Genomic DNA, 72,089 nt, shown 5'->3' with positions numbered 1-72,089 from the left:
TGTCTCTTGGGTACCATTATCTTCCTCCAAATTTGTAATGGTTTCCATGAATGTTGGCTCCTCTTTCTTGGGCCTCCTGACAATATGCATAGCTGAACGTTGTGCATGGCCCTGTCCATACGACATAGTCACTGTAGGCACCATGCAAACGCCTTCTCGCTCCATGGCCAAGAGACGTTGGAGATAGGGATCGACCATCGCGTGGAAATGTGTAAAGAATTCTTGCCCCAAAACAATGTCAAAGAGATCCATAGTAGTGGCAGTAAAGTTTGTCGTACCTTTCCAATCACCCAATTTGACAACAATGCTATTAGCTACACCATAAGCATTTTTTGGCTTAGCATTCACGGTCTTGACGAGGGCGTTAATTGGAGCGAGCTTCAACTCTAGTCTCTTCACTGCGGCCTCGATCACAAAATTATGAGTCGCCTCAGTGTCTACCAGTGCACGAGCGGGCTTGTTATTGATGGTGAGATCCACATACTGATTTTTATTATTATTGATTTGACTATCTTGCTTCGTGACAGCGCCACATAGTCTAATCATCCCCAACTGTGCGATTCCCGTACTCTGTCCATGCGTCTGCTCGTGACTTTCACGCACCATAGCGCTAAGGATCTTCAGGTCAGTGCAATTTTTAAAGTTGTGCGGCCCTCCGCATAAGTAGCATCCCTTCTTCTCGTTCTGCGCTTTCTTTTCGGCATAGCCCTAACGACCATTTGACTTCTTACCGTCGAACTTGTTTGCACTTTGAGTATTGGAGTATGGTTTTTGCGACTCCTTGCTCTCGTCACAGTCCTCCCCACCTTTGGCATCGCTACCCCTTGACTCATTTCCTTTACCTATGTCATGCTTGTCATGCCTGAAGTCCATCAAAGACTCGACCTCCACTATGGCTTGGTCTATGTTTGCGACTTGACGGCGTTGCAACTCCTGCTTAGCCCAATTTTGCAACCCATCTATAAAGTGAAACAATAAGTCATCATTGGTGAGGTTGGGAATTTGAAGCATAATGGTGGTAAACTCCTTGACATAGTCTCGTATGCTCCCCGTTTGCTTCAACTCCCTAAGTTTGCACCTTGCCTCGTATAAGACATTACTTGGTAAGAACTGTCGCTTGAACTCATTCTTGAACTGATCCCACGTGTTGATTGTGCATAGACCTCTGTCAGCATCGGCGACCTTTCTTCTCCACCATAGCATGGGAATCTCTGTTAGGTACAACACAGCGGTGTTGATCTTGGCCTCATTGTCCCTCACTTTGCCATGCCTGAAATAGTTCTCCAAGTGCCAAACAAAGTTCTCCACCTCTTGTGTATCACGAACCCCTTTGAACACTGGAGGCTTAGGAGCCTCGATCTTAGCCTTCCTTGTCACGACAACATTGTTAGCTGCCTCGGTTACACCAACATTGACCTGCTCTTCAAGTTTCACTATTTTTGCCTTCATGGCATCGATAGTACTCAATGCCTCCATGAGTCTGCACTCTAAGGCAGTGATGGTTTGATTTACCTCAAACTGAGCCTGCGTACGCCCCTCCAAGTCATTTCGGATGCTTTCAATCTCTTTAAAAGTGTGTCCCTCAAGAACGCTAAGGGTGCTCTCCACCTTCCCCAAGCATTGGCCAAAGATATCGATGGCGTCCGTCCCCATATTAACCTTCATAACCCACTCTTTACCAAGCGAGACGTCCTCGAACAGGACCTCCACGTCGTCCTCGCTCTCCTCAGTGGTAGATGGTTCTTGGGATGTAATCCCTTTGTTTGGCACAACCTCTAGTGGAACCTCTTGGCTCTTGTTGACGGCAATCCTCCTTTTGTTATGGCCCTTCTTGCCAGCAGCATCCTGAGTGACGTTGGCTTGGGTTTTAGCAGCGTTTATTTCTCTGTCATTTGTCACTCCCTCAGTCGCAACCCTCGCTCTGATACTACGTTGTCACGTCCTTAGTCTTCAACTAAGCGCACGTGCGGCACTTGATAACTCACTCACGTTCTTGTACAACTTGCTCACGATCTTGCTATGCCAAGTCAGCCTAGATTACTACACTCAAGATTGCTAAGGGTATAGTAAGTGAATAAGACAAGAGAAATTTGCTAGAAGGAAGCTCTTTATTATAGAAGACTTGATTGATTTTTGCTTGATGGTTTACAAATGAATGACCTTCCAATTTATACTACTCACTTAGTGACTAGTATGTAAATAATAATTATTGTACAAGTCCCTACATATTTAAAAATAAGCCCCTATTCTAGAAATCTCTTCACAACTAGATTATTCCAAAGACTTTCCATGCAATTCCATAAGGTTCTAATGTCTTTCATGAGAAATCTCCATATTTCTCTAGAATCTTCTCACATAAGCTAGCCCCCTTTCCATGTAAGCATCCACATAAGCTTTCTACATGGCAAAAATAGTTTCATGTGGCGCATAGGTGGCATGATGACATGGCGGGTCATCACAGTCACACTGTGCTTAAATCTTTCTGATGATGCCAAAAGGGGAAGATATAATTAAGAGGTAAAAGTGAAGTGAGGTAAAACTGAACCAAACATGCGGTGATTAAGGGGAAGACATGTCGAAAAACTCACAACTGTAGGAAGATGTGTTGAGCAAAGGGGAAGAACTGAAAGATTGATATGTGATGATATTGTGGCAATTCATGTCTTCCAATTCAAAATGGTATTATGTTGCTAACATGTTACAGGTATCTTGATAATGATTGTCTGCTTCGCAGGGGGAACAAGTGGGAAGCTGGTTCTTAGGGGGAACATCAGTCTATGAGTTTGTCATCATCAAAAATGGGAAAATTTATAGTTTCAAGTGCATTCGTGTTTTGATGATTGTCAAACTGGTTCAGAACCAGATAGAGGCCCGGTCCGTAATCTGTTCTCTGTGCACCTTGCACCGTCAGTAAAGAACAATTGTAAAGCCAATCCACTTGATGCACACAAGTACAGCTGTAAGTTGGCCCATGCTTTAGGTTAAAATGAATTAGTGATCTCTATCCATCTCGCATGCTCCCACTATATATACAACATGATGACAATATATTCAGTATCACTTGAAAAACCTAATCTAACTTGTGCAAAAGCTTCCATCACAAGAATTCAAGTGATCGCAGAACAAAGTTACTTTCAAGCTGAAGAACCAGATCCTGATACGGGATGTTACAGCTCCAGTAGAAACTTCAAGGTAAATGACTATTGTTGTCGTATATGTGGGAAATCTGATCATTTCATGAAAGACTACCCTCAAAACAAGCAGGATAGTTATGACAGTACTGCAAAGAGGAACCAGGTCCCTGACATGAGTTTTAGAAGGAAAGAGGGCGCCGATGCGATTGTGAAGCAAGCACTTGCAACATGGGGAGACTCCTCAAGTGGGTCGGAGAGTGAAAATGACAAAGGGGAATTGTCCATGATGGCAATTGATGATGGAGAAACTGAGCATATGTCAGACGTTGCACTCACGAATAAATCTGACACTGATGATGATGATGGGAACAAAGAGGTAAATTTTTTCAATATAAAGAAAAACCTGAAAGTTTACTCTCAAAGGAAACTCATATCACTGCCAGGCGTGCTAATTGATGCGTATCATGCCCTGATCGTAGAGACACATGAGTCAAATCTTACACTTGATGAAATAGAACTGGATAGGGAGGACTTGTGTGCGTTAGCTAAAGATATGAAAAATCAAGTTCATAAGACAACCCACAAAATATCTTGTTAGAAAGTCAAGTGAGAAAAGATGAGGAAATCTCCTTCAAAAGAAGAAGAGAAGCAAGCAAGACCTTCTTAGAGCATGAAGAGGAGCTGAAGAAAGTAAATTTGAACCTCAATGTTGAAACTAAAAAGAATGAGCAGCTCAAGAACGACTTAGAAAGGGCTATGTTCGATCTTAACAAAACTCTCAAATGGCTTTGGTTGTCTGATGAATTTACTTCCAGAAATGAGACTAATGGAAACAGCAAAAGTGGACTTGGCTTTATGGAGGAGAAGGCGCCTTACAATCTTCACAACAATCATGTTTTCAATATTAAAAACTGGGCATACCCACACGGTGGACAAGCTGATAACCACCAGGAATCCTTTGAAACAAGAACTGAAGTTGTTGAAACAGAAAGGAACCTTGTCAAGAAGGAAACGAGAAAAAAAGGAACAGGTCCTCAAAATTAAGGATCTCGAAGGAAGAAAAAGAATATGTTGCCCAAGTGGGCTAGAAGAACCTTAATCCATCCTTTCTACAACTTCAAAGGAACTAAGCTGGTTTGGGTTCCCAAATCCAGCTACTGACATCGCCTAAAGGTGTGGGAGAGAGAAGGAGAAGTCAACATAAATTGATAAATCGTGATAGCTCCAAGATGTAAGACTAAGGTCAAAAAGTCTCATTTCAAAGCCATTATAGCAGGATGTGCGTCGTATGGAGATGAGTTTTTTTTTTCTCTCTCAAATAGTGCAGGAAGGGATCTCTCAATGGCTACAAAGGAGGTTAGGCACATCGCTGAAAAGTGTTTTTTGGCTATATCTAACTCACTTTTGTAACATTACAGGTATGCATACATTGGAGGATCAGGAGAACTTAAGCGCAAGAAATTCTGCACAGATCACAGTGATTGTTGATACATTCAAATTATCGCTCAAAGACCTGGTTTCCGTATCTCAGGTCAGTAATCCCTTCAGTACTCATAAATGTATTTGAACTGTAAGATTTCCAAATAAAGTATATATCCTTTCCTCTTCCAAGATCTTTCAAAATAGTATATCTTCCAAATCTAGTCGCTTAAACCAATCTTTTGTCCTCTGCTACACCTATTACAAAAGTGTCAACTCAACCTGTTTAGAAGACATCCTTCTCATCCTTTCCTCTAATCACTTCCCCAAACTTTCGAAGCACAAAGACCAGGTTCCTCAAAGAGAAGAAGTAGTAAACATAACCTACAAAATCAAAAGGTTCACTTTGGGAGAGTTTTTGATGTCATGTTGAGAGAGAGGAGCCAAAAATAAAGGATTCTATTACATTAGTGGAATTCCAGGAGCGGAGCTATCTCTTTATTCAACCACCACCATGTGTATATGAAGCAGGAGTGGTTGAATTCTATAAGGGCTGAATACCTAATGAATGAAGTGAGAGAGGTTCAAAAGAATTATTTGTATAATAGGGAATGAATGGGTTTGAGGTTGCAAATTGGTATAAGATACGCCCTTCTTTGATGAGATAAACTAGTTTGAAAAATGCCTACCAGAAGGTCGAATAGTTATGTAGCGAAGAAGAGAAGGAACGTTAACAATTAGGGTAGATTTCTGAGAAAAGAATCTTGTGCTAGACACCATTATAATGATTGGATGTGTGAGCGAGTAATAGAAGAAAGGTGATTACTGGAAAGATGGTAAGGGAAATTATGGATATCTCTTCGATGAAAGATTAGGCCCATTCAGGGCCAGTACGTCGATAGGAGTATGTGACCCTTTATATGTATGGTAGACTCAGAAGACGAATAGTTACGATGAACATTAGTTGCGAAAATTGATAGGAGTAGGTACTTACAAGAAAAAAAGAAAGCTAAAGCGATGCTAAATATAGAGTAGTGGGCTAATACCTTAAGGGGGAAGATGAGACGACAAGTATGGGATCAGAAGTATACTTTGTTAGAAGATGGAAAAATAGTAACAAAAAGGAATTAGAAACCACCTCAAAGGGATACTACCCTAGCAGAACGATAAGGTGTAATACGATTTGATTATAGACATAGCCAGTCAGTCATATGTATGACTAGGTGAAGATCGGGAGATAACAATCAAAGGAAGAAGTTACTCGAAGTTAAAGATAAGGGTGTAATAAGAAGTTTAGTAATGAATAAACAGAGAAGGATTGAGTATGATGGCACTCGGGATAAATAATAAGAAGTTAGGTAATATAGCCACCGTGAACTAGTCATGTGGATATGAAGTCCCAGCATCGCAAGACGGTTGGGAAAGCCTTAAAGCCAACAGCATTCAAGCCAGATCTAGTAACGTTTTCTTGAGAGAAAGATACAGAGTTAAAGTAGAAGAAGAATGAAATGAAAATAAACTATACGTGGGAAAGCAAGTACTTAATGGTAACAGCCTACAATGAAAAAAGGAAAACGTGTATGATGATATGGAAGTGAAAGTTTATAGATGATACGAGAATTCGAGGCATAGAATATTTAGAACGTAGAGAAACTAAAGTCGCGTTGTAAGTGAAATGGAATAAGATAGACCTAAATGAGGAACTAAAGACTAGTAGTGGTAGTGAGGAGGATAATGAGGAGTAAGTTCGCGTAAGATAACTTCATTGTATTAAAATGAATAAGGATAGATATAACACCGAAATGGATACATTTATTTAGGAAGGTAGAAGAAGGGTATTGAGTTATATACCACATAAATGATATAAGTACATGAGAAGCTTGCTAAGATCACTATAGAGATTCAAATAGTAAAGCATAGCGTAGCCGAGAATAGCAATAGCAAAATATGGTATATGTCGGGAAACCTGAGTAAAGACATAGTATCCTAGATATGGTATATCTCTTAGACCAAAGCTTGAAAGGGTATTCAGGAAATGAGTATCTTAGTAAGGTGGATTCCTAAGATATCAAGACCGACTATATGTTAAATGTAGCATGGTTATATGATCTTCTCAGAAGTAACAAACATGTATCATGACCTTAGTGGACCGATGTAAAGGAAATACTACAGAGTTCGTGGTTCATTAATAAATAAACAGAAGCCTAAAACACCGAGGTAACATATGGATATGCCGTTATAGAATAGGAGAATAATCAGTATGGGTTTTATAACTGTAAGAAATTGTGTAAGCTATAAATGGATTTGTCCAGTTTCTTAGCATTTCTGTTTATTCAATAAAAATGCCCAGTTCTCTACTAGCGCCTGAGGATCGCTACATTCAAAGAAATCTGAAGAATACAGGTTACCAGTATTGTCCTCCACCTTGAGATAGATGAGTAGGTAGAGCGCACTTTTTAGATGCCCCACGATATATTATGAGCATGTATGCTAGACATTTAAGGAAGTTAGGATGACCAGCTTGAATTTGCATATGGTTCTAGTTACCATTCACATATTCAGACGGTCCGTATGAAGCCCTATAAGAATGGATGAGTATCAGATGGTTTGAGATTTGGAATTTCAATCTGAACAGATTTATGAGATTTGATAAGGAAGACAAGTTTACCCCTGGATACTTTAGACTTCACAAGATTATACGTAGGATCGGCCAAATGGCCTACGAGATTTACCCTCAGATTTGGAATCTACATATCCAGTCTTTCATATGCATATGCTCCATAAGTGTATTGGGAATTCTCCCACAATTTTACTAGTTGACGATATTCGGATTACGGAATAGTTATCGTTCGAGAAAGTTCCTACTACCCTCTCAGATGGTTATAGGTTTGTCGATTGCGAACAAGAGATATCGTCTCGATAAAAGTACTATGAAAAAAATGTGAATGTAAAGGAGATGACTTGAGAAGCTGGGAAACACAGAAGATCCTGATATCCGCACTTGTTTTTCCCCCAATGGTGATTTGGACTGAGACATCACAGCCTTCGGGTGTGTATCCTATTATTAATTGTTGTATTGGTCATCTGAGGCCATTGTTGCTATTAATTACTATGGCCCTGTGGTACGTTTCATTGTTTGGTCTGCTGCATGATAGGTTGGTATTAGTACAATTACAGGGGAGACTCTGTCAAGATTTCTATAGGTTTCCTGAGAGTTTAACATTCGAGGACAAATGTTTCTAAGGGGGAAAGGATGTTACACCTCATAGTTTCATACGTCGAGATTCGTCGTATGTTGGTTGCCCTAGTCTTGGACACCGGGATTATCTTCGAAGTTATACGAGATTAGACATGCCTATTTTATGTTCATGCGGGTTTAAGTTCATGTTTAGTAACTTATGAAAGGGTTTAAAAATAAGTGAATCTAAGAGAATACGTTTCGTTGAAGGTTCATTTTATGATTGAAATATACGAACTGTATCATAGGGAATACGGACCGTATTTTAAAATATGGACCGTATTCAAGTATATACAGGAGGCAGAATCTAAGTTGCGAAAAAATGGTCAAAATATATGGACCGTATTTAAATGTACGAACCAGTATAAGGTCCGTATAATTATATACGGCCAGTATACATTGTCATATTTCTTAGGCGGTGCAACCCTCTTTTTATATATATCTCGACTCCAGCCTATCCTATTTCATTTTTAACATGTCCCTAAAGTTACTAAAACTCTGAAAACCCTCTCCTACCATATCTAATCCACCCTCAAGTGAAATCAAAGATCAAAAGTGCTTTTCAAGCCTTGGTCGGGTATTGAATGCTAGTAGTACTTCTTGTGGCTGATTTGGAAAGAACTTAAAGGTGAAGAAACCTATGTGTTCCATTGTTGCTGAACTCTGGAGGTAATTTACTACTCCATCTTCATGTTTATGATGTTATTTAACTCTTATACAACTTTTGGATGAAGGAATTGTAAGAGAAAAGCTTAAACTTGCCTTGGAATATAAGTTGAGTTGTGGACTGATCTTGATCATGTTGTTGTTGTGTTATTAGGATGATTTCCAGGTATATGGATAGTATTTGATGTTTTTAAGATATTGTTGACTTTATACTTCATGGAGGAGAAGGAGGGTAGTGTATATCATTCTTGTATATTAGTATATTTCAGAGTTGATTGACGTATATCCTTGTATGATTTTTGAAGGAAGTATAAGAGGCTCATATGAGATGTTAGTTTTTATTGTTGGCTACTACACATGATATTGTAACTAAGTGATAAGGGGAGATGTTTCCCATTATATTAGAATCGAGTTATCAATTGATATATGTGATATACTAGCGCCATCTAAGTTATGTATGCATTCCTCGATTATAGGATTGACGCGCTAATTGTAATAAGCTCATTGTTGGATTGCTTGGACGACTTGAGTTATATTAAAGCTAACTTTCCTTCTTTTGGCATGATCCTTATGAACGGAACGTAAACGTAACACTACTCCATAATGACTCCATTCTTAGTAGCTAGAGATGTTTCATGTTGATTCATGTTCTATAATGTTGTTTTTAATAAGTTTTCTACATATTCAATATGATTCATATAGTAACTTGTTGAGGAAAATGTTGTCTCATAACGATGTTCGGAGGTGTAACGACCTTACGTCACTTCGACAGATTCAGGATGTACTTTTATCATATTCATGCAATGCAATATATATATATATATATATGTGTGTGTGTGTGTGTGTGTGTATGTGTGTTTTTGTACAGACCTACGACCCCTCAGGCATTATATACGTGTATCTTATGTGTTATATATATGGGGTGAGGGAAGGTGACAGTGTTATATATGCACTACCACCTCATCAGCTAGTCACATGATGATGATGATGATGATGATGCCCACAGGGGCTTGATAGGAATAATATACGCATATGTATGACCCTTATGTATGCATGCACAGTATATATGCGTATCATTGGCCTTGAGAGGCAGTTCAGATGTACAGGTTGATTCGCTCTTGTTTCATGTTACTTTCATATCTCTGTTATGCTATTTTTCATGCCTTACATACTCTATACATTATTCGTAATGACGTCTTTTTTGCCTGGGGACGTGACGTTTAATGCTTGTAGGTCTTGATATATAAGTTGACGACTCTCCTAGTAGGATATCAGCTCCGCAGACAGTGTTGTTGCACTCCACTTGTTTCGGAGTTGCCTTATGAGTCAGCATGGTTATATATGCATATGTATGGGTATGGCGGGGCCCTGTCCTAACCATGTTATGGTATGTATTCCAGTATAGGCTTGTAGACATATAGTACAGTTAGATGTTGTATGGCCTTGTCGGCCCATACAGTGTGTCCCATGTGTTTACGTAGTTATATCCTTTCAGACTTGTCTTATTTCAGTCTATTACTTATGTGAGTCTACAGGTTATCTCATGGCAACCCTAATAGCCCACCTATGTAGTTATATCCTTTTTGGTGTTTTCCCCTTTCCCGAGCATTGATTATTTCATTTTCACCTGAGAGGACCGTTGGCACGCTTCCCAAGGTATCTAGACAGGATTCGGGCAACTTTCGTGAAATATAGGCTTAAAGTGAAAAATGGTTGATCCAAAGTTGAGTTTTGGGTAAACGGACCTTTTTTGGGATTCGTCAATTTCGAGAGGTCCGGATGGTCGTTTATAACTTGTGTGTGTATTTGGTTCAGTTCCCAATGCACTCGGATGTATTTTAGGACTTGGGTTAGAAATTGGAATTAAGGCATCGGGGGTTGACTCGGTCAACCAGACCTCCGTCAAAAATTCCAAGGCCACGGGGGTATTCGTAGCGCATTTTTATGTGCGTCTATGTGTATGGTATGTGAACAGATGGCCTCGGGAATTAGTCAGAAAATCGGATCAAATGGTGAAACTTGGGTAAGTTTCTAGCGTCTGGTGCCCGCTTTGGCGGTACCAACACCGCGGCAGCGGTAGCCCTTCCACTAGAGCGGTCATTAGATTTTCGTCTTGACCGCTGAAGCGGCTCCCCTGGGGCGGTCCCAGTGACGCTAAAGCGGGTGACGGGCAGTTTGTATAATTAATGAAGTGTTAACAGCCTTTAGACCCTCATTTATTTCCATTTCGAAATTAGAGCTTTGGGGAACTGTTCTTAGAGATATTTTGAGAATATTTTTTGAGGTAAATCTTGCTAATTCCTTTACTCTTCCTTTAATCCTAATCATCATAGATTCCCCCCCCCCCCCCCCCCCCCTCTTCCTTTAATAATCCCTTAGTAATGGAAGTTGGAAAAGGGTTTTGATGAACTTTTTCCTAGGCTTATTAATGATGAAATTGTTGGTGTTTATATTAGATTTTGCTGAATCTAAGCTTATTAATCATATATCTTCCATTTCTAGTGTTGAATTTCGGAATCAAAGAGTTAGGGTTTATACCCAAATTAGGGGTTTTACTTCAAATTCAAAATTGGGTAAATCTATGAGTTAATTTAACAATTAGCAGTTGGGTTATGATCACCTAGTGCTTAATTTGATATTTTGCTTCCGAATTTCTCATTTTGCCCTTGGGGGATCGTTTTCCCCATTTTTAGGGTTAAATTGATCCAGATTGAATAGTAGCAATATTAGTATCATTCTTCATGATAATTAATCTAGATTTCAATTATGCTTAGGCTACTTTGGTTCTGAGGTTCAGCGGAAAGGCAAGGCAAAGGAGTGAGTTGTTGGTGTTGCAGTTCGGCCATCCAAGTAGGTTATGGCTTACCCTTGGTGAGACTTCGTATAGCGAAGCACATATTTAGATTATATTGTCGGAGACAGCATGTGAACCTTCGGGTATGAAGTTGGGTTGGATATTGTCGTAGGTTGGGCCCCGTTGTGTGTTGGGACTAGCCACCCCGTTGTGTTGTAGTTTGATTGTTCTATTGTGTTGGCTTGATGCCATGAGTTTTTGATAGCTATTAGATTCTGTTTATCACCTTGATTTCGATATTGTTGGCGCACCTACTGTTGGTATTTGTGATTCGGTTATATTGTTGGCATACCCACTGTTGGTAGTTATGATTCGGTTATATTGTTGGAATATCCACTGTTGGTATTTGTGATTCGGTTATATTGTTGGCATGGCATACCCACTATTGGTAGTTATGATTCGTTTATATTGTTGGCATATCCACTGTTGGTATTTGTGATTCGGTTATATTGTTGGCATATCCACTGTTGGTATATGTGATTCGAATATATCGTGGCGTTCCCATTGTTGATACTTGTGATATTGAGCATGATTATTGATGTTGATACATGCATTGCACGCACTCTCATTTCATGATACACTGATGAGATTTAATGAAACACTTTGATGAGCTGGGCTCGGTTTTACTTGAGTGACATGAGATGGCCAATGTCCGATGTTAGTTCTGGAATTGTTGATTAAGTGAGTGCATGGACTCCGCGGGTCCCCCAGAGTGGTGCCAATGAGAACCCCCGGCGGGCAAAGATCTGGGGTCCCATCTGTCTGTTGGGCAAAGATCCGGAACGGGTGGCACTTCGACTTCGCGAGTCACACTGGGTTGTGCTACCGAGATGTCGATATTTTCATCCGGAGTACATGTGTACACAACATTTCCATGGCATTGCATTGCATTCTTACACTATTGCATTGCATTGCATTATGGATTGATCTTGAGATGTTTTGCTGTTGTACTTGTGATTATTGGATTCGGATTTGATATGTTCAGACTTAGCATATTTGGGATTAGATGTTTTACGTAGGCGATGACGCATACTTGGAATTGATTACATTGACTTATACTTGTTGGTTCATCTAGTTATCTGCTTTATTATCTGAGTTGTGTTAGCTATACTTAGTCGGGCGATGATGCCTACCAGTACCGTTGTTTTGTACTGACCTGCACTTGCTGCATTCTTTTATGAATGCAGAGTATCAGGTCGGATCTGCTTCCGTGACACGTGGCTGATAGTCGCTTCAGCTTTATCTTCGAGTTTCCAAGGTGAGCATGGCCGTTCACAGCCTTGAAGACTTCTCTATCTTTATTTCCTATTCATTTCAGAGACATAGACACTTTATGTATTATTATTCCAGACTTGTATTATTTCCCTTTTAGATGTTCTTGTATTACTCAGACTAGACCTTGGGGGTGTTATTATTATTTCACTGGGTTGTTGTTGTTGTTGACTATTCTACTACTTATATATATATATACATATCGTGAGACTTATGTATTTATTCTATTCTGTTGCTTAATATTCATTATTTACGTATTTATTATTGATGGATGGAGGGTTCGCTTACCGAGGTGGGAAGGTAAGTGCCCGCACGGCTTAGGCAAGATAGGTCGTGACAACCTATGCTTATGATTACGTTACGGATGTATGTCTTCTAGTACACGACAAGGACACCCCGTTATGACCCTCCAGTTTTGGGTCGTGACACAGAAAGCCTAACAAAGATCCAAAGTACAGTTGATATTGCAATTATAAACATTTGTAGTTGAAAGAGAGGAAGAGCATTATCCAAAAACAAAATGAGGAGCATGCAGAGAGATCTCATGCACCAAAATACCTTTTATAAGATCCTTTATGTGGAATGAATATTTAATTGCTTAATGAAATTGGAAAGGTCTTAACTCATAAATTATGACTCATAACCATAAGACCAACAAATAAGTGTTTCAGTTTTTTTTTTTTTTTCAATGCAAGTAAATGGGGAAAACCAAAAATCCGTAGGACATGAAGAGAAGATGAAAAGCATAGTCATTACTACATATTAGTTTTTCAGTTTTAAAAAATAATTACGGAGAAAGATACTTTTAATTTTATAATATTTAATATAAGCTAAACTTATAGGTTGGAGGAGAAAATTGCCAAAAAAAAGATAAATAGGTTACTTGGCCATAGAGAGGTGTCACATCATCTTGTCTATATCTAGCTTTATTTTATACATTTATATTCTCATGATCTTCCTCATGACTATTGTTGCATCATACACCCTAATACTAAATGGTGGTGGTCACTGGTCAGATACCCTAAGGGCTCGTTTGGGTACAAGGGATAAGGATAAATAATTCCTGGAAAATATTTGAGATGGGTTTATCCCACTTTTGGTTGGGATAAAATGACAATATAACTAATTTCAGGATTAGTTATTCTGGGATTGTAGTGTTATTTTATCCCTGTGGGAGGGTGAAATAACTAATCTCGGGATAACTAATCCCAGGATAAGTTATGCTGGAAAACTTGTTTCCAACCAAACGACCCCCAAGTGTAATGACAACTGTTGTCTAAATCACTTGTGAACCATGCGAACTTGGTTCCATTCGTGGTGGTGCATTTTGTTATAAAAATAGGTTTCAAAAGTGGGGAAGAACTAATACGACTTAGATAGATTAATCTCTGTCCTTACGAAATTTAAGCCTCCCACTTTGTTGTTGCAGGGATAATGTCAGAATTTTCCAGGATTTGCTGATGAAACTCAAGTTTTAGCAGTTGACTTGAATTTCCCACAGAACAGAATGTTATGATTTATAGTGGAAGTGAAAGTGAGAGAGAGAAATCTGATTCATCTTTTATTTGGTAATAATCAGGTATTTGTAATACCTAAGTGTTTGTTCAAACCAACAATTACATCTTTTAGGAATAGACACCTTTTAATTTAAACCTTTTAGGAATAGGTACATTTTAATCACAACCATTCATTATAATGATTGAAAACATACTCACCAAAACCTCTTCTCAATACTTCCCTATCAATAACACTAACTAACACTAACAATTCCCCACTTAGTTAGTGATTGATATTGTTTATGAGATTTACGCATATAGTAGGTGTCTTTCGATTTAAACCTACTACTTGTATAAACTCTTCAAGACCTTGTCGAAATTGATGATTAGATTACATTCTATTAAACCACGATTCCTATTTGACAAGTCAGAAAAGTTTTATACACATAAATCGTACCAACTAAAAGCTTTATAAACATAAATCGTACCAACTTCACAACTTTTTCAATGTGAATTTTAGCACCCAATTATGGCCTTGTGCTACCTCCTGAATTCATAAACACTTTATCAAGTTTGTCTCCTAACGTTGGCCGAAGCGGCACCACCTCAAGTGTTTATACTGTTGAAGTTTTAAACTAAGTTCTTAGCTTGGACTTACCAAGTCCTTATCCTGGACTTTACTTAGTTCTTAATCGAACTTCGATTTCTTCATTAAGAGTACTTTTGTACTCACCCTCCTTTTCTAAGTACTACATTCTAGTACCTTCTAACATCCACTGAATAACTTGTTGTTACCTTTTAAACCTTTAATTTTATTGTAGAGCAATAGTAGAGGTAAGGTTTCCATTACCTGTGACTATTTAATTTACGTTAGACCTCTAGCACTCTTAGTGCTATAATCATACCTCCCGAGAGCATTTTAGACTTCAATGGATCGGCATTGTTGTTTTAGACATAAACTATTGGTGATAATTCCACCAACATTCAGTTTTCTTATACATTATTCAAGCAATATGTCTAGATTTTCCATTTTTCTAAATGCCTTAGACATAGTGGCTTCACTATCACAGTGCAAAGAGACTAACTGGCTTCCGTTGTGGCCACAAAATTATAATAAGTCTTCCAACCCTTTTGCCTCTCTTTCTGCCACTATAAATTCAAATTTCATAAAGAAGTGAATAGCCCACGTCTGTTTCTTAGAAGCTCATGAATCTGCTTCTCCATCCAAAATAGGATCCACTAAGACGCTAACTTATTATAACTTACACTAGTTATCCAACTAGCATCACAATATCCTTCAATATTGAAGACATATATTTTAAAATAAGGGGAAAATTGTCCTTTTATGATAACCAGGTATCCTTATGATACTTCTCCAATGTTCACTTCTAGGAGTATGAGCATATTTCGACATGTACAAATATGAGCATATTTCGATATGTACAAATGGAAAAGACAAAACCTAGTGCAATAATATTACAAGTGCACTAGCATAGTTGTTGTAGGTTGTGCGTCCACCAAACATAATACGGAGAGACCTGGTTGTGTACCAGTTCCCTTGTGCAGTGCAGTAAGTAAAGAAGATATGATTTTACCATGGAAAACTCCTTTCTCAAGGGATTAAAAAGCACAACCTTACCCAGTAGGATTTCAACTCCACTAACTGCGTAACTTCTAATTACAACCTATTGCAAACTAGGAGTTAACTCCCATAATCCTTCACCCTTACAATAGTTGCAACCTAAGAACTAACTCTCATAATCCCTCAACCTTTGCAATACATCGATTGCAAACACCTCCACTTGACTAACTCTAGCCAAGGAAACTAATACACCTAGACTAAATCTAGCCTAGTGTACCACTCAAAAGTTTGTGAAAAACACGCTTCCAATACGAACACTTTGAGAATTTAAAATACCTACAGACAGCTTCTAAACAAGAAGAGTAGGTTTACAATTTAAGCAAAAACGAACAAAGATTTACAACAACCTAAAGAACATAGACGAAACTCATATCAGGATCTGGTTCTTCAGCTTGAAAGTAACTTTATTCTTGTGATCACTTGAATTCTTGTGGCAGCAGCCTTTGCACTAGTTAGATTAGGTTTTTCAAGTGATGTCAATTATGTTGCAACATGTTGCATATATAGTGGGAGCATGTGGGATGGATAGAGATCACTCTTTCAATATTTGACCTAAAGCATGGGCTAGCTCAACTGTTGTACTAATGTGCAGTGAGTAGCTCGTCTTTATAGCTATCTCTGCTGACGATGCAAGGTGCACAGAATCTGGTTCTGAAACAGTTTGACAAATATCAAAACACAAATGCACGTGGACTTATCAATAGTCTTATTGACTAATAAATCTTTCTGAATCCTCAATCAATTTATAAAACCATTAAATTGAGTATAAATTTCCTAATACCCAAATGATCAAACACCGACCCTTTTCAATGTAGTATTATGCATATAAAATGAAACCCCGCTACATTTTAATTTTGATACTAAAGAGATTGTATCAACTCTCTCAAATCTTTCATCTTAACTTGAGAGTTCAAAATTTCTTAGTTTCATTCATGCCTTACATATTAGTTCTTATAGCACGTTACCAACATAAAAATATACTATCACTATGTAATCCTTTGTGAATCTAAAATTTATTTATCCGCTCCGATATGCTTAAAAACATTTGATAATGTTACCTTATGAAATTTCAATCCATTTTGGAGCTTGTTTAATCCATACAACGACCTCATAATAACTTTCTTCTCATTTTCAAGAAGTACAACCTGAAGCCATTGCTTCACTCCTCATCCAGATTCAAGACAATAGTATTTTATTTAATACTTTATCTGTACTTCCTTCAACTAAAACATAATTTGCTTGAGAAGAAATAAAAATCAGAATTTAAAATTCTTATTCTCAATAAGTCTTTCACTCCTTCTAGGTTCAATAGGAGACTCAGTCTCTTTTCTTTATCCAAAGAAGAATTAAGTTTCATACTACATATTATCCAGAGTTAATAAACTCTTATTCAGAATTACCGTAGTATCATTTTTACTTACTACATTCTTAATTGTCGTTGTAGTATTATCTTGAGTTACTTTCTGATTAGAAATTTGTATATTTATAAATAAATTATTATGCTTCATTGGAAAGTATTTTACATCCTCGATCACTTTGTAGGACTTTTTAATTTCTTTTCCAATGGCTTTTCCACTAGTCCTTTGTAACCCTTAAGCATTTCAACAGTCTGACCTTTTGTTCTTATCAAACTAAGAGATGTGTATCCTCACTGACCAATACCAATATATCTATACTTATTTCATGATCCCAAGAATAAATTTCAAGTGTTAATGTAAGTCTAATTCATGCCTTACTACCTTGAAAATAATCATTCACATATTTCATGCATTCTACAAAATTATATACCAACTAATCAATTTCATGTTATGCACACAAAATATATTTGAGATCATCACATAATAAACATCTACCCTAATATTAGTAGATATTGAATTTCATAAATCACATAGGGTAGAAAATTAAAATAAATAGAGTGAAGAAAATAGAACCCGATATTTTTTATCATCCGGTCATTCCAATCTTCAAGCAATGCTTGATTTATAGATCTTACTTGCAAAAATCACTATACACTTGTTGTCCAGACCGAATGAAATCATTAGGTGGTACCAATTGCCATCATCCAAACCATTTTAATGTGGCTTTTGACTTTTGAATGCAAAATTAATTTGGATTATACTATCTTCTAGTAAATCAATGTAGCATGGATTTGAGTAATATGTTTCTAAAAGTCCTTTTGATGAAAATTCACATCATCATGGTTTCACACGCCAATTCAGAATCGTTGGAAATATCAACTGAAATTCAAGCTCGACGTCAGTGTATAAGACTTGGAAATAGAATGCATCAAGACATCTAGAACTCCAAATCCTCATTGACATGCATTGTTATGTTAGAATGCAAAGATAGTCAATAGAAACGCTTGGCTACCACAAATCTCTCCACCTACAAGCATCTTCACCGTGATCGTTGAACTAGCATTGACTGCTCCGCCATGATACTGCTACGCGTCCGCCTAGTGCACTTCATTAAATTCCTTAAGATTGTTAAAAAAATAGGTTTCAGAAGTAGTAAAAGAACTAATACGGCTTTGATAGAGTAATCACTGTCCTTAAGAAATTTAAGCATCCTACTTCGTTGTTGCAGGGATGATGGCAGAATTCCTCCAGGATTTACAAAGCCAATGAAATTCAAGTTTCAGAAATTAACTTGAATTTCCCACAAGAACAAAATGTTGTGATTTGTAGTGGAAGTGAAAGAGAGAATGAGAAATCTGATTCATCTTTTATTTGAGAATAATCAGGTATTTGTAATACCTAAATGTCTGTTCAAACCAATAGATAGATCTTTTAGGAATTGATACCTTTTAACTTAAACCTTTTAGGAATAGGTACGTTTTAATCACAAATAGTCATTTGAATGACTGAAAACATATTCACCAAAATCCCTTCTCAATACTTTCCCATCAATAACACTAACACATTTTGCAACTCCTTTTCTTTTCTCTGAAGTGTTATATATATATATATATATATATATATATATATATATATATATATATATATATATATATGTCTCCATTGATCATTGATGAGCAAAAGGTACATTTTGAGTTTGGCATCCCAAACTTTTACATGATCATTGAGATGAGACTATCTTAGAAGGTTAGCTTCTATGGTTAGCACCAAAAAATATGGCCATAGTATATTAAAGAAACTAAACTATGACTATGAAGCTACGTCCTTTAAGGAGGATCAAACACAAACAGAGAAGCTTTGACAGGTTTTACCCTGAAGCTAGGCATATTCTATATGTTTAAGTTTATTAACCCCCTAACTAGTCTTGGAGATCAGCAGAGTGAATGTCTGGATTCCATCAGCCCTGTGGCTCAGGCAAGCTAGTTTATTAGCTGGTTTGTTTGCTTCTCTGAAATAATGACTAATGTTGAATCCACATACTTCAACTAATCTTTAAATTTCCTGCACTTCTGTGGAAATTTTCCAGGGAGGATTCCATTCTCTGTTGATGCACTTGGCTAGTAACAGTGAGTGAGTCTCTCCCCAAGCTAGTTTTTGGCCATTGTTGGCACACCATTTAAGTCCATATAGAAGAGTTGAAGCTTCAGTAGCATTGCTTGTGCCATTTCTCAAGTTAATAGTATAGGCAAACATGAAATTTCCTTTGTAATCTCTGAGCAATCCACCACCGCCACACTAGCCCTCTTTGTAGCTACACCACTATTAAGTTTCACAATCATGGCGGGGTTTTTTCTCCAAGTCACTGCTATTGCTGACTTCTGAGCTGTTGCATTTTCCATTACTCTTTTCAAACTATGACAAGAGTTACCAATCCTTGCTTTTCTGAGCTGCTTCTTAGTAGCCTACAAAACAGTAATTAAAATGTTAATTTTTGTTAAGTGTATTGAAGGCTTAGTTTTCTCATATTTTCACCTACATCTAGATCTCCAAATTTTTTGGCAGATGATGGGAGGTAAGATCTTAGTCACAAAATCATCAATGAGGTTGACAGTCTGGAGGTTCCACCAGTTGAGAAGAATGAGTTTGAGAGGTAAATTTATGTATTGTATCCCCAATGTTCCTGCAAAGATACTCCAAACTTTTTTAGCATGATCTCCAGTGGAGAATAGATGATCTACATTCTCTGATAGAAGATTATCAGTAGCATTCACACAGCAGTAACACCCAGAATCACTATGAATACCAAATCTTGCAATTCTAGCATCTGTTGGAAGTCTGTCTTGAACTGCTCTCCAAGTAAGAAATGACATTTTAAATGGGTTGCATCTGTGCCAAATCTTGCTAACAGTATCATTGTGATTCCTTTTTTGTCTCATATTTTCCCCAATCTGATCCCACTGTGAACTTACCAGTAGGGGTATCAGTCCAAATAGGTTTATCATCCTTATAAATGCTAAGACTAATGTTGAGATTATTAATCTTGTTCTTCACTTCTAAAGGGAGTTGAATATGAAGGCAATTCTAATCCCATTGTCTTCTTTTCCATTCCATGTTGACCTTTAAATTTCTAAAATGAGAGTAAATATCCAAAAACTGATTAAGAGGTCCAAAGACAGACCAGTTATCAAACCAAAAGGATAAATTTCCTTTTCCAAGTTTCCAAGAAGTGATCATTTCAGTTAAACTTCTGATATTGTAAAGGTCTTTCCAGCTTTGTGAGTCACCTTTATTCCATAGCACTGTAGTAGGATGATGCTTTCTAAAGTACTTGAAGTTCATGACTGGCTCCAAAAGGATTTGGTGGTTCTGAGAGACCACCATTTCTTGGCTTTTAAAGCTTGAGAGGTGTCATGAAGACTTCTGAAATTTTCACCCCCTTCTTTATGTGAAAAACAAAGGTTATGCCAAGAAACTCAATGGTGTTTGCCTCCATTCTCATTCCGACACCAAAAGAATCTATTAATATAATTTCAATAAGCTCCAAATATCCTTTTGGAGGACTAATAGCATTAAGAATGTGAATTGACATAGAAAGGAGGACATGTCTAATCAAGGTTGCCCTTCCACTGGAGGATAAAAACTTAGTATGACAACCTCTTACCTTGTTGACCACCTTACAAACAAAATCAGAGAAGTATTCTATCAGTTTCCTTCCTAAATATAGAGGGCACCCCAGATAGTTCATAGGAAGAGTTTGGCATCTCATCCCTGTATTTTGCTTAATCTTGTTGATAGAATTAAGACCAATCTTTGACCTTACTAAAGCAGCTTTCGTTCTTGTTAATGAGTTGTCCTGAAACATTCTCATACTTAGTAAGAGCATTCATAAAAAATTGAATAGGCCTTTTAGTACCATTACATAATAGAATTGTGTCATCTAAAAAAGTCAAATGATTAACTTGATGCCTTCCACTATTCATCCAAAAACCTTCGTAACTAGGTTTTCTGTGAAGATCATTAAGTAATTGAGAAAGAAGCTCAGCACTAAGGATGAAAAGGGAGGGCGATAAGTGGTCATCTTGTCTCAGACCCCTAGAGGACTTGAAAAAACCATTTCCTCCTCCATTAATCAACATTGAATACCAGTTGTTAGATAAGTAGTTTTTGATGAGATCAACCAAGTTTTCAAAAAAAACTAAGTCTCCTGAAAATCGTACAAAGGAAGTTCCATGAGACTCTATCATAAGCTTTGGTCATCTCTAGTTTCATGATCACATTCCCTCCCCCTACTAAGTTTATTGATATCACTGATAATTTCTTGAGCAAGGAGGATGTTTGCAGATATAGCTTTACCTTTGACAAATCCACTTTGGTTTCTGGAAATAATTCTGGGTAGAATGCTAGAGAGTCTAGTATTAATGATTTTGGAAATGATTTTACTAGACACATTACATAAACTAATGGGTCTAAGATCAGAGAAGTTTTGAGGTTGATCTATTTTAGGAATTAGGACTAAACAAGTATGAATATAAAACTTGGGAAGAATAGATCCTTAAAAAAAATCATTAATAGCATTATGGAGATCATTAGCTATGATATGCCAAGATTTTTGATAGAAAATACCACTTAATCCATCTAGACTTGGATCACTATCAGGGTCAAGGGAGAAAACACAATCTTTAATTTCCTGTAGAGAAAGCAAGGCATTCAGCATGGCATTATCTTCCTCAGCTATACACCTCTGTAGACAGTTTAATGCTCCAAAATTGCTATTGAAGTTGTCTTGCTTGAACATCTTCTAATAAAATCTGACTGCTCCTTCTGCTATGGCGTCATTTCCTTCCAGCCATTGACCATCATCATCCATTATCTTTGTTATGGAAAGTTTCTTTCTTTTATCCTTGATAACACTATGCAAATAAGCAGTGTTGGAGTCCCCCTCTTCTAGCCATTTGACCCTAGCTTTTTGCCTTAGCAAAGAGATTTGAATCCTAAGGTATCTGGTATAATGTGCTCTGCATCTGGGAAGTTCACATCTATTTTCCTCTAAGTTATCTGTGATGTTGTTTTCCTCTAATACCCTCATCAGAGCCTTAAGTCTCTTAGGTTCCTCAAAAATGTCACCAAAAGCCTGTCTGGACCAAGTGCTTAGAGTCTTGCGTGTTCTCTTAATTTTTTAGTGCAAGATGTAAAGGGGATTACCATAGATAGCTTCATCCCAGGCCTCTTTGATCACCTTATCATAATCCACATACTCAAACCACAAATTAAGGAACCTGAAGTATCCAATGAATTGAGTTGTTTCACTGTTAAGCTTCAGCAGCAAGGGAGCATGATCAAAGCATGCTCTAGATAGATATGTGACAGTAGAGTCACTAAAGGCATCAAACCAATAAGAATTATAGACAAGCCCATCAAGTCTTTTCCATATTGTGTAAGGTGGATCTCTATGATCACTCCAAGTATATTTGGATCCAGAATAATCTGCATCTTGAAGACCATAGTCAATGGGGCAATCAATGAAGTCAAAACTTTCCTCCATTATATGTTGCCTTCCCCCGATTTTTCCTCCTGAGAACAAATAATATTAAAATCCCAACTGCTTCTCAGGGTTCTGAGCAATTGTTTGCAATACTTCTTAGGTCAGTCCAAAGATACTCTCTAAGATTTCCAGTGCATTTGGCATATATTACGTACAAAAGGAAGGGAGGATCATTGTGGTTACTGACTCTTAAGAGAATGTGTTTCTCTTTGTCTTGTATGATGTCAACTTGGATTTCATTTGACCAGAATATTCAAATTTTGTTAGAACAATTGTTATAAGCATGATCCATCCCCATTTTCCATCTGTATTTATCCAGTTTACCATTGTTGACCAAAGGTTCTTGAAGGCACACCAAGGGTATATGTAATTGTTGAATCATGAGTTTGAGTCTTTCGAAGGATCCTTGAGATCCTATTCCTTTAATGTTCTATGAAATGATGTTAATCATTGGAAACATTAGCTAGAGGGACCATTTGTTCAAAGTTCTGAATGGAAGCTGTCTCTTTTTTAGGGTTAAAGAATCCACCTATATTGAGTTTGTTCCTTGGTGACAAGTTGTTGTAATATGAAATATTCTGTTGAACTATTTTAGGGTCCACATGATTGTTTTCCCCATAATCCTAGCTCCTGACTACATCATCAAATGATTTAGATGATAGATTGTCATCTTCAGCACATTTCATGAACATATCAGTGTCCAAAGTTTCTTGTCCTTGTTGTACCACCTGGTTACCGTTCTTCCCTGCATATGGTGGATTAGGATCAATGAGAAAATTGCTTCCATCTTTTGTTCCCTCTGTTTATTAAAATTTCTGAATTTCTGGATCAATTTCCTGTAATCCGATCTACTTGAGTTCTATCAGCAGAAGCTTTTAAGATTCTTTGGATGTCTATATTGGGGATTTCATGAGGAGTATTATTTTTTATAGTGAGAACCTCTCCATTAGTCAGGACATGTTGAACTTCTCCATCAAAAAGAACATTTGTTGGAATAGAAATTGCACTTTTCAACTTTTTGTGTTTCTTGGTCATAGTTGCCAACTCTTCTTGAATTACAGCTACCAGTTGGACCACTTCTTTCTACATTAGATCATCAGTATTTTTTAGAGTAAGGGGTGCTGAGCACTTGTTACTCTTGCTAGTTCTGATATTCATTTTCCCAGCATACTAATTAACTTTGCTCTTTTTCTTATCCTCTTGTGATTTATCCCATCTTGTCATCTTTGTAATTTGTTGTGCCTGTTCCTCTTTTTGTATATGATCTCTTGTAGCTTTGTGCCCGTGTTTGTCTTGTCTTTCCTCAACCCCATCCTGATTTTGGAGATGATTAAATCTATTGTTGGATCTCATCTGACTGGTATTCTCATTTTGGTGCCAATGGATCTGATCCATTTGTTCTCGTTATCGTTTCCTCTTCCTTTCCTCCTATCTACAAAGTTCCATCCTTCTCACTATGCCATTGTAGCTTCCCATTATGCCATTGTAGCTTCCTCTCTGGTTGTTGTTTTCTTTCTCTTGCTGATTATAGTGATTCCCATTAGCTCTGTTGCCATTGTTTTGCTGTTTTGCTGACCCTTTTTAGCAGTTTGAGCAGGATTCTCAACCTCTAGTTTGGTGTCTCTCGGATCATGGAGTTCAGGGTTAAGTATTCTGCAAGTGCCATTGCATTGCCCTTGAACTTTACAGTGACCACAAAATAAAGGAATGGATTCATACTCAATTTTTTGTCAAATTTTTTTTTATATTTCCTGAAGCATTTCTGATCTCCACTGTCTCACCTCATGGATCAAAGGTTTGGCTAGATCAATTTTCACTCTTAACTTAGCAGTGGATGGTCTAGTTTTTGATATAGTGGCTTTGTCCATCACTATGGGGATGCCTATTGGTTCAATAATTCTACTCAATGCATCCCACTCATAATAATGCCAAGGAAGCTCAGGTAAGTTTATCCAAACAGTTCTGAATTTCGTTGTCCATTTTTTAATTTTCATGCTATTATCTCCCATGAATGTGATAGCATCCTTCGAGTAAATAGTGTTGAAATCTTCTTCATACTCAACATCAATAAAAACCTGTTTAAGATCCTTCAACCCAATTTTAGCAATACACTTTAATGGAATAATTTTCGAAAACTCTGTTCTAATTCTTTCAATTGGGAGACGGATTTTAGAGAAAATACCAACAATTGTCCATTTGCACATTTCTGCAAGCAGGTCGTGTTCTTCTTTGGTAAAGACCACCACCATCTTTCCTTCCACAATTTCGTGTTGTCGAGGTTGTAATTTGATTTTACCTTTTTTGAGGGATTGCGGATTGAGATATAGAGCCCCAGCATAGGTCGAAACCCCTTCCTTCAATAGCACATCGACAGAGTTGGGGCTTTTCAAGTGAGATGAAGCACTAGAGCATCCTGGTAGTATCTTTGGATTAGGGGGATCTGAGGGTTTTTGGAGTGGGGGACCAAAGATGTCTATAGAGATGCTCATGAGAGAATCTTAGTGAGAGAAATAGAAGGATTTAGGCGTCGGCGATTAGTTTCCTAGCAGTTACTGGCAGGATACTAGCCGTTGGGGTTGGTTTGTACGGAGAGAATTTATGAGGGAATCAGCAAGTATAGTTTTTGTCTTTGCCTTTATCGAGATGATGTTTGACTGGGCATATCTGTACTTGAATGTAAAGGTGGCAACCGGTTCGTTATAACCGGTAACCGGAACCGGTTATACCGGTTCCGGTTAACCGTGTATTAGTTTACCGGTCCGGTTCCAATATTTTGGAAACCGGAACCGGACCAGTTAAACCGGTTTAACCGGTGAAAAATAAAAAAAAAAAAAAAAAAGAGTCGTTGGGCCGTTGTTAATGGACCGTTGGCAACGGTCCATTTGCAAAAATGGTCGTTGCCAAACGGTCATTTTCTTAATTTTTGGCCCCCAATTTTTGTTTTTTAACACTTTAACCCATCCCCCACCCCTATATAAACCCTTCTTCATTTTCATTTTAATTCACATCAATTCACTCTTCTTCATCTTTCTCTCAATCTCTCAATTATAGTTACTTTGCAATAATTAGCCACAAAGTCTTATTATAGTTTCAACTTTCAATTATTAATTTTGCAATTATAATATTGTTGGTGGAGTTGGTGATTTTGCAACAATCCTAAGTAGCTTTGGTGGATTTGCAATTCTAGCCGCCTTCACTTTGTTGGAAATTAATCCGGCAATTTGGTACCTTCGTTCCAACTCTATCTTTAATTTTCGCAATTTAATTCTAGCAATTTATTTTTCGCAATTTAATTTACGCAATTTAATTCTAGCAATTTAATTTGTTGTAATTTATTTTCTTGTGATTTATTTGATTGTGATTTAAATTAATTCTATTTAATAATGTCAAAGAGATTAAGACGTGGTGCCGGTAGTAGTAGTCGTATTGTTAGGGGTGCGCTTAATGAGGAAACATTTGTGGAAGAAACACCTAATTTAGGTATTGATGTTGGTGGAAATAATCCACTTTTAGGTCATGAGGCAATGCAACAACATTTTACCGACACTTTTAATGAAGACTTAGATGATGATGATGATGAAACACAACCCCCCGAAAATCCCATAGGAGATACATGTCCTGCACAATCACATACACAAGATAAACCGCCTAGAACTCGTAAGCCAACAGCTAAAGTTTGGAAATTTATGACTAAGAATAGGGAAAACCAATCAGCTACATGTAATATATGTGGACAAGTATTTAGTTTTAAGCAAGGAACTGGTAAGGATGGTGGAACGAGTACACTAAATGCTCATATGAGAACCAAACATATGGATATTTTGGGAGAGCAAACAGGTTCAAATGTGGGGGGGATTCAAATGACGATAGACCCAAGAACCGGTAGAAATTTTAAGTATGACAAGAAAAAATAACGCGTAGAAATAGCTAAAATGGTAGCTTATGATTGTTTACCATTTTCCTTTCCCTCGGGTTTGGGGTTTGTTACTTACATTCAACGTTGTTATAACCCGTTATTTGAGGGTATTCCTAGAAGTACTTGTAGAGCCGATGTTATAGATTTGTTTAAAAAATATAGATTTTATTTGCGCCATGTATTTAATTCTTTAAATTGTAATGTTTGTCTTACCGCTGATTTGGGTCTTAGTATTAACCATTTAGATTTTTTTGCTATTACATGTCATTGGGTTGATGACAACTGGGTTATGCAAAAAACAATTATAGCTTTTTTATACGACGAAGGAAAAGGTCGTCACGATGGAAAAATTTTAGCCGATTCAATGTCTACTATAATGAGATTTTTTAACATTTATAGAAAAACACTTTGTATTGCTTTAGATAATGCTTCTAATAATACAAAGGCAATTGGTCTTTTAAAAAGAGAAATAAACCCTCCTCTAACAAATATTTTTCATGTAAGATGTAGTTGTCACATTTTAAATTTAATTGTTAAAGATGGTCTTGAGCATTTTGATGATTCTGTTCAGAAAGTTAGAAATGCTGTTACGTTTCTTTTTTGTAATGCTAATAGGGGAAGAATTAGAGATTTTAAGAATGCTTGTGTGGAAAATAACCTTAGACCTAGGAAAATTCAAGTAGAAATTGAGACTAGGTGGAATTACACTTACATTATGCTACAACAAGCATATGAGTATAGGATTCCCAAACAACAAGTTCACAACAAATATAATATTGATAGTGAGGATTGGTTAACTGTTAGGCATTGGGAAGATGTTAAAGAATGTATTGAACTCTTAGAAAATTTTTATAATGCAACTCTTGCTTTTTCTAGATAATTTTATCCCACGGTAACCGGAATTTTAGCCTACTTAGCGGAAATAGCTAGAGTTTTACAAGAGTATAAATATAAACCCGATTATCAAGTGGCTATTTTTGAAATGATAATCAAATTTAAGAAGTATTTTTTTCCCATCCCAACTTTATTTATATTGGGTTCCCTTTTAAATCCTTGTTTAAAAGTGTCTTATACTAAAAATTTGGTTAATCAAATTTATACATTTTTAGAAATTGAAGAGGGAGTTCAACCATCTTTAGCTGAAGCCGATCTCGCTATTGATGATGAGTTTAGAAGAGTTTTTACTCATTATTCTAGTTTGGAAGAACGTGCTACACCCGTTGCTCCACGCCCTACTACTTCTCAGAGTAGCAAAAAGGGCTTGTCGGGTTTAAAAGTTTTACATTCACAGCCAACTTCTTCTTCTACTACAAACTTTGATGAATTTAACTTTTATTTGATGCAGCCAAATGTAGATATCAGCCAACTGGATGAGGTGGATGTCTTAGCATGGTGGAAGAAGTACAAGGCAAGCTATCCGGTACTTTCAAGAATGGCTCGAGATATCCTTACGGTTCAAGTATCAACCATGGCTTCGGAGAGCGCATTTAGCCAAGGAAGACAGCAAATTGAAGACCATAGACATTCATTATCCGGCTTTAGCTTGCAAGTACTAGTGTGCATTCGAGATTGGATTAGATCAGAGCGACGCAACCAAAACTCAGAAGCGGAGGAAGGCGAAGAGGAAGAAATTAAAGATTTGATAGCTAGTGGACCGGACCAAATGGAAGACTTTGAAGATATTTCCATGACCGAATATGATGTGGGGGAAATTAACGAAATGGTTCAAAATTGGTGATTTTATTATTCTACTATTTTTGTACAACTCATGTATTATTTGCAAGTTAAAAAAAAAATACAACTTGCAAATAAATGTTATCCAAGAATGAATAAAATATATGGCTCATTGAGCTTTCTTCTATTTACTTGTGTTCATATTTTTACTTTTATTAAGTTAGGAATATACCTAAAATATACTAAGAATATACTTATAAGTATATTAAGTTATATAGTATACTTAAACATATATAAGTATATATAGTATATATAGAAAAAATAGTATATATAGTATATAAGTAAGTATATATAGTATATAGTACATATATATAAGTATATATAGTATATATAGTATATATATTAAGTTATACACATATATAAGTATATATAGTATATAAGTATATATAGTATATATTATATATAAATATATATAGTACATATATTAAGTATATATACTTATATAGTATATATAGTATATATGTATATATAGTATATATATTAAGTTATACATATATTTAGTATATATATTAAGTTATACATATATATAAGTATATATAGTATATATAGTATATATATTAAGTTATACAAATATATAAGTATATGTAAGTTATATATATATATGTATACGAAAAACACTATTCTGTATTGCTGATTTGTTGTTAGGCTGTTAGTCAGTAAATATTTAAACTTTAATTATAAAGTTGTATAACATATGTAAATATACCTACAATATACTAATAAATACTATAATATATATATATAATACAAAAACAAAAAAACAAAAAGATTTTAACTACTCCAAACCGGACCGGTTCCGGTTTGGAGTTTAAAACCGGTTAACCGGAACCGGTTAAGCGGTTCCGGTTTTTTAACCGGAACCGGCCGGTTCCTTAACCGGTTACCGGTCCGGTTCCGGTTGGAACCGGTTAACAGCTTTACTTGAATGATGTTCGCCTTGGGACATACTCAGTGTATTTCTCTAGGTATCGTCGAACAATTTTTTTTCTGATTAATATGTTATTGGTATGTATATTCATTCAGGAAAAACTTCTGATGCTCTAACTTAAAGAAATTTAAAATGAATAAAAGAAGAAGCAAGGGCAATGCTTGATTTGTTCTCATTGAGAGAGTTGCTTCATACGTGAATGGTTGCACCCCTACCAACTGTCCTTCGGTTTGAATTATATTTATATGATTAGAAAGTTTTTACTATATTTTGCTAATTTTGCATCCAATGTCATAAGGAGGCTGTGCTTATTTATGTGTTTTTTTTTTTTTTTTTAACCAACTGACTTAAAATTCCGAATTATCTCAGTTAAAAAAGGCCATGTTTCATTGAACTCTGTTTTATCCATGTCCCGCAAGCACTAATTAATTAAGCTAGACGATAGGATTGATACAGAACTTCCGGTTAGTAGGATAAATAGATGGTAATTAATGTTTATGTGCTTATTGTTTATATCAAACCAATTAATTTAATCGTTATATAATAATATTATATTTGATTCATATTCATCAATTTGGTGTAAACTTCGATAAATTTTGAGATACCTTAGGGGTTGTTTGGTTGTTGATTAGAGTTATGCAGGGTTTAGTAATTCATGTATTAGTTATCCCATTTTTTACCCTGCATAAATTACACATAGATTTCCTTCATAACTTATACATGTATTAGTTATGCAGGATTATAAACCGATAACTAAAAACATGGTACTTCGTGTGCTTAATTTTATACATAGCAACTAAAATGCTACCAAACATAATACTAGTTATGTTGGCTTTAATACATGACTATTCTCTTTATAACCAGCAGCCAACCATACGACCCCTTAATTAGTTCACTATATGAATATGTAGAAAGCAAGCATATGCCACCTCATCAAAGCCCGTAAAGGATGAAGAACAACTGGTGGGGTTTCTTGAATCTTGACCCTTATTACTCCCTCCGTCCCGTAGTAAGTGTCTCCATAGCCAAATTTTTTTATCTCATAATAAGAGTCACATTAGAATATCAATGCATATATTGACTAGTTTTTTCCATCTTTGTTCTTGGACAAAAAATGACAAATTTCTTTATTTAAGGCCAAAAGTTGGATTCACAATGTCAAATTTTGAGTTTCACGTTAAAATGAAAGTTTTGGCCTATGGAAGATAGGATTAGTAAGAGGCAAAGATGTGATAGTACTCTACTTGTGCATGCTCTAATCATCAAGATGGACTACTTGTGCGCATGCTCTAATCATCAAGATAATGCAAGAATTTCTATGCATGCTCTAATCATCTAATGATGGTTAGATTCCTAATGTCAAAAGATGGACTATTTGTGCATGCTCTAATCATTAAGAGAAAAAAAGTAACTTTTTTTTTTACATAAGGATAATTTGGTAAACTTTACATTTCATCATTGATTTCTTAATATACATGTTTTTAACTAAGATGATACTTATTATGGGATAGAGCGAATAATATCTAAAGAATAAACTTTAAAGATGATGCAAGAATTTTTATACCCATTGATTCACACTTCCTTTTTTAGCCCCGTATTCAATGGCTCAAGGCTCTTTCCTTGGAATGAAAAACAACACTCAATTTTGTACTATAATATTGAAAGAAAAAGTTAAGAGAATCCTACTCGTGTAGAGCTTTGAAAGATTCTTTCTTGATAAGAGACTTTGTTCAGAGTCACTTTCTTTCACCTTCCAAGTTTTTGGCATTGTGAAATCAAACTTGTCTTGGCATGCGCAGATATAAAGAATGATTATATATTGTGGGGTTGAGAGTGAAATGGTGGCCTTACAATTCCTTATCTCTTGGCTTTGATTAGCTTTGTGTGATTTGTGTGATAATGCACTTTTACTTTCTATGGCAGCCAATATATTTGGTGTTCCCACCTCTTTTGTGAGCTAAACAGATAAGAAAAGTTTATACAACCTTAAGGCTTAAGTACTGCTATTTATTAGCTAGCCTATACTAATTAATCATCTAGCATACAACTACTTTTGATCAGGCTTTAATTATTGGCCTGGATTCACTGTGTCATGACAGCAACGTGTTACTTGCAACTAATTTCACCAGTTAATTTGATTCTAATTTTTCATAATGAAGGATCTAACTTACGTGCACGGTTAAGTTAAACTCATTTAAAAAAACTACATTTCTCAATTGACATGATGGAGAGAAAATCTAGTATATTGCACCTCGTGGCCTCCAATTGATGTAGAGCTCCATTATAAGCATAATGGTAAATGCATCGTCACAGTTTCATTGGCATAGGAGAACACAGGATGTCATTGCTTTTATACTTAAAAAGGAAATATATTTCATTTGTATATCTTTAGAATTAGAGGAATAAATCCACCTAAATATGGACCAATAACCTTTGGTCCCTCCCCACTTCTTATCTTTCTCGTGCCTACTAGTATTTCTGTTTTGCGGTTGAAATCATTTGTTGGATTGAACTCAAGTATTAGTGTTCTAAAATATCAATTGAAAACCAATAAAAAAAAACCGTGAATCACCCCATCGAGAGAACCAAAACATTAAAGAAATAACCTGTCAAAGGAAAAGTTTCAAACATTAAAAGTCTATTGCGTGGAATGCTAAATTTGCAACAACAATACAAATGAGGTGTCCTTTTAATTAAGGTACAAAGTTCCAACTATAAAACCAAATAGAGCAGTCCGATGCACAAAATATTTCGGTCCAATGAAGGGCAGCACTTTAAGGAGTGTGATATAGACACTTTATTAGGGATTGAGTTCTTCTCTATTTCTCTTCTCTCTATTTTTTCCAAGTTCTAGCTTAGATTAGGAACACATGACATAGGTTAAAATTAATGGCTAAGATTTAATTTACTAAAGTAAGGCCCTAACCATGATTTAGATAATTAATAACCTGTCCATAAACATATTAAAAGTTTTTTTCTCTCTTCCTACATTTTCAGGCGATACTAGTGTTGGGAACATTTTAATAGTTAGTATTCTTGAATTTAATAAAATATCATAGAAACAAAAAATAAAAACTATTATAGTAATACCTACATAAACTAATAGTTGTCAAATTTTTGTCTACAATATTTCATAAGTAAATACTTTCTCAATTTCGTTTAGTATTTTAAAAGTAATAGTTTTTCTCATTTTTTCATTAGACTTAGACCTTAATCCAAAAAAAATTCAAAACACCAAAGAGAGGAAGAGTACGCAAAAAAAAAAAAAAAAAAAAAAAGGGAGAATAATACAAAGAAACTAATAAAATAAAAATACAAATAAATCCGTGTGTTAGATTTTTCTATGTGTATTATTCGTCTGCAATATGTTTACAGAAGGACAGGAAACGAGACAAATTAGTATCGTTTGGAAAAAAAGTAGGAAGGGAGAAAAAAAGCTTTTTAATATATTTATGAACAAGTTATTAATTATCTAAATCATGATTGGAACCTTACTTTAATAAATTAAATTTTAGTCATTAATTTTAATTTATGTCATGTGTCCCTAATCCAAGCTAGAATTTGAGAAAAATAGAGAGAAGAGAAATAAAGTGAAGCCCAATCCTTTCATTAGAACCTGCGGAAATCTATAGATCACAAGAAAATAATTTTACCATCGCTCTAAAGCTTCCCTTTTAAACTCACGGAGTAAACTAACTTCAAACAAAAATTGAAATTTGAAGTTACATGGAATAGCATTTAACGCCAGAAAGTTGTCGATTGATTAATTTTTGTTTGTAAGTGAAATCCACATAACAAAACGCCAATTTATGGCCTTAACAGAAAGATTAAATTACAATACCAGTTTGTACAGATGTGCACATTGAACCCATGTGGAAGAAAGAAGCAGTACGTGGTAGGGTCAGCCAACTTTAACTCCATTTGTCACTACTTGGCCTCGACCAATCTAAGGGCCCGTTTGGCGGGCTTATTTTAAGTGCTTTTAAGTCAAAATAATTTTTAAGTAATTTTATAGTGTTTAAATAAAGTACAAAAAAAATATTTTTAAAAACTTATTTTTAAAGTAAAATAAATCAAAAGTTATAATTTTTAATTTATGACTTACGCTTAAAAATCATTTAAAATAAGCCCATCTAAATCGACTCTAAATAGTGAAATACATAATGGTCTCTTCTTTTTTTCTTTTTTGGTTAAAGAAACTTTGACTTGCACTCTCTCAAATAGAATCTTGACCAATCCTCCATAGAAATAACAAAGAAAACTAGGACACCTTCCATGCGTAACAACCGTTTAAGGTATCAAAGCAAGTGCAAAACAATCTTCTTGTTGGAACCTTACTTTTTAGGAATTCTTTCGTTTATGTTTTTTAACTTCACCCAAACTTAATTATCGCAATAGCAGAGCCCACATATATAAATTTATACACTTCACTATATGAATATATAGATACATGTAAAATCTATATATTTGCTGCTATTTTTTTAACTAGATCACCAGAAGATATCGAGCAGTAATTATTCCTATTTTTTGCTGTCTACCTATGTGAAAACTTTGTAAATAACGAAGATTGTACGATACAAAATCACACCACCAGAAGCATATACTAAATTTATACACTTTACTATATGAATATAGTATAGATACATGTAAAATCTATATATTTGCTGCTATTTTTTTAACTAGATCACCAGAAGATATTGAGCCGTAATTATTCCTATTTTTTGCTGTCTACCTAACTTTGTAAATAACGAAGATTGTATGATACAAAATCACACCACCAGAAGCATATACTAAACATTAGATATAGTAATATTATAAGCTAGGAAATAAACAAGACACATACAAACTCTCCCTTGGTCATGCATATACAAAAACCACAGCATAACCAAGATGGAGAGTGACCTTAATACCACTACTACTATTACATACTCTATATAAACATGAAACTAAATCCCATTAACTACTAGACCAACCTTTGCAAATGTCAAAAACCCCATTTGCAAAAAGGCCATATACCTGACACAATACATAATATAAAAACCTAAAGATTACAACATAAGAAATAAAATAAAAAGGTAAAACTACAAACTTCAAAGAGCTGCCCAATCAATCTCCACTGAAGGGTACTTTGGTAAAAAGAAGTTTTCTGACTCATCAAAAGATGGCTCAGCAAAATCCAAGAAAGTAATATCAGATTCAGGTGAAGATGCTCCTGTTAATAATGATGATTCAGGTGAAGATGATGATGACGATGATGACGTGGCAGCCTCAAACTTGACATTAGCATCTCTCACTGAATCTTCAACTATGATTTCCGACTTTTTTGGCTTTGACTTTCTTGATTTGCCTTCAGATTTATTAGTACACGTGTCATCTGAACTGGGATTCTTGGGATTAGCTAAGCTTTGACAAATGGCTTGAAGTTTAGCATCAACAGATGAATGCAAAGGCTTAAAATCAGATAATTCATTGTTTAATTGATGCCTTAGATGTGGGAAATTAAGCCTAGCAAACTCACCTCTTAGCTTATAGGCGGCTTTATCATAAGCCAAAGCAGCTTCTTCAGCAGTATCAAAAGTACCAAGCCAAAGCCTAGTTCTATTTTTAGGAAGTCTAATTTCAGCAACCCATTTTCCCCAATGACGTTGTCTAACACCTCGATAAAGTTTAGTAGGCTTAGTTTGCTTCATTTGAACTGGTTTCAGACCAAGATAGTTTGAACTAGAATTTAATGTCTTAGGATATGTTGGAGTTGGTGTTAACAAACACCCTAAGGTTTGTTGTTGTTGGAGTTGGAGTTGAAGTTGTTGTTGTTGTTGGTTTTGGAATTGGATTTGGGCTTGGATTTGCAAGATCTGAGAAGGGGTAAGTTGGTTAAGACCAATTGTACTTGAACCTGTTTCAGTTACAAAACCCATGTGGTTAAAATTACAAGAATACCCTTGAGAAAACATTTGGGTATTTGTCGATGGGATTGTGCATAAATCAGTATACAAATTGGGCTCACCAAAAGAAGAAAAAGAAGTTGAAGGTGAAGAAGAAGATAAAGATGGAGAAGAATGAGAAGGAGAAGAAGAAGAAGCACCTTTCATAAAAGGCTCCAGTGCTTTCATTAGTTCTTCACTTAAAGGATCTGAAAAAACTGAACTATTGTTACTGTATATGTCTATAGCTGCCATGATTAATTAATAACAAAACACACACCAAAAAGAAAATTCAAGAATTCACAAAAAGTAAGCTAAGATTACCTGTATCTTATATCAAAACTACAGAACAGGTGGAGATTTAGAAAAAAAGTTACAAGCTTTCTACAAATATGATTTATGTTAAATCAAGAACCAAAAACCAACCTGAGGGATTCAAAAACAGGCCCTTATGGTTGATTGGACAAAAAAACAATTAAAAGCTATACCAATAAAAAAGGGATCTCTATTCTGGATCACCTGGCTTTCAAAACAAAAAACACACCCAAAAGGGAGCTTGATTCTTTCAATAAAATATGAATTTATGAATCAATATGCTCAAGATCAAGAAATAAAACACCCTTTTGAAATTGAAATCTTTTTTTTTTGAAAGACAGACGAATACAGAAAGGGATCACAAGAAGCGGGATGTTACAGAGGGGGAAGAAAGGAAAGAAAATCAAATACACACACAGTATTTTAGGTAGCCTCACTTATTTTTTTTCACTCTGAGAAATGTTGAAGATGGCTTCTGAATTTAAAGACCTGCTATGTGGCTCTCTCTCTCTCTCTCTCCATTAAGTGCTTTAATTGTTTTTTCTTTTTTAATCATCAAAATTCTTCTTCTTCTTTTTTTTAAAAAAAAATCATATTTTCCACCTTGAGCTACCCGTATTTTTACCATTATCATGGACCCCACCTGAAAGACATGAGAAATACTCCCTTTGTTTCAGGCTGTATATTTTTTGAGATTTATCTCTTTGTAAATGAGGTAATTCGGATATTTTAATTTGTTCCATAACTACGCAGGCGTTTGGCCACAGAAATTAAATATTTTTCATTCTATTTGAAAATTTTGAAGTTGGAATTGAGAGTTATGTTTAGTTATACTTTTTGTAAAGGAAATCAGAGAACATTTTATTTAAAATTATGAAGATTGAGTTGGAAAACAAGTTATAAGCTGTTTTATAAATTTTGAATCCAACTTCAAGTTGAATTTGAATTTTCATGGTGAATTTGTGAAAAATTATTCCGAGAAAAAGTAAATAATTTTTATAGTTGAACGGGTCATACATTTTTTTTGTTTTCAAATCTATTGTGTACGAATTACACCTTTTGAAGTTCCAAATTGAAGAAAATCCCACTTTGAAAACAAGACATCTTACCAACATCGGGTTTTAGAGCCCGTTTGGATTGGCTTATAAGCTATTTTCAGCTTTTTTTGAGTGTTTGGTTGGTCAGCTTAAAGTCATTTTGTGCTTAAAATAAGCTCAAAAAAATAATTGGGTCCATTTGACTTAGCTTATCTAAAGCAGCTTATAAGTTGAAAACAGCTTATAAGCCCAAAAAAATAAGTTAGACTACCCAACTTATTTTTTTTAGCTTATAAGTTGTTTGCAGCTTATAGGCATAAGTCCATCCAAACAGGCTCTTAAATTGCCATATCATAAACTATAAAATGAACACCTTTGATAAATGAAAGACTTGTCTTTTAATTGACATTTTATGTAACTAAACTATTTTATACTTAAAGGATGGAATTTCCTTATTCCTTTTATACTCTTTTTTAGAAAAGAATAATAAGCTTTGGTTCATTTAAACAATACGGCTAATGTATATTCTTAGTGAAACTAAAAAGGACAATCACTTCAACAGGAGAGTAATTAATTATTTAAAGTATATAACTATTAGTCTCGACATAGACGGTAAATTTTCTCGTTGCTACATCAACATTTTAAAAATTACGTTACATTAAATTATTACTCCAACATTGTTGTTCCTCCAATTCACCTCTCGTTGTCAAAGAGCCAAAAGAACGTTGAAATGCGTGAAAATTGAGCCAATGTGGCGCAGCAACGTCAGGATAAAGAAAACGCGTTTTTACACTGGCAGGTGGAGGTTGGTTTCGGTGCATTTACACTTGGTGACTAATTATTGGGTGTAGCTGATAATGTTGACTGGTTATTACCGGTCTCTTTCAGCTTTCCCAATTTAATACGTTTTTGTCCTTTTTGCTGTTCACGCCTGGTTTGTGCCCAGCGCCAAGTGCCAACTGGATGTCACAAGGAAATGCTCAATTTGACTGTATTTTTCCCCCAAAGTTACTCCACCAGTTTTCAACTTAAAAAAGGTTTGGAAATTCTTTTTTCTAATTTTTTTTCCTTGAAAAATAATACCCCCATGAGGGGAAGAAGTGGGTTTATAGGCCATTTACAAAATATTTTTTAAGTTTTATGATTATTTTTTTTACAAGAAAACTTCATTTTTACACATAGAAGAGATCATTTTCTATTACTTTTCAAATTATAAGAGAGCAAAAGATCTCATTTTCTCATCACACTATGTGATCCATTTTCTTTTTAATTCATTTTAAATTTCTTTTTATTATTTAAAAGCACTTTTTTATTTTATTCATAATTACTTATACGCGCACAAATTTGGGGAAAAAAAATTGCACAATCAAACATCATCACATAAAAAGCTATTGTATGTGTTTTCAAGCGCTCATTACGTAGATAAGTTATTCAATTAAAATATTTCACATCCTTTTATTATAGGCATTAGCCGTAATAAGGCATAAAATTTCATGGATACTTCAAATGATGTTAATGTGTATAATTAAAGAAGGAGACATAGTTTTATGGAATTAACTTATTTACGTAATGGATACTTGTAAACAAGTGCATAAACTTTTTAAAAATATGAGTCGGGAATGTCTAATAGAAACAGTACTTTATTATGTGATCAGATATTTAATTGAAACACCTCATATTTCAAAATGAAATTTATTGACAGGTTCAAAAGACTGTCAATGTATTCGGCCTAAATTTTATGTCCAATCCAATATCATCACATGAAATGGGATGAAAAAGGTACTCCCATTTGGTTATTGGTTACAAAAGTTTTCTACAATTTTTCTTAGTTAAGATCATGAATGTTATTTGGTCCGACTAAAAAACTAGTATTTTTATGAACTGCTTTTTTCTAAAAGCAAAATAAGCAGGACCACCGCAAACTCTTAACAAAAAAAAAAAAAAAAAAAGTTGTAAAATGTTCTGAAAATAGCACTTTCAGAACCGAACCGAAACTTCAACAAATCAACCGAAGCGAACCGAAACTTCAACAAACCGAAAAACCGGACCGAACCGAATCGAAACTTCAACAAATCGAACCGAACCGAACTAGTTTGGTTCGGTGTTTGGTGTCCACCGTAAAAAAACCGAAACCGAAATAGCCGAACCGAAGTTTGATAAAACCGAACGCGCACCGAAATTTAATACATTATCCAAAAAAAATTAAAATAGTCCAGGCCCATTAAGTTTAAAACAAAAAAAAAAAAAAAAAAAAAACTCAATTGTAATAAGTCCTCTTTTGCATTTGTATCCCTAATTTTCCACTTCAATTGAGAATATCAAATATCCTTAACAAAGAAAGGTAACTAGGATGTGTCTTTAGGATTAATGTATGTCCTTTATGTGTTTTCTTAATTATTCATACGGTATGTATATAACACCTAGTAATCCTATATCATGATTATAGTTTTCTGTTCTTGTGTATCCTGTTTGTTTGATTTTGATTTCAATTTATCAGTTTTATGTTTTATTGCTTTTGAGAATATGAATTAGTGTCAATGGAATCGCTTCTAATATTATATCAAAAAAAACGAATTGAAAAAACTGAAACCGAACCGAGCCGAACTTTAAAAAACCGAAACCGAAAGAACCGAACCGAACTAGTTTGGTTCGGTGTTCGGTGTCCACCTTCAAAAACCGAACCCAAAATAGTCAAACCGAACCGAAAAACCGAACGCCCACCCCTATATTAAACACACCATTTTGGAATTACAGGGGTGGATATTGAATCTAGTTCAGCTTCCAAGCATGTAAATTAGGGGGAGAAGTATATTGTCATATTCTTTTGAACTGTAAAGTTTTAATTAAAACATAAAAGGCCAAGATATAAATTTAGGTCATGTGTACTAGTCTCGTTTTCTCTACTTTTCTATTTGAGATTTATAGCATTTGTTAGAGCTACTATTTGTAATAATATAAAAAAAAAATTATATACTCATTTAGTCTTCATTTAGACATTGACGTCACAAATCATGAGTTAGTCCATACATAAGTATATATTTACGCATTAATCAAGATAAGAAATTAAATAAATAAAATTATTAAACAAATAAAAGCAGCCCTTGAATAGCTATAGGGCCGTTTATACCCTTTTTGTGGCTTGACACAACAAAAGACAACGCTCCTTGGATGAAAGCTAACTTCCGTAATATGATACCAACTCCCATCTAACCAAATGCCCACTCCTATCAAATTCGTCATTAAAGTGGACATGTTACAAGGATGACAAATGTGGTAAGGACCCATAATATTAAATAAACCAGCTTTTTTGTCACACTCTTGGACCTAGTAAAAGATAAAGACAATTTAGAATTTAAATTCGATACGTTTGTATTTTAAAGACAAGTTATTTGTGTATTAAATCCTGCATAAGCAATATCATGTTTGATAGTTGGTTAGGAGATAAGTTATTCATTTAAAACATTAATACTCTATCCATCCATTTTTACTTGTCCTGTATTGATTTGCACGCTCACATAAGGCAAAAATAGAATGACAATTTTACTATATCACCCGTTGAATATGATAAATGCAATGTTTTGGGAAATTCATTGATAGAAAATGCATTGATAAGTGATTATAGTAAAAAATAAGGGTAAATTAGGAACTAAGTGTTAAATTCTGTCATGATTTACTAAACTGGATAAGTAAAAGTGGACATTTATTTTTAATACAGAGAAAGAGTAAAAATGGACGGGGGGAGTATAGTACTTGATTTGCAATCTAGAAACCTGCATAACTAATAAATGTATAAGTTATGAAGAAATCTATACAATATTTTATAAATACAAAAAATAAAATAATTAATACATAAATAACTAAACTTTACATAATTAATCTCCATATAACGAGTCGTGCATTACTAATACATGCATAATTGCAAACCCCAGTGATAGTCGGGCGTATTTACAATGATCATGAGATAATTAGTGAAGACATGATTAATTACTAGATTAGAGATAATAACGAAAGGTCCAAAGGTTAGGTGGTGATAGGGGAATAAGTCAAATTACCGGCGTAGAAGGGAAGTAAATAAGTGTTCTCTCCGTTTCAAAAAAATTATCCTTTTTTGATTTGACATAAAATTTAAAAAATAAAAGAAGATTTTAAAAATATGTAATTTAAAATAAATTTTAGATATTTATGTGGTTATAAATCATCTTATAAAATTAAATTATTTTTAAATATCGAAAGAGAATAATTTTTTTGAAAAAAATTAAAATAGAGACAGTAGTTTTTAAAAATAAAATAAAAAGGTACAAAAAGGAGTGAAAATGTTGGAGAGTGAAGAACATCATCATGTGGGCAGGAGAAGACAATATGTCTGACAAGGACAATCTATCGTCAATTGCGGCGCCCATTGGTGTAGATGCATTCTAGAACTGTGTGAAGGGGCAATTTGGACTTCTCACGTTCTTCCATGTACTTTAACTAAACCCTTTGGTTATAATGTGGTGGAGGTGCTTAACCATGGTTAATTTTTGCCGGTGGCAGATCCTCTTATGGGATGTTTGGTTGAGTTGGTCAACCATCGTTCTTGATTGTACTTTCTCCGTCCTAAAAAAATTATTTTCCTTTCCTCTTTAGTTTGTCTTAAAAAAATTAGTATGTTTTTATATTTAGCAATAATTTAATTTTATGAGATGATTTACAGTTACATAAATATCTAACGCTTGTTTTGGATCACAAATTTCAAAAGTCTTCCTTTATTTTTTAAAATTTGTGTCAAGTCAAACTAAGAGAATTTTTTTGAGAAGGAGGGAGTATTTTTTTCAACCTTATAACAAATTAATGGAGAGTTTTATGGAGTATTTATCACTGATTAACTTTTGCATCTCATTATTTATTTATTTTCAATATTTATTTAAAATAGAACATGCAAAAACAAACGATTTAATTTGAATTTTAAAAACAAAACTACGACATTTGAATTATCGAATGCATCATGATTACAAATAAAAAGAAAAAGTATGATGTGTAGGTATGTTGTGGCCTTGAATAGAGGTTGAAGATAAATTCATAATGTTCGTTGAAAAGTTTTCCACCAAAACAATTATGGTTTATGATATCTATCGCATATAATTTCAATTTTCTTTTCAAAATTATGGTTTATGAAATTATTTTCATATGTGTATCATAACAATTTGAGAGGCTGTTTGTGTTATAAATTTAGTATACAATAATTAAGGCCTCAAAAGGGTCATTTCGGAATATTATAAATAATATTTGTGTGAAAAACGATAAAATCAAAACTTGTGTTATAAAGAAATTAAGATAGAAAAGACAAGTGTAATATTGTAACCATAAAATAGGTTAACGTTATGAAGTTAATTAAATTTGAAGTAAGGTCTTTGAATTTTCTCTTTTTAAAAAAAGTATATTGTATTAAGTTGTTGTCTGCCTCGTTTGTACAATATATTCTACTTAGAGTATACTTTGGACTGTTTGTGCTTATCTAACCTTTTCTCATCATGTTTTCTCTTGAGCCGAGGGTCTTCCGAAAACAGTCTCTCTATCTTTCGAAATGAAAGTAAGGTCTGCGTACATTTTACTCCCCCTTCCCCCCCCCCCCCCCCTCCCCTCAAACCCCACACTGTGAGATTTCACTAGGTATGTTGTTGTTTGTTGGTGTATTCTACTTAAGAGTATACAATTGTAGAGTGATACTTAAGAAATGTAAGTTGACTACAAAACTAGACATTGTTGTACTAAAGTCCATACCTGGCTAGTAGACTTCATTTTGTTGATACGTGTTAGGTTATAAATTTACATGAAATTTTTTGCAAACAGTACAGTTAGAATATCTCACCAAAAATCCTTACATAAATTTCAAGATCTATTGACAATAAAAATAGATTCTGCACTATACCTATAAGCTTTGATGTCATAAAACTAGTTCCTCCATATCTCGACTTTCACATCATTAATAATTAAATCAAGACCTAAGCCTTTTGGCAGAGTACTTTCAAAATTTTCATTTAAAGGATAAGCAACAAGAAATAAAAAAAATGTCAATTTACCGTTTCATGCATAACATCAATAAGTAGCATAATTATAATTAATCAATATATATTTTATCTCAATTATCAGTTAATCATGATGGATTAATATGATTGATATATAAATTAGACTCGGACAAATTTTTTCCCGAACAACACTTGTTATGCGCCACTGAAAGGCTGATAGATTTCATCTTTCATTAAACTTCTGAATGGTTCAACTCTCCGTCGCTTTCAAATGACAATAACTTTAAAGAATTTTGTCAATACCGACAAATAGTGATAATTAAACTTAATCATGTATACCTTCTTTATCTTATTGGTAATTTAATTGTATTCTCTTCCAAAGGTGAAATGAAGAATCAGCATTACATAGTACTTCGAAGGAGTGGTTAATGGAGTTATGCCCTGAAAACAATCTGAAACAACGAAGTGTTGCTCGACATTTTTAGTAATCGAAACACATTTTTAGAAAGTCTAAATCATCCTGCAATTCGAGAAATACATTGTTGAAAGCCCTCGAATCACAAAGAAGTTTAGAAGAGAGAAATCAAGTGAAGAACAAAATTGTACTCAACAAAATTTACCAGTAAAATTTCTTTCTTCTTTTTTTTTTTTAAAAAAAAAAAGAAGAAGAACAATGATTAACTATGCTTGACTAAGACAAACCTTATGGGCCATTTTGAGATACCGCATGGGTTTTCCTCCAAAGTTGCGTGAGAATAAAGCGTCGTGGGAATCAAAAACATGGGACCCATTCTCCTCTCATTGTGATGTGGGCCTAACGCTGACGCAATCCCACGTCGTTTCTTACGTGGATGTCACTACCTTGCCACTTTGAGGTGGCTGCCGTTATTCCTTAATTCGCATCTATTCATAAAGAGAGTATGCATTTACACTCACATAATGCCAATTTATTCTTCTTTTTCCTCAATATGCTTATGCCTCTCTTCCCTGAATAACAATAACAACATGTCAGTGAAATTTCACGAAGTGAATTTGAAAAGATAGAGTATATACAGACTTTATTTCTACGTCTGGAGATAGATAAACTCTTTCCGATGAACAAGCAAACAAAATAGTATAAAAATATGTATAACTGTAGTGAATAAGTCATATATTATAAAAAGCATAATAGAGCAACTGAAAAAATAGAAGAAGTAACTATCACAAATTAACATGATAATTGGCGTACGATAAACTACCCTCTCTTCCCTTAAACATAACACTTTATGTTTTGTTTTCTCATATTTTTTCCAAAAAGAAGAAAAAAAAGAGAGGTTATTTTGTAATAATGGTGTGAAGAGAAAAAAGAAAAAGCAAAAAGGTGTAAAAAATAGTGTATTTGATAAAGGAGCGTAGATATCATTTTTCAATTTTAAAAAAAGAATGTATTTGACATGATGTGGGAAGATTGACCAAATTATTTATTTGTGCCCATTCGAAAAGAATTAAGTAACTTCTGAAGAAGTATTATTGTTAATAGCTAAACGTTTTCGTGCAATTTACGTCTTCCTCTATAAATGTGAATGTGAATTTGAAAGAATATGATTCTTTCGGTGAACAGTGGTAATTATAAAATTAGGTGTATTTGGCGAATCAAAGACCAGATAAATATTGTTTGATGATGTTTAATGATGTAACTTATTCTTCCCAACTTACTGTACGTATCTTTAATAATTCTTTTTATGTTTCTTTCTTTTTCCAGGATCAGAAAAAATTATAGAGTTGATTCCAACCAAAAAATATAAAAGAAAATAGCCAAATGCCGGAAAGAACATTTTTTTAACTTTTTTTAAAAACTACCAATATATGAGATCAATAAATTAGATGCAGATCCTGGTAACAATATTGGGGTATTATGACCAATGATTTAAAACACAATGGCGGAAAGTGAAGTGCTTTCCTATCATGTGGAAAACGTCAATACGGATTTTGCTTTCAAAAATAGATGAACATATAGACAATTCTAGAAAATACAATAAATTATGTAAGACTCAAAAGAACAAAAATATAATTCAATAAAGTAGAAAAACTACAAAAATGATTCAGAGCATAAATACGTAAATAATAATAACATTCTACAATAATAAGAACTTAATTAAATGACGACCTTATACTATATAAGTCATAATCAATTACATGAAAGATTGTTTTTGTAGAAAAAAAAAAGTGTTATAAGGTGCCGAAAATGTCTCAGATATTTATGTTGCTCGGACTCTTTAAAAATGTCAAGGGGTGCGTGTCAGATACTCCAAAAGAAGTGTATTTTGGAGTATCCGACATGAATGTGACATCTAAAGTGAAGAGTCCACACAACTTAGCCAGGTACACAGGCTAACAAGTAAAGCATATGGTATCAACCAATAGAGGATGTGGTGCAGTGGATGGGGTTTCTCCTCCCTCAACCAGAGGTCTCGGGTTCAAGCTCTGAATACGAAAAAATCCTTGGTAAGGAGCGCTTGCCCCTAGAAATGGGCCCTACGCGGCGCGAGTCCTGATATAAACATGCTCCAATGCGAGTACTGAACATTGGGTGGGAGAAAAAAAAAAAACTTATAGCATCAAAAAACACTCTTATCTCCTCACATGTTTGAACATGCACATTAATGTCATTTATGTTGCAGCAACATGTGCTGAAATTACAGAGTGACATTTATGTTACAACAACATGGCTTGAAATTGTTAGGCGACTATAGCTATTAGTGATAAAAGTCTATTTCACTTTGATTATTTTATGAACGATAATTTCAATTGATTAAGTAATCCTATTCAAGAATTTTCATGCTACTATATGTGATAACTGATAAGTGACTTGGGTTAATGCATATGTTGAAAGGTGTAACAAGGCTTGACTATTGAGACAAAATATTTATTGCATAGTGTATCACTTTGATAGATTCCATGTGACCTCGATGGACAATAGCACATTGAGAAGGAACAGTGATCGAGACACTACTTGAGGGTTACTTAGTGAAGGCTTCATGTGGCATGTGGGGGTCCGAATTATGTTCAATAGCTACTCGATCATTTGAGAATTTTCACCCGGTGTTTTTTTATGAGTTGATGTTTAACTTTTATGATCGTCCGAACTTGTAGCAATATAACTTTTTGCATATTCATAAAAAGTTTCTTCGTAATTCATCAAAACTTGTGAATAATTTATTTTAAAATAGCGATACATTCTACACTAAATAAAGTCCTGATAAATCGCCAGAACTGATGATAAAGCAAGTCTTCTGGAACATAGAATGAGTGATTTCAGTGTTACAGAGAGACTGAGCTCAAGAGAATTTTCTTGTATAGAGAACGAAAGAAAGGAATTGTTACATTGAAAAAAATCACTTACTACGCTGCATAAATAAACTATGCTTAAGCTAACCTCCTAGAACTAACTACAAGACATTTGCTAACCAGTGTCATCAACAACTAATAATTAACTAACCAACTAAGCTAATTAATTATGTACAACATGTAGTAGCTAAGGTACAGACGTACAACCACTCAATTCCTTTACACCTCACCCTCACCCCCCCCCCCCCCCCCCCCCGGCCCCCTCTCAAGTTTGGAGATATGAAGATCTTCATCCCTAGCTTGAAATAAAAATAGCAATGTTGAATTCGACTAAGGCCCTTGGAGAAAATATATGCTGGCTCATCTGAAGATGCAGAGTAAAGAGTCTCAACCAAGCCTTGTTGGACCTTCTCCCCTACTGAAATGACAATCAATATTAATATATTTTGTATGCTCACAAAAACTGAATTTGCAGCAATTTGAATTGTAGACTTTCTAGCTTAGTATAAATGGACAGAAAATGAAAGAGATATGTCCAATTTTCGGAAGAGACCAGTTATCCAAACAATTTTAGCTTCAACTGAAGTTAAGCTCATGTATTCAACTTCTGTTAAACTTCTGGATATGAAGGACCGTATCTTGAATTTTCAGGAGATCAAAAAGTGACCAAATTTCATCAAGTAACATGTAATTCACTTCCTGGTATTGGGACAAAAAGCCAGTTAGCGCCACAGCAGGTTTGTAGTGTAGGTGTACTATAAGCAGACAATAGCATTTTCAAATTCACATAACTAACCACTCTAGCAGTTGCGTCATGTGTAATGTTTTTGATATATGCATAAATTAACTTAAATACTATACTGCAAAGGATATGTCAGGTCTGATGATGGTCAAATTGAACAACCTCTCAGTCAGTCTCTGATAACAACTAGGATCAGCTAATAAGTGGTCAGTGCTGGAACCAATATGTAGATCAAATTCTATAGTTGTCAGATTTTTATTCAATCCAACTGAAACTCCAAAGGCTTTGGAATTACAAAGCACCATATCTAAAATAAGTTTCATTGATAATCTCAAATGATGCATGAACTTGATGCTAAGAAAAACCTCTAAGTTCACCCAAGCCTTTAGTCTTGAAAGTATTCTGTAACATATCTTTCATGTCCTGTATCAATCTAATATTGGTGTCAGTAATAAAGATATCATCCACATAAATCAGGATCACAACTATGGTATCGGATGACTTCTTAATAAACAAAAATTAGTCAAGAGTTGCAACCTTAAAATTGCTCGAGTCACAGTGGAGGGTCTGGGGAAATCCTATTGGAGATAGGTCGTGCTTTTTGCCTCCCTTGAGCAAGAAGTTTTCCACGTGAAATCTTTGTGTTAAGTTAGATTATGCAATTTCCTTGTTGCATAGTTGTTAAACAGCCTAATTCTTCAGTATATAGGTGGCAGCACAAAATACTATTGCCATTATTGGCCACTCAATCTTCTGTTATAGCTAGGTGGTATATGTTTACCGCTAAAAATGATTTTAGGATAACAATGAAATTTGTTGGATTAAAAAAAAAAAATTGTTGGAAATGGGATAACAAGTAAATCATATTCGATCAAAATCATTTTTCTAGTTGTTAAATCAAGAAATGTATATAAAAGAAAGTATATGAATGACATAAAATAAAGAGATAAAAGCATGGAGCATATGATATTTTTAGAGCTCAACAATGAAGCTAGGGTTACAAGTGCGAAGAATGAGATGTGTGTTCCTTCTCCTAGAAGGAATATTTATTTACATAAACCCATGACTATACAACATGAAAGTACAAATGAAATGACTACTTCACAGTATAAATGTCCCATCGCACAGTGACTCAAGCCTCGAGTTTGATGGGCGTATGATCAGGGAGTTGTTGGGAGTGCACTCCAGCTGTAAAGGGAGTCATCACTAGATGAAATAATTCTTGGCAATGATTCTATTGTCTACTCAACCACGGAGTATCCCCTGACTAATGGAGATGACACTGGTTAGAGATGCATCAGGGATGGTGGTGTCAGGGCACCCCTAGGTCATGATCATGAATTTCTCTATCAATTTGGACCGGATTGAATTAATTCCTCCTCGTGTCCTTTTCATATTGACCCCTACCAAGCTCGAATTTCACCCCATACAGTATTAAACATTGTGAATCAGCTATAGGCCCCTCTATTATCTTATGCAGCCACAGACCCAACTCTTTCTTCGCCTAAGTACCCGCTGTTTGTTAGAACTTCCACTATTGCTAAGTTTTAGATGGCAGCAACAACTGAGATAATTGCTTACTATGAATGGAGAGAAGTCACCGCAATAGATATTGATGATAATTTTGGAAGAAATGGTACCGTTGCATCAGCATATCAACTGGTTATTTTAAAGAGCCAAATTTGCTTCAGATTTAGGCCGTTAGTTTGATGGGTATTCTTGAGCCAAAATAAAGATTGAGGGTATTTTAAGATCAAAAGATGGAAAGATGTTACACCCCTCGCTTTCGTAGTAGTAGAACCTATGGCTTCCTAGTCGGGTATGCCTTTGGAACAGGGACCCGAGTCTGAGTTTGGAGGTAGAAAGTGTCCTATCCTGTGTACAACGGTACCGGCAGATATTCCTGACGATTTATAGAGTTAGAAGTTGAACGAATCGAATCGACGTGATCTAAACTGAATCAGAAAAATCTGCAGAACACCAGTCATCGTCGACGGGTCGTCGACATGTTTGACGGACCGTCGATGTGTGGCGTCGACAAGGTCCCGCAGCCTTGCATCTATAGGCGCAGGTCAACAGACCGTCGACAAGTCGACGGGCAGTCGACCCGCTCGTCGAACCGGACCGCTGTAGCTTTTTGGCTTCCAAGTATAAATATAGGAGCCACGTCCTTATTTATTATTTTCCCCCATTCCAAATCAGAAAAACCTTAATATTTTCTCTTCCAATATTTTCCATCATATTAGTGAAGATTTGACAAGACTCGGACCCCGTAAACCCAAGCTTGTGAAGAAGAATGTTGCTTCTAGTGTTTCTTCAAGGCTGTGAAGCTTAGGGAGTTAAAACTGAAGTGATTCTTGGGATTCTTGATCCCTCAAGGTATGTAAATGATTTCTACCCTTGTATTTGAGTTTATTATCAAGAGTTTTAGTGGTTTAAGTAAAGAGAAGGTATTTGTGGAAGTGGTAAGTTGATGAAGGGCTAGGTAGTGACTTGAGGCTATTTTTAAGAGATGATTGGGAATGGATTTAAGTATATTTTGATATATATATATATATATATATATATATATATATATATATATATATATATATATATATATATATATATATATATATGTGTGTGTGTGTGTGTGTGTGTGTGTGTGTGTGTGTGTGAGAGAGAGAGAGAGAGAGTGTGTTGTCATCGTGTTGTGGGTATTGTGGTTGATATTGGATCGAATGAAAAGTTGAAGAATTATTAAGCTTATAAGGGAAGTGTTGCCATAAATTGTTCAGCTCTAAATGTATTTAAAGATGGTTAGTACGCGAGGCAAATAGCCTAATTAAGCCCTATGTTATCTTACTTGTAGACTTGCAAGTTCGAGAGGTAGAAGTTAGACGATTGAGAATACTTCAAGGTATGTTGAGGCCATCCTTTCCTTCTTTTGGCATGATCCTATGACATGATCCGACAGACGAGTAAGCGAGCTTCCATATTACTCTACTCTTAGAAGCATTAGAAGTACTTCAGTATTTGATGTTCATGTACCCCATTTATTAGTGATCCTTTTGTTCATGGGTCCAGTCTTATGTAGCCAGTTCTATGCATACAGTTGATTCATGCATTACATTCATTATATATCTATGTACATTAACCCATGACCAGAAGGCATTATATACATAAATATTTTATATATGTATATATATATATATATATATATATATATATATATATATATATATATATATATATATATATATATATGTGTGTGTGTGTGTGTGTGTGTGTGTGTGTGTGTGTGTTTGTTTAGGGTATGAGAAGGGATAGGCGTTATATACGCATTACCACCTGCTCAACTGGTGCACATTGATGATGATATTGATTATGGCCGCAGAGGTGCCGATATGATATGATGAGATGCCATAGAGGCTTTACAGGCGTTATATACGCACATATATCAGGCGTATATACGCACATACACATATATAGATATATGACCTTCATTGGTAGGCATGAGTATGCATATTATGTGCCTACAGAGGCATTGTCAGTTATACAGATTTATGCAGATACAGGCAGATACTAGTTCATACAAGTACATGCAGTTAGTCATTTCAGTTTATGAGTTCAGATCTTATGCATGATTCTTATGTATATCTGTTGTTCTTATACCTTACATACTCGGTACATTATCCGTACTGACTCCCCGTTGCTCGGGGGGATGCGTTCATGCCCGCAGGTACAGGTAGACAGACAGGTGGTCCAGCTCAGTAGGACCTCTAGATCTAGCAGTGGTCAGTGCGCTCCATTTGATTCGGAGCTGCAGTCAGTTTTGGTATGCCACCTTTTGAGATGTGTATGCATATGGGTATGACGAGGCCCTATCGCGTCCTTTCTACAACTTTCATTTCAGTAGAGGTCTGTAGGCAGTTGTATGTAGTAGTCAGATGATGTTGCCTTGTCGGCTTCTATTCTTTTATGTACAGTATATGTAGCAGCCTAGCTGACTTGCACTGTTCTTCCGCATGTTGTGTATATATGCAGATTGTACAGAGTTTTGATGTTTCCCTTTTTTGAGATCAGTTTATGCCATTATAGGCCCTTAATGTTTAGTAAGATTCAGATATGAGTATACGAGTGTTTGGTCGCTAGAGGGCAGATGCTCGTCTCGACTCATCGGCTTGGGTCGTGACAGACGTGGTATCAGAGCAGTTCCGTCCTAGGGTTGTCTACAGACCGTGTCTAGTAGAGTCTTGTTTATGGGCGTGTTGTGCACCACACTTATAAACAGGAGGCTACAGGACATTTAGGTTGATGTCATTCTTTCTCTCTTAGATTGTGTGATAGAGCCCTTTGTTAAGCATTCGTTTTCTGATAAATTGTTCTAATTTCAGCGATACCCCGCAAGAAAGCTACAGCTGCCAGAAAGGCAAGAGAGCGGCTGGTAAGGCCACTAGCCGTACTCAGCAGGCCACGAGGGCCCAGGATGAGATTTAGAGTGAGGGGCCGTCTGAGACATCGCATACCCCGCCTCCAGCACTTGCCTCAGTTCCTCAGCCGGATGCACAGGGCCAGGATGTATGGGATGATATACGGTTGTTGACCAAATTAGTAGCCGCCCAAGCTCAGCGGCAGGGAGTTGGTGTTGACCAGGCAGACAGGGCCGGTAGTTCGAGGGTTAAGACCTTCTTTAGGTTAGGTCCTCTCGAGTTTTCTGTGGTAAAGCAAAATATGGACCCCCAGGATTTCATTGATGGTGTGCAGAGGCCTTGAGGGTTATGCACGCGGATGAGGTTGAGTCGGTGGAGTTGGTTTCATATAGATTCCGGGATATTGCGATACATTAGTATCAGGCATGGGAGTTATCTAGGGGATAGAATGCCCCTCTAGTTGTGTGGCGAGAGTTCTCAGATGGTTTTCTTCGCCATTATATACCTCCAGAGGTCCGACGGGGCCGAGCATACAGGTTCCTGCATATTGAGCAGGGCAGTATGAATGTTCAAGAGTATTGTGTATACTTTGATTCCTTGGCTAGATATGCCCCAGCCATGGTGGCTGAGATGGAGGATAGAGTTCATTGCTTTGTGGCTGGTCTAGGGCTACACTTGATAGATGAGTGTACGACTGCTGCACTATAGCCAGGCATGGATATCTCCCGTATATAGGCGTATGCATAGAATTTGGAGGATCGTAAACGCTAGCGGAGGATAGAGCGTGAGCGTGACCGGGGTCGTGGTAAGAGGGCTAGATCTTTTGATATGGTTGGTGAGTTCAGGGGAGGAAAGAGACAATAGCATTCCAAATATTCTTATCAGCCGGCAGGGAGTGCACCTCCGTGGTTTTCAGGTCCGAGGTTTGACCGGTCTTCTTATTCCAGAGCGGGCCAGAGTTCTAGAGCATCAGGCTCTCAGTACAGACCGGAGTCAGGCCAGATGAGGCCCCCTTTGCCGCGGTGTGCCCAGTGTGGCAAGTTACATGCCGGTCAGTGTTGGCTGGGCTCAGATGTTTGTTATTCTTGTGGCCAGCCAGGTCATAGGGTGCGACAGTGTCCGATGAGGGAGAGTGGAGTATGGTTCAGCCCACAGAGTCCGCAGCTGGTTCATCTTCTGTAGTGCGCCCTTCAGGGCAATTTCCTCAGACACCAGCAGGACGAGGTAGAGGGAGAAATGGAGCATCCAGCTCGAGCAGTCCTCAGCACCGCATGTATGCATTGGCTGGTAGACAAGACCGCGAGACGTCTCCTGATGTTGTTACAGGTATATTATCAGTTTCCTCCCATGATGTTTATGCACTGATTGATCCAGGTTTCACTTTATCATATGTTACGCCCCTTGTTGCCGGCAAGTTTGGGATAGAGCCCGAGTTAATTAAACCTTTTGAGGTGTCTACGCCAACTGGTGATCCAGTTATAGCTAGGTGAGTATACCGAGACTGTATTGTTATAGTTTGTGACTGTCATACCGTAGCAGACCTGATTGAGTTAGATATGATTGATTTTGATGTTATTATGGGCAAGAACTGGTTGGCTTCCTGTTATGATAATGTTGATTGCAGAACAAAGATAGTTCGATTCCAGTTTCCAGGTGAGCCAGTCCTAGAGTGGAAGGGCAATGCTGTTTCGCCTAGGGGTACGTTTATTTCCTACCTTAAGGCAGAAAAGATGATCAGAATAGGGTATATTTTTCACCTAGTTTGAGTTCAAGATGTGCAAGCAGAGTCACCGACTCTTCAGTCTGTTTCTGTGGTTAATGAGTTCCCAGAAGTATTTCCAGATAAACTTCCAGGCATTCCCCCAGAGAGGGAGATTGATTTTACTATTGACCTATTGCCAGACACTCAGCCAATATCTATCCCTCCTTATAGGATGGCACCTGCGGAGTTGACAAAATTGAAGGAGCAATTGAAGGACTTGCTCGAGAAGGGCTTTATCAGGCCTAGTACCTCACCGTGGGGAGCGCCAGTGTTATTTGTAAGAAAGAATGATGGCTATTTGCGAATGTGTATTGATTATAGGCAATTGAATAAAGTGACTATAAAGAATAATTATCCGCTCCCGAGGATCGATGATTTATTCGATCAGTTGCAAGGCGCTAAATATTTCTCGAAGATAGACTTGAGAACAGGATATCACCAGGTCAGGGTCAAGGAAGAGGACATTCCGAAGACGACATTCCGGACTAGATACAACCACGGTGAGTTTCGTGTTATGTCGTTCGAGCTAACTAATGCCCCAGCCGTATTCATGGATTTGATGAATCGTGTATTCAGACCCTTTCTAGATTTGTTCGTAATTGTGTTCATAGATGATATTCTGGTTTATTCGCCATCAGAGGCTGATCATGCAGAACATCTACGGACAGTGCTTGGAATTCTTCGAGGTAAAAAGTGGTATGCTAAGTTCTCTAAGTGTGAGTTCTGGTTGAACTCTGTGGCTTTTCTGGGTCACATTATTTTGGAGGAAGGCATTAGAGTGGATGCCCAAAAGATTGAGGCTGTGAAGAATTGGCCAAGGCCCACGGCACCAACGGAGATACGTAATCTCTTAGGCTTGGCAGGTTATTATAGAAGGTTTGTAGAAGGATTTTCCTCTCTTTCATCCCATTGACTAAATTGACTCAGAAATCAGCTAGGTTCCAATGGACAGATGCTTGTGAGCAGAGTGTTTCAGACGTTGAAGGATAAGTTGACTTCAGCACCAGTTTTGACTCTTCCAGAAGGAGCAGGTGGCTATGTGGTATATTGTGATGCTTCAGGTGTTGGATTGGGCTGTGTGTTGATGCAGCACGGTAAGGTTGTCGCTTATGCTTCTAGACAGTTGAAGAAGCACCAGAAGAATTATCCAACCCATGATCTTGAGTTAGTGGCAGTGATTCATGCCTTGAAGATATGGAGGCACTACTTATACGGTGTCCATGTTGATATCTATACTGATCATAAGAGTCTCTAGTACATCTTTAAGCAGAAAGACTTGAACTTGCGTCAGAGGCGATGGTTAGAGTGGTTAAAAGACTATGATGTGGATATTTTGTACCATCCATGGAAGCTAATGTAGTAGCCGATGCCCTCAGTTGTAAATCTATGAGTAGCTTGTCACACGTGCCGCCAAAGAGAAGAGAAATAGTCCGTGAGGTTCATCGAATAGCTAGCCTCGGAGTTCAATTGATAGATTCAGATGATGTAGGAGTTACTGTTCAAGACACAGCGGTGTCATCCTTGGTAGTAGAGATAAATGAGTGTCAATATGAGGATCCTGTTTTAGTTCATTACCGAGACACAACACCTCAGAAAGAAAAGACCCCCTTTGTGATTACAGGTGATAGAGTACTCAGGTATCGAGGCAGATTATGTGTCCCTAATGTTGCAGGGCTCCAACAACAGGTTATGGGGGAGGCACATTACTCCCGCTATTCTATTCATCCAGGCTCAACAAAGATGTACCATGATCTCAAAGAAGTTTATTGGTGGGATGGTATGAAGAGAGATATAGCAGAATTTGTTGCTCAGTGTCCAAATTGTCAGCATGTCAAAATAGAGCACCAGAAGCCCGGAGGCCTATTACAGTCTATGGAAATTCCGACAGGGAAGTGGGAGGTAATAAATATGGACATTATTATAGGGTTGCCCCGTACTCAGCGAAAGTGTGATTCGATATGGCTCATTGTTGATAGGCTTACAAAGTCAGCTCACTTTCTGCCTGTCAGAACTACTTATGCAGTCGAGGATTATGCAAAGCTTTATCTTAAGGAGATTGTACGACTTCATGGTGTTCCTACAACCATTATTTCAGATACGGAGCACAGTTCACAGTTAAATTCTGGAAGTCTTTTCAGCAGGATTGGGGACTCAGGTGAGTCTTAGTACTACATTTCATCCGCAGACAGATGAACAAGCAGAGCGCACTATGAAGACACTTGAGGATATGCTCCGGGTTTGCGTACTTGACTATCAAGGCAGTTGGGATGATCATTTTCCTCTTATCGAGTGTGTATATAACAACAGTTACCATTCCAGTATTCAGATGGCTCCTTATGAGGCCTTATATGGGCGGAGATGCAGATTGCCCATACGATGGTTCGATGTCGGGGAGAATCAGTTAGTAGGCCCGGACCTAAATCAGTAAGCAGTTGATAAGGTGAAAGTGATTAGGGAGAAGTTGCTATCAGCTCAGAGTCGACAGAAATCCTATGCGGATAATCAGCAACGCAAGCTAGAGTTTGAGATAGGCAATTGGGTGTTCTTCAAAGTTTCACCTATGAAGGGAGTGATGAGGTTTGGCAAGAAGAGTAAGTTGAGCCCTCGATATATTGGGCCATACAAGATTATTCGTACAGTGGGCATAGTGGCATATGAGCTAGAATTGCCTTCTGAGTTAGAGTCGGTACATCCTGTATTTCATATATCTATGCTTCGTAAATGTATCGGAGATTCTTCAAGAGTTGTACCAGTGGATGATATACAGGTGACCGAGCAGTTATCCTACGAAGAAGTTCCAGTGGCTATATTGGACAAACAGGTCCGTCGGTTGCGGACCAAGGATGTAGCCTCCGTTAAAGTCTTGTGGAGAAATAAGAATGTTGAGGAAGTGTCTTGGGAAGCGGAAGAGGCAATGAAGATTGTGTACCCGTATTTGTTCCCAGCAGTACAGGAGGTTCAGTCTGAGGCATTATCGCCCCCAGGTATTATTTCATTTCAGTTATCGCGATTAGCCGTGTGAGGCCATGGTATTGTATGTTGTAGTATGTGGCCCTATGTAGCATTATTTTGGGCCGCTGTGTGAAGAACGAATTGCTATAAGTACAAGGGAAACTCTGCCTAAATTTTTATAACCCAGGATTGTTCGAACATTCGAGGACGAATGTTCCTAAGGGGGAGGGGGGGGGGGGGGGGGAGAATGTTACACCTCTCACTTTCATAGTAGTAGAACTTATGGCTTCCTAGCCAGGTATGCCTTTGGAACAGGGACCCGAGCCAGAGTTTGGCGGTAGAACGTGTCCTATCCTGTGTACAAGGGCACCAACAGATATTCCTGGCGATTTATAAAGTTAGAAGTTGAACGAATCGAATCGACGCGATCTGAACTGAATTAGAAAAATCTGCAGAACACAAGTCATCATCAACGGGTCGTCGACATGTTCGACGGAACATCGATGTGCGGCGCCGACAGGGTCCCGCAACCTTGCATCTGTAGGCACATGTCGATGGACCGTCGACCCGCTCGTCAAACCGGACCGCTGTAGCTTTTTGGCTTCCAAGTATAAATATAGGATCCACGACCTTATTTCTTATTTTCCCCTATTCCAAATCAGAAAAACCCTAATATTTTCTCTCCCAATATTTTTCATCATATTAGTGAAGATTTGACAAGACCCGGACCCCGCAAATCCGAGCTTGTGAAGAAGAATGTTGCTTCTAGGGTTTCTTCAAGGTTGTGAAGCTTAGGGAGTTGAAGTTGAAGTGATTCTTGGGATTTTTTACCCCTCAAGGTATGTAAATGATTTCTACCCTTGTATTTGAGTTTATTATCAAGAGTTTTATTGATTTAAGTAAAGAGAAGGTATTTGTGGAAGTGGTAAGTTGATGAAGCGCTAGGTAGTGACTTGAGGCTATTTTTAAGAGATGATTGGGAATGGATTTAAGTATATTTTGATATATATATATATATATATATATATACATATTTGTGTGTGTGTGTGTGTGTGTGTGTTGTCATCGTGTTGTGGGCATTGTGGTTGATGTTGGATGGAATGAGAAGTTGAAGAGTTGTTAAGCTTATAAGGGAAGTGTTGCCATAAATTATTAAGCTCTATATGTTTTTAAAGATGGTTAGTAAGTGAGGCAAATAGTCTAATTAAGCCCTATGTTATCTTAATTGTAAACTTGCAAGTTCGAGAGGTAGAAGTTGGACTATTGAGTATACTTCAAGGTATGTTAAGGTCATCCTTTCCTTCTTTTAGCATGATCTTATGACATGATCCGACAGGCGAGTAAGCGAGCTTCCATATTACTCTACTCTTAGAAGCATTAGAAGTACTTGAGTCTTTGATGTTCATGTACCCCGTTTATGAGTGATCCTTCTGTTCATAGGTCTAGTCTTATATAGCTAGTTCTATGCATACAGTTGATTCATGCATTACATTCATTATATGTCTATGTACATTGACCCATGACCAGAAGGTGTTGTATACGCAAATATTATTTATATATATATATATATATATATATATATATATGTGTGTGTGTGTGTGTATGTGTGTGTATGTGTGTGTGTGTGTGTGTGTGTGTGTCTGGGGAGGGGGGGGGGTATGAGTAGGGATAGGCGTTATATACGCATTACCACTTGATCAGCTGGTGCACATTGATGATGATATTGATTATGGCCGTAGAGGTGCCGATATGATATGATGAGATGCCATAGAGGCTTTACAGGCGTTATATACGCACATATATTAGGCGTTATATACGCACATATATTAGGCGTTATATACGCACATATACATATATAGATGTATGACCTTCATTGGTAGGCATGAGCATGCATATTATATGCCCACAGAGGCATTGTCAGTTATACAGATTTATGCAGATACTAGTTCATACAAGTACATGTAGTTAGTCATTTCAGTTTATAAGTTAAGATCTTATCCATGATTCTTATGTATATCGGTTGTTCTTATGCCTTACATACTCGGTACATTATCCGTACTGACTCCCCGTTGCTCGGGGGGCTGGATTCATACTCGCAGGTACACGTAGACAGACAGGTGGTCCAGCTCAGTAGGACCTCTAGATCTAGCAGTGGTCAGTGCGCTCCATTTGATTCGGAGCTGCAGTCAGTTTTGGTATGCCACCCTTTTGAGATGTGTATGCATATGGGTATGACGAGGCCCTGTCGCGTCCTTTCTACAGCTTTCATTTCAGTAGAGGTCTGTAGACAGTTGTATGTAGTAGTCAGATGATGTAGCCTTGTCGGCTTCTATTCTTTTATGTACAGTATATGTAGCAGCCTAGCTGACTTGCACTGTTCTTCCGCATGTTGTGTATATATGCAGATTGTACAGAGTTTTGATGTTTCCCTTTTTTGAGATCAGTTTATGCCATTATGGGCCCTTGATGTTTAGTAAGATTCAGATATGAGTATAGGGGTGTTTGGTCGCTAGAAGTCAGACGCTCGTCCCGACTCATCGGCTTGGGTCGTGACAAAAGAAGAGTTTCAATTCCTAAATTGATAATTTTTATAAATCCTTCATCAAAAGAAAGAAATATCATGTGAAGGTGTACTTGACCTTTCAAAGATTTCTGTATTGAAACCCTACGACTCTCTCCTCTCTTTCGGCAACATGGTGGCGACTTGTCCATATCCATGGGTGTCACTATATCTCCCTAGCCTTTGGTTGCGGGAGAGCCTTCTCAAAACCTTAAAGAACACACTTCAAACCCTAACCCTCAAGTTTCTTATGCCACACATCTAAATCCTAAACTAGTTGAGTCATCTTTTTGAAAAACAAACATAAAACCTATTGAATTTATGCATGGGATTACCGCGCTTTAGTTCACAACGGATGCAATACAAGAAATTTCTGAGGAAGGGCTTCATCAAGCCATAGTGGTAAAGCTCTCTTCAGGTGCATTGGATTTGCCAATGATGAGAACTTTGCTGTCGAAAGGTTTTGGCATCAACGAGCATTGTTTGATGGGATTAGTTGCCTCTAGACAATTACTTAGTAAGATTGATCAATATGATGATTTTATAAATGCTCTAACAAGGTCAGTCACCTACTTCACACACAAGGGCAAGGAGCATCAAATTAAGGTTTTTCCATGGTCGATTGGTTTTAACCCTAAAGAGGAAACTACGAAGGAGGTGATTTGTTTTTTCTTCCAAACTCGTCTCTGGAGCTGTTTGCTAAGAGGTCGTTGTTGTCCATAGCTTCGTCATTGGAAAGACCTATTTCCATCGATAAAGCCACGCAAACAAAGTCAGGACCTAATGCTGTTAGGGTTAAAGTGATTCTTGATTTAATGGACACACTGCCAGATAGATTGAGGCTTCAATTTGTGGACAAAAAGCAGTGGTAAAATAGTGGAGGATTTCCAGGTTTTGTATATGATAAATTACCATCATATTGCAGCCATTTTAAGCATCAAGGACACGATGAGTGTAAGTGTCGCTTGCTAAGGGGAGAGAAAGTGGACATGATTCAAGACGGTATACCAACAGCTGATGGAATCTCGGTTGAAAAATATCAAGGTGATGCAAGGATTTGAATGCCAGGAAGCAGCATGATAGTATACAATAAATCATGAATGAGCAGTAAGTTGAGAATTGCATAATACTAACAGGACTAATGAGGTTTTGGATGATAAACATGAAGAAGATGGACAACGAGCTAAAGAGATGGAAGTCACGATAGATGTGGATTCATGAACAGTTGCGGACATGCTAAGGTTTCCATGCAATCCAAAGAGTTAAGCAAAGTAAAGATAAAGCTAGTGATGATGATTGTATTGTGGTAACATACACAAGCAAAGCGTGGGCACTGTAGTGTCAACTTTGGTTCATGAAAATGAGTTGAACGTTGTGATGAATCAAGGTGTTCTCGATCAAATTCCTCAAAGGATATTATTTTTCCTAACCCTTTTGATGACCTTTCGGTTAGAGAGGAACAACGGCCTAGTCTGGGCAGTCCTCATATTTGGAACTGGAAAACATGCAAATGCAGCGACATGTTGCTAGTTTAGTTTGTCCCCTCCCCATTTTAAAGCCCTTAATGGATACTTTGAGTACTTGGGAGTATGAGGTGACAACACAATCTATAGAGTGGTTTGGTGAAAAGCAAGATAACTCAAGATAGCAACTAATCTCTATGGATAATAACCAAAATATGATTACAATGGTGTCCTCAACTCCAGTGCACTCAACCAACAATTTTGACATTAAGAGTGGCCAAAAAGGCGGTACGAGTGTGAAGAGTTGGGCAGACATGGCAGAGGAGGAGGGGGGGGGGGGGGGGTCTCATCCCCTCCAACGCGTAGTAAGTTGAGTCCAGTAGCCCTGGTATTTGTGCCAAGTTGTGCCATTGTTCTTTCATCTTTAGCCGCGGGGCAACTTGTGGCTAAAATGAGTGCACGTTTGAATGCTATAGATAATCCTACTAAAATGGAGTGTATTGGAATAGTGGCCAAGAGATATGAGCCAGGAGCTTTAGTGGAAGATCCATTGGAAGCGTTTGGTGGTGATTTGGGCATTGAAATATTTGATGAAGAAGATGATAATGAGGTATTAGATGAATGCTTTGCTAAGGTGGCTAGAGATGGAGATCTTTCACCTAGGCAGCAAATTAGTGGATTCAAGAAAAAGAAGGCTCATGGAAGAAAGCATAGTTAGGATGATAATGTGTATGAGGAGGTTGTTTCAAGGCAACTACCCATGAGAGTGACAAAATAGAACGAGACAATGTTCAACTACATCAACAAGGTCCAGTAGATCCAAACAGAATTTAATGAAGTATCAAGAGATTTTGGAGCCGTTAGAGGAAGAAAACAAAGTGAAGAAACAAATTTCTATCAGGCTACATCTCGTTAAAGATTTTAAAAAACAAGGTCTTGGTTCTACATTCTTGCTTATTTCAGTTTTTCACTATATAAGTATTATCATTCGTAATATCATCATAGAGAGTGTTATAGACTCTGTGATGATCATAAAATATTTAGTTCAATCTTCTTCTTATTTTTTACATGCATGTTAATTAGTAGAGGTTTTTTACCCCTCAATAGGATTAGTAAGGTAGGGCCTAATCGCCTTGCTTGTACTTTTTCCTTTGAGTTTCACTTTTATTATATAAATTAAAAAAACAACCCTAGGCACATCGCCTAGTGGATTTGCTTAAAAAAAAAAAAACTTTCAAAGTGATTTTGAGGTGGATCATATAAATATGAAAAATGTTTAAGGCATGACAATGAGCACTTATAAGGAAAAGTTATCTAGCACGAACAAATTTTAGTCCAAAAGGTGAAAAAAGGGTATTTGTGAGCCATATTTTATATTCTTTTCTAAATATTAGGAATATATTTGGTCCTTTTTCTATTGATTTTAGGTAACACCTATTAGGGTTTTCCCTGACTTTGCTCTCTTATTTAGATTATACCATAATTGTATTTTACTTCAAAAAGATTTTCTTGGTGAAAAGGGATTTCTTGGTAGAAATGGATTCTTCCCCATCTATCTTTTTCTTGAAGGAGAAGTTTTAGACCTCTATAATAGAAGATGTTTACTTCTATAAATAGAAGATCTTTTTTCTCATACAATAACATAATAGCATCTACAATGTAGTCATAAAGAATTTCGTTTATGGGGAGATTATTCTCCCAGTGGGTTTTTTGCCTTTTATGTTAGTTTCCAAAATATGTATGTCAATTGACCAAATCATATTAAATATTGTGTTTCGTCTAGTTCAATTTTTATGTTGTCTGATTTATCGCTCTTTTGAGCCGAGGGTCTTTCGGAAACAGCCTCTCTACCAAGATGGGGGTAAGGTCTGCGTACATTTAACCCTCTCCAGACCCCACACTGTGGGATTCAACTGAGTATGTTGTTGTTGTTGTTGTTGATTTATCGCCATGAAGATTTGCAATTATTAGCTTCCGCATGATGCTCTGATTATTTCAATTCCAACAATATCCTCAATCAAACACATATAAATTTAATTTGAAAATTTAATACCTAAATACCTCATTCTATCCCTTCAACCAAACACCCCCTTAGTGATGCCAAAATTGGTAAACCTATGATTAAGATTAATAATGCAAATCATTTCTCAGTGCTTTGACCTCCTTTTCCATCTCATATGAATTGCACTTTGAACCACTTAATAATCACCATATATTAAATCTTTGTTTTGCCAGTTGGCACTATTCCTCCATAACCTATCGTAAATTTGTTTTTCTCCTTATCAGCGAGGACTAAACTGAATGTAGAACCATATCGAATGTCAACTGAATCACTTTTTAAAGAGCAATAATATGCATTATTGACGCTTTACGGGGCATTAAGAAATATTATTGCCAGCATGACTTACTATTCTGACCAAAATATACCCTTTGCTTAGTTATTTGATATAATTACTTCAATTGCATATAAGAAAATCTGGATCATTCATTTTGGCTGACTTTCTTTAATGTCAACCATAAATGTAAGTCCCCTTGTCATTATACTATACATTTGACCTTTATATGAACATATATATACATGCGCGTTTATTATTTTAATTTTTATGTTCGTTTTGATCATACATACAGATAGTGGGCTTTCTATATATTAACATAACAAGAGCACTAAACTAGTTTTATTATGTTAGTAGCATAGAAGTTGTCAAAAGTGGATGCCAACACAAACAAATTAAGACTTTTTAAAGCTTAACAGGAAAATAAAATGGCTTTGAGAGAAGTTGAAGTGTGCCACTACTTCTCAAAAATGAATTTTCAAAACCTTAATAAAATAGAAGTCCTAATCGTTATGGCTCAAGGGATAAACCCTCCACTATGTATAATAATTGCATAGAAAGAAATAGTTAATTGGTGCGTGTTCATATAACATGTGGCCTGTATAATAATGCAATTTAGCCAAATCTAAAATAGTGGACAATTGGACATACATCTCGATAACTATATGAACTCCACGACCGCTTTGTGCCATCATTCTTCTGATCTTGTATATTATGTCTAAATTACATTTAGTCTTCTGAATTATAAACTTTCATAAAACATAGTAATAAAAACCACATTGCTTACCCGCAATATGGTATAGTTAAATTTACAGACGTGATTATGGACACGCGGATTGAATGACCAATATAATGAATCAATTAAACAAATGAACAAGGTTAGCTTGAATTCCGGCGTTGGGGTCTACCAAATGCCAAATTCACCGGAGAATACTTCTAGACTAAGCTAAAAATGTAATTGCGAACAAGAACTTAAGAAATTGTGAGTATAAGTATTATGCTTTGTGTATCTGCTAAAAATCGAATGCCTTACGACCAGTGCTTGAAAAGGCAGTTCTGCAAAACGCTCTGAGCTTACTTTTGGGGCTTAGTTCTATGAGGCTTACATCCTAAGCACTCAACTGTACGCCCTAAACACGCTTAACGCTCGAGGTTCATCTACGAGTTCTTACACAATTTATGTGTCAAATTGCTCAATTGACATTATTGACCCTCATAATTCTTTATTAAATGAATGATGCTTAATAGTTTTCTTCTTTTATAGAAATAAGACGATTGAGAGTAACCCAAATAATAAATCGTAGTATCGCATATTTACTATCTACGAACACTGTGTGGGTGAATATCACTTAACATTCTTTTAAAAATACATCGCCGAATTTTACATCTTTACTTGTCATTGGTCTTCACATATTTGTCATATGTCTCAAAATTATCATTGTTTATTATTTTGCTAATTGAAAGTAATTTTGTTTTTATTCATGAAGGAGTGATGTTTTAATTATAATATGATAAAGTCTATTTATCATTTTCTTTTAGGGAGATAAATTGCATAGTATGATAGTAGTATGCTTTAAGAAATTGTGATTCTTTAATTGTTTGAAAGTTAAGATGTTAGAGTTGGTTTGCAAAATCTCATTATAAGTTTTAAATCATTGCATTAATTATACTTGTAAAATCATGTTAGAAAGTTTTTGTTTTCTATGAGCTTCTTTAATCTTGTTTTTAATTTTTTAAAACTATTAATATTATTATTTTTTTATATAATTTATGTGTTATTATGCTATTTTACTACATTATAAATTAAAAATTGAAAGATCAATGGGGCTTACGCCTCTCCCCGAACTATGTAAAACGCCCCGCCCCGCCCCGCCTCACGCCCTCGCCTATTAAAACACTGCTTACAACAAGAACATTATACTCTATTTATAGCTAGTCTTCAAGTGCATGATCCACAAATCACGCCCTCATAATGTTAATTGACTGCTCATCATAATGGTTGAGTAACGGCTAGAGAAGATCTTGGGATCTTCTGTAATGGTCGAACCACGAGCTTGTCCTGCCGGGCCGATCCTTCCTTCGGAGCCAAGACTTCGTTTCCGGATGTTCTGAGATACCAACTGTCCGGACACATGAACTAGATCGAAAGCCCTCTCTACTGACTCATGTCTGACCTGTCCTAATTGTTACGTATCCATACTTGGTTCATCCACCCGGTGATTCTAAATTTCACCCTATACACACATAGATTCTATCAGTGATGCCGAACTTGAGCTTAAAACTTATATTCCTTTCGGATAAAAAAGGGTGTCCACTTAGTCCTTTTTTCTTAGGTCAAAAAGAGTGTCCACTTATCAAATCAAGAAAAATTTAACCTTTTTTTCCAAATTTGCCCCTATAAGTGTTATGTGATTAAATCTCAATACCTATTTAATTATGGGCTATTTTTGTCCAGGAGTTAAGATTTTTTTAAGATGTATGCAATCGGCTGAGTGAACACTCTTTTTTATTCGGAGGGAGTACTAATTTGGAATTAAAAATTTATAAAAGCTATTCGACTACTATACTATCCTCAATTTTATAGGAATTCCATCTCAACCTCCAAATCAAACACTACCTGCTTCCTCACGCACCCCCACCCCGCATGCCCTTTGTACGTACGATTGTTTTGTATTTATGGGAAAGTAGCAAAGACAAATGAGTCGACAAGTGTTGTAAAAAACTTGTACGTGTCTATCGGTAAACCACATAATTAATAGAAAAATATTATATTGATCCATTATTGCTTCAAATCTAAATTAATCCATTTGGACCTGGAAAAAAAAAATAGCACAAAACTCTTCCATTATTGCTTTTAAAAATTAGCAAAACAATACCTAAGAGAATTAGTAGGCGTTTGGCCATCAATTTTGAAACCATGGTTTCAAATCAGTATTTGGCCATCAGTTTTCAGTCGTGGTTTGAAACCTGATTTGAAACCATGCTTTGAACTCAAATCATCCAAAAAAGCATGGTTTCAACTTTTTAAATACAAAATTTAATCCATAAGTTAATATTTTGTAAAAAAAATCCATAAGTTGGTAAATATTTTTAACAATTACCCCCATTAATCATTTACCAATCTCATTAACTTCCACCAATCTTTATTTATGTCTACCAACCTTTAATTTATGTGGGAATATTATATTAAATAGTAGTTACATTACTATTCATGTTAAATTTTCGATTTTATTGAAGTAAAGTTTGATTAATTGATGTTGCATTTTTTTAGAAAAGTCTTCTAGTAGTGTACTAATTTTGTTATAAACTATGATTTGCTCATTTGATAAGATTGTATAAGAATTGAGAATGTTTTGATAGTTTTCACAATTTGTGGGGTTTTTATGTCTATAAGAAAAAATACAACTTAAAATATTCAAATTGTATGTCCAAACATGATTTGAAACCAGGTTTCAAACCATGTCCAAACGGGGCCTTAGATCCAGCCAGTTTCCTTCGTACATAGTGCCTTAGTTGACTCCATATCCTCCATATAAGGCTTCCAAAGTCTACCCTTCACCCTTTCTACCCAAAAAATAAATAAATAAGGAAAAAAGTCAACCCTACACACACATACGAAAAAAAAAGAAGGAGAAAATCAGAAAGAAGAAGATGGAAACTTTTGCTGAGATTTGAACTTAACATTTTCTCTATTGTTTGGGTGCCATACTAGAAGCGATTGTTTGTTTAGCACTGCCCTTTTTGCACTGGTCAGGCAAGCATAGTTAAGAACAATGAATTTCTCATTCCAAGCATTAGATGAAGATAGTCCTCTCTTCATTTTGTTGCTTTATGAGAAAATTGGGCTGTAGTTATAAGTACAAATTGTCAACCTAAAACCATCATAGTGTAAATTTTAACTCATTACAACAACAACAACAACAACAACCCAGTGAAATTCCACATCGTGGGATCTGGGGAGGGTAGAGTGTACGCAGACCTTACTCCTACCAAGATAGGACGACTGTTTCCGAAAGACTAAAAAATTGTGATTTCCTAAATTAATTGATATTGAAAAGGGTTATTTTACGGATAGTAAACTTTTCTTACCATAAGATTAATGTGACGAAACTTTATATATTTTTAGTCACATAGAAGCAACCGACTGTTTTAAAGTTAATTTTTTTGTCCCATTAAAATAACTTAATTTTACCCACTAGTAGGGGTGTACATAGGCCCAGTTGGTTTGTATTTTCCCTTTACCAATCCAAACCAAATCATAGATGTCGGGTTTTATATTTATAAACCAAACCAAACTAATAATAGTCGGGGTTTTCAACCTCGGATTTTTTCGGATTTCTCGGGTTTCTCATGTTTTTTGTCGTTCGAGGTCTTATCAGAAAATAACTCCTGTGAGTTCCCAAAAATACTAGTACAAGGAATACACTGAAAAAGCATGCAAATTTCATCAAACTGTGAATGATGTCTCTCCTGCATATGAGTTTTCAAAACATTAGTAAAAGAGTCCAGAAAACATAAGCACGCATAATCCCTGAACAGCCAATACAAAGTAGTTCGCCACTAACTGGTGTTGGCCTGTGGTCTATTTTACGTAATGAAAAAATCAAATTTATGCTATTCATACTACAGGACATAAAGTTAGGTTCTGCTTATGGAAAAATCAAATCATGGGATCAAGTTGGTATGCTTGTGCTTGCCACCAATTTCTCTCCAAGATACAACTTACTGCTTGGAAGTGAAAGAAACGTCAATATCAGAGTGTAACTTTATTTACCTTGTCAAAAAAAGAAGAAAAAAAGAGAGACATATATTGGCAGGTGGCTTACACCTCAACCCCTGCCATGGTCACCAGAGGCAAGGGCAGAGGATCAAAAAAGCAATATTGAAATGTTCCTTATGATTAATACAATCATATGGAACATAAGAGGGATAGGCTCCAAAGGAGCCTTTGATAGACTCAAAAAACTCATTCATATTCACAAAGCCACTTTTGTGGCACTACAGGAACCTTTTGTGCACAATGCTACTATCAACAAGAACAAAGTCCAAAAATACAGGAGAAAGTTGGGTTTTGACAATGCTGCTACTAACAAGAATGGTAAAATTTGGTGTTTTTGGGAAGCTAAGTTCACCTGCAAGATGATTAGTGACCACAACCAACAACTTACTATGGAAATTCAGCACAGTAGCAGCACTGAAAAATTCTTTGTCACTATAGTCTATGCCAAAACTACTGCCAGGAAGAGGAAAAGACTATGGGATAATCTGAGAACCTTGAATAGTCACATTAATAAACCTTGGACTATAATGGGAGATTTCAACAGTATCATGGAAGCAGATGAGAAACAAGGGGGAAGACAACATAGACTAAGCAGAAGTATAGATTTTGTTGGATGCATGGAGGATTGTAATATGATGGACTCTGGGTTTTCTGGAGACAAATTCACTTGGACTAATGCTAGAAGACTGAGAGGAAGGATCCTTATGAGGCTTGATAGAGTCATGTATAATGATCTATGGTCCCAGAGCTTCTCTATTGTTAATATTAGACATCTTCCAAGGACAGGGTCTGACCATAGGGTCCTTCTCATGAGGTGTGGTAACATGGATCCCCCAAAGACTAAGTATTTCAAGTTCCTGAACTTCTGGATTGATCAAGATGACTTCATGAATATAGTGAGGAATTCTTGGCAAATAGAAGTAAGGGGCAACCCCATGTGGATCATGCAGCAGAAACTGAAGAGGATTAGCAACTGTCTTAGCCAGTGGTCTAAGAACCATATTGGAAACATTTTTGATAAGGTGAAGGATATTGAAGACCAAGTAGAAAGGGCAGAAAATATCTATACTAGTCAGAACACTGATCAAAATAAAAGTCTCCTGCACTCTAAATATGCTGAGCAGATTCACTAGATGAATAAGGAGACTTCTATGCTTAGACAGAAAGCCAGGATTAAATGGCAAGAAAAAGGAGATAGTAACACTAAATATTTCCATAGTGTTATAAGGCATAAGAGGAAAAAATCTCATATATACAGGATCAAAAATGAGCTTGATGAATGGATCCAAGGGGATGACAGAATTGCTGATGCTGCCATCAGTCACTTTCATAGATTGTTCTCTCAACCTGATCAGATTAATGAGTTCAAGATTCTGGAGAATATTGATAATCTTGTGACCAATGAGGATAATGAGAGTCTTGTTGCTGTCCCAAGCATGGATGAAACCTTTCAAGCTATTATTCTCCTAGATCCTGATAGTGCCCCTGAGCCTGATGGATTTAATGGAAGATTTTACCAAGCTACCTGGGATATTATCAAGGAGGATATCCATAACATGGTTAAAGATTTCTTTAGAGGAGGGGGGGGGGGGGGGGGGAACTGACCAAGTTTTTTACCCACACCTGCCTAATACTTTTACTTAAGATGGATTCCCCTAGCAAGTTCTCTCAGATGAGGCCCATTAGTTTGAGCAACTTCTCAAACAATATTATCTCCAAGATCATCTCCAACAGATTGACTAACATACTCCCTAAGTTGATCTCTCAGAATCAGACTGGGTTTATTAAGGGCAGACTGATCACAGAAAATGTCCTACTAACTCAAGAATTGGTCCAGGACATCAATAAGAACAGCAAATATGGGAACATTGTGATGAAGCTTGATATGGCTAAGGCCTATGACAAAGTCTCTTGGCTTTTTCTCAAATCTGCTCTCAGGAAGATGGGATTTTCTGAAGTTTTCATAGACATCATTCATAGGCTCATTTCTGAGGTATGGTATTCAATCATGATCAATGGTATGAGGCATGGTTTCTTCCACTCTACCAGAGGACTTAAGCAGGGTGACCCTCTATCTCCTGGACGTTTTGTACTGGCTGCTGAAACCTTGTCTAAGGCTCTAAATCAACTCCACAACAAAGAAAGGTATTTAGGCTACACTATGCAACAAAAGGGGCCTCTGATTAATCACTTATGTTATGTTGATGACATTGTCATCTTCACATCTGGGAACAAGAGAAGCATCAAAATGATCACCAAGATTTTGAAACAATATGAGAAGGAATCTGGTCAAGAAATCAACATAGACAAGAGTGTGTTTTTTACTACTACTAACTCTCCTGAAACTAGAAGAAGAATGATTGGTAGAACTACTGGCTACAAACATCAGTTTTTTCCTATGAAGTACTTAGGATGTCCTATCTTCCCTGGGAGGAAAAGACTCTCATATTTTGCTGACATTGCTAAAAGTGTCATGAACAAGGCTCAAGGATGGCAAGGTAATATTCTATCATCTGGGGAAAGAGCAACTATTATTAAGCATGTCTTACAGTCTCAAACTCTTCATACACTAGATGCAATGTCACCCCCTAAAGGAATCTTAAAACAACTTGAAAAATATTTTGCTGGCTTTTTCTAAGGGCAGACTGACAACAAAAAGAGATATCATTGGAGTTCTTGGGCAAACATGTGTTACCCTCAAGTTGAAGGGGGCATATGCTTCAAAAGTATTAGTGACATTTGTAAGGTTTTTGCCTCCAAAAGATGGTGGAGACTAAGAGTAGAAAATAACATATGGGCTCAGTTTATGATGGCAAAATAGTATCAAAGAGGTCATGTGGTTGCAAGAAATGTACAAGGATATCAATCTTTCATCTGGAAAGAACTTTTGAGAATTAAATTTGAGGCTGAACCTCACATCTTATGGAGGATAAATGAAGCTAAAGTGTCCTTCTGGTGGGACAATTGGATAGGTCTTGGCCCACTAGCTATCTATCACCTCTCTGGGAGCAATCCGGGTACTCTTATGGTGACAGACTGTCTAGTTGGAGATAACTGGGACATGGAATATATTGCAAAGCTTGTTCCACCTGATATCTGCTATGTCATTCAGAAGGTGGACATAGGGCAAAGAGACAAGGTTGATCAAGCCATCTGGATGGATAATCCATCAGGAAAATTCACATGTGCCAGTGCTTTTCAAGTCCTAAGGAAAAGGCAGCCTGAATCTCCTATCTGGAGATGTATATGGAATAAAGGAAACCCCTTTAAAATGGCCTTTATCAGCTGGAGAATTATCGAGAAGAAGTTGCCCATGTATGATAGAATTAAGAACTTCTCTAATGAATCTGATCCTATATGTATTTGCTGTAATGATCCTAAAGAGGAGACTATGCTACATGTCTTCATTGAAGGGGAGTTAGCTAAGAAGGTCTGGGAATTTTTTGGAGACTCCTTGGGTATTAAGATGCAGAATCAGACTATTCAAGCAAGGTTCTTAACATGGTGGAATTTTAACACTAATAACTCCATGCTGAGAGTGGCATACCAGTGCATCCCTGTCTTAATTTGCTGGGAGTTGTGGAAAGCTTAGAGCTCTGTCAAATATGGAAATAAAAAATATTCGGAGGCTAAGATTTATTATGAAGTGGCTCAGCATGTGAAGGGCATCATGAACAATAAAGGCTACAATATTGATTTGAGAGACAACTGGAGCAGGATATGTAGTAGTATGGAAGCTCACAAAGCAGTGTTAACTAGCTTTCCTGTCGTTTGGAGCAAACCACCAGTGAATACCATCAAGATAAACACTGATGGAAGTAGCATGGTACTTTGCCACAAAGCAGGAATTGGGGGAATTGCTAGAAACTCTAGAGGAGACATTATTATGGCTTTTGCTAAAGCAGTGCAATTTTGCTCTAATAATAGTGCTGAAATCCAGGTTGCAAGTTTTGGTATAAACTGGTTAGACCATAACGATATTAACAATGGTATTATAGAGGTGGATTCAATCCTAGTGGTGAAGTGGCTAGATGGTGAATATAGCATCCCCTGGGAATTATTGAAGGAGATAGAAGCCTTGAAAAGGATTATAGACAAAAGAAGAATCAAAGTGCAACATTGTTTCAAGGAAGCAAACACGGCAGCTGATTCTTTAGCTAAATTTGACAGCAACACACAGTTTAGTTTCATTGCTAACTTGTATTATACGATGCAGGAAATCCCAAGGAAGGCTAGGGGAGCAGTGAGGATGGATAAATCTCAACTAGCAAACTTCAGAATCAGAAAAAGGAGAAGAACATGAAGTACATACAGGAGTGGAAAAGGAGAAGCAGCAATCAGATCAACATGGAAGCTATTAATCCAATGCATAGGAGGGAGCGTGATTTTTTGGACAAACTATTAACTATTTTTTGCTGGACTACTGGCAGCACCTTCACTAGGAATGTGGTGCAAGCCCTATGTAAAATGAGTAATTCCAAATCTGATGTTGCCCAAAATAAAAACTATGACAAGGTTAACGAAAAATATGTAAATTATATTATACTAAATAATTTTGATGTATAAAATAATTTAAAAATTATATATCTAATGTCAGGTTAGTTTGGTCTCAGGTTGGTTTTTTCATTTAATACCAAATCAAACCACTAATAATTGGATTTTAAAAAAAAATATCAAATCAACCGCTAGTCGGGCTTTTTTCTGATTTGACTCAATCTATCAGTTTGTTGCGATTTTCGGTTTGATTTTGTTCACCCCTGCCCACTACTTATCATAAAGTCGAAAACATTAGAGCGTTTTATCTATTGGTGGATAAATGATCGCAAACATAATGTTTCTGGTTGATCATGTTTTTAAAAAAGGGAAAAGGGTCAAATATACCCCTCTGTTTTGTTTTATTAGCTAACTGTACCCTCTGTTAGCGATTGTGTATAAATATACCCCTGCCATCTTCAAACTTCACATTTATCCCCCTATTTTGGACGGAAACCCCCAAATCCACTTAAAATACTCGATTTCAAAAGAAAAAAAATTACCCACTCCCTTTATTGACCCGACACGACCCGCCTATCATCATCATCATCAAGCTTCAACTTCTTTCACGGAGAAAAAAAAAAGAAAAAAGCAAAAACACACATCCAAATGATAAACCACAAAACAGACCTCATACTTCACTTTTAAACACATCTCTAATTTGTTAGAGCACCTAGGGTTCCATCGTTTTGTTCCCGTAACAGTGAATCATCTCTCCGGTTTATCAACGATGATGAAATCCGAA

The 72,089-nt window shown here is 36.3% G+C and overlaps 2 protein-coding genes across 2 annotated transcripts in view; one reads left to right on the top strand and one right to left on the bottom strand.

The window, feature by feature from the left end:
- Positions 1-33,987: 33,987 nt before the first annotated feature.
- On the bottom strand, positions 33,988-35,911 carry LOC132613591 (ethylene-responsive transcription factor RAP2-13-like). Its single transcript, XM_060327680.1, has one exon. The coding sequence runs from the start codon at positions 35,376-35,378 to the stop codon at positions 34,290-34,292; it is 1,089 nt and encodes a 362-aa protein (XP_060183663.1). The 5' UTR covers positions 35,379-35,911; the 3' UTR covers positions 33,988-34,289.
- A 35,199-nt stretch (positions 35,912-71,110) lies between these two features.
- The window catches only part of LOC132612878 (uncharacterized), a 9,734-nt gene continuing 8,755 nt past the window's right edge, over positions 71,111-72,089 (top strand). Inside the window, exons 1-2 of the mRNA XM_060326955.1 lie at positions 71,111-71,326; positions 71,409-71,424. Coding sequence (XP_060182938.1) covers positions 71,111-71,326; positions 71,409-71,424 — 232 coding nt within the window. The remainder of the gene's footprint in view (positions 71,327-71,408; positions 71,425-72,089) is intronic.

The sequence above is a fragment of the Lycium barbarum genome, chromosome 10 (genome assembly GCF_019175385.1).
Source record: "Lycium barbarum isolate Lr01 chromosome 10, ASM1917538v2, whole genome shotgun sequence".
Lineage (NCBI taxonomy): Eukaryota > Viridiplantae > Streptophyta > Magnoliopsida > Solanales > Solanaceae > Lycium > Lycium barbarum.
The sequence above is the reverse complement of the archived record's forward strand: the minus strand, read 5'-3'. Positions and strand labels throughout refer to the sequence as shown.

Bases quoted from the DNA above. Each gene is read 5' to 3' on its own strand.
- LOC132613591 (XM_060327680.1), bottom strand. From the start codon at position 35,378: ATGGCAGCTATAGACATATACAGTAACAATAGTTCAGTTTTTTCAGAT.